Source organism: Lactuca sativa, chromosome 4 (genome assembly GCF_002870075.4).
Source record: "Lactuca sativa cultivar Salinas chromosome 4, Lsat_Salinas_v11, whole genome shotgun sequence".
Classification (NCBI taxonomy): Eukaryota; Viridiplantae; Streptophyta; class Magnoliopsida; order Asterales; family Asteraceae; genus Lactuca; species Lactuca sativa.
The window spans coordinates 51590924-51663012 of NC_056626.2; the positions used below are offsets into that span (position 1 = coordinate 51590924).

General features: G+C 37.1%; 2 protein-coding genes and 2 long non-coding RNA genes across 4 annotated transcripts; 2 read left to right on the forward strand and 2 right to left on the reverse strand.

The window, feature by feature from the left end:
* The first annotated feature begins 26159 nt into the window (after positions 1-26159).
* LOC128133424 (uncharacterized) lies at positions 26160-31325 on the forward strand. Its single transcript, XM_052770858.1, has 3 exons — positions 26160-26607; positions 26905-27178; positions 31277-31325. Exons 1-3 carry the CDS (start codon positions 26205-26207, stop codon positions 31323-31325), a joined length of 726 nt encoding a protein of 241 aa, XP_052626818.1. The 5' UTR covers positions 26160-26204.
* Positions 31326-39128: 7803 nt separating this feature from the next.
* LOC128133820 (uncharacterized) lies at positions 39129-39602 on the reverse strand. Its single transcript, XR_008232119.1, has 2 exons — positions 39437-39602; positions 39129-39345 (listed from the first exon to the last, which is right to left on the reverse strand). It is a non-coding gene; the product is annotated as an uncharacterized LOC128133820 (long non-coding RNA).
* A 9877-nt stretch (positions 39603-49479) lies between these two features.
* On the forward strand, positions 49480-50897 carry LOC111905018 (uncharacterized). The gene is made up of 3 exons (XR_002854717.3): positions 49480-49827; positions 50008-50358; positions 50731-50897. It is a non-coding gene; the product is annotated as an uncharacterized LOC111905018 (long non-coding RNA).
* Positions 50898-51966: 1069 nt separating this feature from the next.
* On the reverse strand, positions 51967-52299 carry LOC111903913 (auxin-responsive protein SAUR32). The gene has a single exon (XM_023899710.1). It carries the CDS (start codon positions 52297-52299, stop codon positions 51967-51969), a length of 333 nt encoding a protein of 110 aa, XP_023755478.1.
* Positions 52300-72089: the final 19790 nt, after the last annotated feature.

The following is a 72089-nucleotide window of genomic DNA, read 5'->3' on the forward strand; positions in this document are numbered from 1 at the left end:
AGCGGTGGGTCTACGGCCACAATGGCGGCCCACCAATAGGAGTTGTATGTTACATGATTGTCTCTGTGATATTCATCTAGGGTTGCTACTACCTGTGATATGTTTATGTGCTAGTATGATATGATGTTATGTGCTAGTGACAGTAGGGGAGATAGTCCCCAGATTACCGGTCGATAGGGCCGAAGGGGCAGTCATGCCTAGCCATGCTAGACAGATTATGTGATATGTGTTATGTGGTAGTGGTAGGGGTGAAATAGTCCCCAGTATCCGGTCGAGATGACCGAAGGGGGAGACCAACACCCAGATATGCTAGTCAGTATCCAGTCGAGAGGACCGAAGGGGAGGCCAGCACCCAGATATGCTAGTCAGTATCCCGTCGAGAGGACCGAAGGGGTAGGTCGGGCACCCAGATATGCCTGACAATATATGTATGTTATGTGGTTATATGGTATGTGGTACAGTGGGGGAACTCACTAAGCTTCGTGCTTACGGTTTTCAGTTGTTGTTTCAGGTACCTCTTCAGTCAAGGGGAAGGAGTTGGCGCGGTAGCGGCTCATCACACAAACACGCTCTTTGTTTTCCGCACTATGAGTCTTTCTGGGATTTGCACTCTGATATTATTATGTTTTACGTTTTGGGTTACGGCCACGAGACATGTTTTATTAAATGTTATGATCGTATGATATTCTGTTACAAACGTTTTGCAAATCACTTAATTAAAATGAAATTTTTGGTCCGTATTTTTGGGGTGTTACAAGTTGGTATCAGAGTCCTGGTTTGAGGGATTCGGACACACCTTCGGGGGTGTCTGGACTCAAATTGAGTGAATAAAAGAATTTTCTAAGAAAATGATTTCCAAAAAGGTATATTAAAGAGTTTTGGAAAAAGTATGAAGTGTGTGATGTGCACGACCGGCCAAGCTCAAGTAAGTATTCCCCAAAGTACCCATACAAGTTTATGTTATGTTAAACAGTCTCAGTAGAACAGCATGCTAGAATAGGACTAAGGATCTAGGAGTGATGCCTTATGTGCCTACTTTATGTGCTTCAGCTTATGAGAATTGCATCCTAGTATTGAGTAGACAGTAGTAGGATAGCCTAATTAGGTTATGCCTGGTAGTATGAGTGTAGCATTTTATGCTAGTTCAGCTTCTCGCTGTGTAACAACCCGTTATCCCGGGCATTATAAACCGAGTCTTGTAACCCCTTTTGAATGTAATGGGAATATCATCGATAAATGTATTGTTCAAAAGCTCTGATTTGGAGTACGCTATGTAGTAGATATCGTCTTAAAGGTTCCAAATAAATAAAGAACACTAAAATCTGAGTTATGGCGAAGAAGCTATGACCATTCTAAAATTTCTGTCAAAACCGACAACACCGATCAAACGAAAAACGCAAAGTTTCAATACGATAACATTTAGCCTTAGGTATCTAAATGAAAGTCATAGATAACATTAAACCGTGAGCGTACACAAAAAGAACGTCCAAATCTGACTTCGCATGAGGAAGTTATGATTTTTCAAAGAAATTCCTTAAAAACGATTAGTTATAAAATAAATAATAAAAATAATTTTTGGAATTTGCCAACGGAGTCTAAACGAAAGTTGTAGATCGTAGTCTCACCTACGCGTGGATATAAAGACCATCAAAAACGGAGTTCGTATGAAGAAGATATGGATTTTTGAAGTTTATTAAATAAATTAATTATTTATTTAATTCAAAATTCGGATATTATCCGAAGAGGAGTCAGCGTCCTTCTCCGAAGTACGCGCTGCGTACTCCTGTACGCCCCGCGTAACCGAGAGGATTGGCCTCGGATCGTCCACGTCGCCATATCCGAGGAAGCCGACCCGTCCGACCCGACGTCCCATCCGACCCGGCGTCCCATCCGACCCACCTCCCCAGCAACCCGTCCCATCCGACCCGAGAACCCAAGAACCCGTCCCATCCGAACCGAGGCAGTCGAGGCTTCGGTCATGCATGACGTACGCGTACGCAGCGCGTACGAGCGTACGCCCCGCGTACCGAGGCAGACCTGCCTTTCTATAAATATAATGCGAGGGTTTCCAAAGAAAGGGTTCATTTCTCTTCTCTCTCTCTCAGCATTTCCTCGTTTTCCGTGTCCGTTCAAACCCGAAGCTCTGGTCTTTTTGGCTCAAGTCCCGAAGGCCGATTCTACTCCCGAGATTCCCGAGAATCCCGAGAAAAATCAGTTTCCCGAGACGAAACCCTGCTCGGTTTTCCACCTCACAATCTTCAAACTATCAAGTGAGTTCATATCCCCTTTGAACACTCTTTAAATACATTTTAAATGTTTTATACTCTTTTTGGGGAGGAATACAAGTTAACACATGACTAAATTCGTGTGAAACATTAACCTTTTGATATACTTTTCATACTGTTGTTTTAACTATCTTGTGAAGTTATTATGATACAAAACCCCTCACAACACAGCTTTACCCTCTTTGGGATATAATATGTTTATAAATAGAAATATGTTTTATTTATACGTTTACATACAAACACATCATATCAAGGGTAACATTTCTTTACTAAGTCATTTCATGCATTCAAAGAACTTATGATTATGCTTTGTCAAACATTGTGAAAGAGGTTAAACTTTGCATACAAACTACTACCTTATTACGGACTTAGTTGAGAATCCATGAGTCGTGTATATCTTCAAACGTTACTTTCTTTATTAGAAAATAATGCTACAAGTCCTGTCTATAACCAGAGTCTCCCGTTCGGAGAACGTGTCAAATGTGTATAGATCTATACGGGAAGTCATGATCCCGCGCCCTGACTGTTAGCTACAGTCCGTCTTTTGGGGTGACAGTTGTCATAACGCTACGACGCCTGAAGAACGTCGCTACAGGCATATTATGTTTAGTATGGTTATAAAACTCATCGGATATACAATTATTATGGTATTATGCTTTTATGAACAAGTAGTCATTAAAACTACTCTTCATTTAATAAGGGTGATTTTCGTATAGCTTTACTATGTAAAACTATGACACGACTTACAAGCACGTCGCTTGCTTGAAATTTTCGGTCTTCAAGACTGCCAGTTATGTCAGGAAAATAAGGGTTTTTCCTGTATACAAAACAAACAACTAATAGGAAAATAAGGGATTTTCTCGGTACAAATAGTTGCAATTTACATCATGAATATCCATATGCATCTCATACTTTTATAGGGAAAATAAGGGTTTTTCTGGAAAACATACAAACACTTTCGAATGGCATACATCTTCTCAAAACACTACTTATGAACTCACCAACTTAAATGTTGACACTTTTTCTTTGAAATAACTTGTATTCACAGGAAACCGCTAGCCAGGTAGCAACTACTTCGGAAGACTAACGCACTGGCGTTAGTAACATATTTTGGATCGCCATTTTATATTTGATTTCTTTTGCAAACATGTAACACCTGCAATCATGTAAACTTTTCAAACATATTTATATTATGGTGGTGTGTACTTTCCTTTCTATGAACTGTTATGATACTGAATATGACGTCCTCCGCCCCCGAACGATTCCGCCGTTCTGGTTTGGGGGTGTGACAGATTGGTATCAGAGCTTCGTTTATAGTGAATTAAGTATATCAAAACCATTTTTTTTATACAACTATAAACTCAACTGGGCAAAAACACTCTGAGAAGAGTCATGCTTTTGAAATTAAATCTATTTAGTTTGTATAAGTAAGCATGCATTCATCTAGTAATAAATAACAGTTCCACATCGTACCATATTAGAAGTATTATTAATGAGTTGTACAGTACAGGAACGCCTTGGGACACGTAATCGGAACTGGGAAGGATATAGCCTGATCAACTATATTTGTCCGAGAGCCGACTAACGTGTGCCGAGGGGTGTCTGCAGTGGACAACAAATTTTAAAAACTTACCAAACCGTTATAAGAATCAAACACAATAATTTAAATGCTATAGGAGTAATTGCTATTTAAACTAACTTACATGTTTTGCATGTTCCGACTTTATTCAATTCTTATGACCCTATTTCTCGTACAGTCAAATGGCTGGATTTCACCACCCCAATGACCCCTACTTTCCCAACCAAGGCAACGGAGGATGGATCGAAGATGATCCAGAAGAGGATGAGGAACCCATAGAATTGGGTGATGACTCCGGTACTGACTCAGAACCTGAAGTGATCGATCCACCACCTGTCCACGTGAGAAATTTCCAAGGACCCACTCCAGTGTGGGGAAGTCACCTCCATCATTGGAGCCAACAACAAAGCGTACGCCCTCCTTATGGCATGTGCCGAGACTTCTATGACGTGAGAGGCGGGGGATCAGCCGATCGCGCACTTCCGGTCATGGTTGGCAAACTCGCCAACCAGTGCTATCAATCTGGAGTGCAAGCCAACCGAATCCGAGAGATCAATGTGGATGTGCAAATTCACACGGCCGATATCAACCGCCTAGAGTTGATGCAGAACGACATCCACATTCGCGCCGAAGCGTTTCAAGCACAAGCAAACGCGGCCTTCGCAGAATTAAGAGAACAACAGGCTGCGTTTGACAGACGCCTCATGGAGTCGAAGCAGTCCGACACAGAGTCGAGCTCTAAACGCAAGGCGCACCGCAAGTAGTACTTGCCCAACTCTCAAATTTTGTTATAAACTAGGACTTCGGATAAAAGTATTACTTTCTTTAAAATTTTCCGTAACCGGAGGCCTTTAGAGAGGCCAAGGAATTTTGTCTAGACCCCGCTGTAACACAACTATATGTTTAATATATATAAGGGTATACCGCTTTTCTTACCGTTGTTAATCTTGCGCAAATAGTTCGATTCATTGGTGCATCTATTCAAACTTTACCTTCAAGCTTAAAATATTGGGTCAATTAAACTCAACTTCCTAGAACTGTTAGAAGTTCATTCAATATCATTCAACTTTGAACTGCCAAAACTTATAATTTCCTTCCATATTTTTCTTTTGGCAGCAAGATGCCTCCTCGTCCAAACTTAAGGCCCAGGCCGGGCACGGCACCACCACCACCTCCACCACCAGCTTATGATCCGGCCATGGTTCAGGCTGCTATCACAGCAGCGGTAACCGCAGCCCTCTCGCAAATAAACTCCCAAGGGAATGGAGGGGCGGGAAGCAGCACGAATCATCCAAATCATGGCACTGGTCATGGCCAAGGAAGAGAATGTACCTACAAGGAGTTCTCTAACGCTAAACCAAAAACTTTTAATGGAACAGGAGGAGTCATTGCACTAATGCAATGGTTCGAAAAGACCGAAACTGTCTTCGAGATCTGCTCGTGCCAAGAAACAAGCAAGGTTAAGTTCGCTGCTTGCACCTTCATAGATCGAGCCCTCACTTGGTGGAAAAGCCATGTGAACTCAGTGACGCTCACTGTCGCTAACGCCATGAGTTGGGAAGAACTGAAGGTACTACTACTGGAAGAATACTGCCCAAGGGGTGAAGTGCAAAAGCTTGAGCAGGAACTCTGGAATTTGAAAATGGTCGGGTCTGACCTAGTCACTTACACAGCTAGGTTCAACGATCTCGCTGCTTTGTGCCCTACCACGGTCAACCCAGAATCAAAGAAGGTCGAAAGGTACATTTGGGGGTTGTCACCCCAGATTCAAGGGCATGTCCTAGCCTCCAACCCTATCACCTACAACAGCGCTAAACGCCTGGCGCAACGACTCATCGATCACGGAGCGAAACAGAGTACCATCACAACAGCCGCAAATCCACCTAGGGAGGCTCAGGGACAGAGTAGGCCTTGGAACAAGAGGAGGGGACAAATCCTCCAGGAGAACCCCAAGAAACAACAAGTGATAGCGACTCACGCTATTACTGTACCTACCAACTCTGCCCCCACAAGTTCATACAATGGAAAGCTACCGAAATGTAACAAGTGCAACTTCCACCATCACGGTCTCTGTCATGGCCTTCAATGCACCAGGTGCAATAAGAAGGGTCATACAGCCCGCTATTGCAAGGAGCCAACCCAACAATCCGCCCCCACTGCTAATACCGGAGTAAGCCGCGCTTGCTTTGAGTGCGGGAGCACAGGGCACTACCGCAAGGACTGCCCGAAGGCAAACAACAGGAATACCGGCGGAAGAGGCCGAGTTTTCGCAATGGGACAAGATGAAGCCATTGCGGACCCTACTGTTGTTACGGGTACGTTTCTTCTCGATAACTCGTATGCATGCATTTTGTTTGATAGTGGAGCAGAAAGGAGCTTTGTGAGTCACGACTTTAAAAGCATGCTAAAACCAATACCACAATCATTAAGCGAACCGTTCATAGTAGAAATGGCCAACGGGAAAACTGAAGGCACTAAAGAGATATACTTAAACTGCACCCTAACTCTAAACGATAATCCCTTTCAAATCAACCTCATGCCAGTCTCGATTAAGAGTTTCGATGTCATCATTGGCATGGATTGGCTAAGTTCACATCGTGCGGACATTCTATGTTACGATAAGGCCGTTCGCCTTAATCTGCCAACCGGCGAAACCTTCCTTGTCTTGGGCGACAAACCTAGTACCACTCTTAGAATCATCTCAAGTATCCAAGCTCAGAAGCACTTACGAAAGGAGTGTCACGCATTTCTTGCACATGTTGTAGACGTGAAACGCGAAGTCCGGGACATCAAGGATGTGCCCGACGTATGCGATTTTCCCGATGTATTTCCCGAGGACCTTCCAGGGATACCACCCGTAAGACAAGTCGAATTCAGAATCGATCTGATTCCCGGAGCTACCCCAGTAGCCAAAGCACCTTATCGATTAGCCCCGGCAGAGATGCAGGAGCTATCCAGTCAACTGAATGAACTACTGGGAAAAGGATTCATCAGACCGAGCTTCTCACCATGGGGAGCACCCGTATTGTTTGTGAAAAAGAAAGATGGATCGTTCAGAATGTGCATCGACTACAGAGAACTCAACAAACTGACGGTCAAGAATCGTTATCCTCTACCGCGCATAGATGATCTATTCGACCAACTGCAAGGGGCGAACTATTTTTCTAAGATTGATCTGAGGTCCGGGTATCACCAGTTACGAGTGCTAGAGGAGGATGTGCCGAAGACCGCCTTCCGAACTCGTTATGGACATTACGAGTTCGTGGTAATGCCATTCGGATTGACCAATGCGCCCGCAGTCTTCATGGATCTGATGAATAGAGTATGCCGACCTTACTTGGATCAGTTCGTCATCGTTTTCATTGACGACATCCTGATCTACTCCCGAAGTAAGAAAGAGCATGGCGATCATCTGCGACAAGTTCTAGGGATATTACGAAAAGAGAAACTTTATGCGAAGTTCTCGAAATGTGAATTTTGGATCCGAAGAGTCGAATTCTTAGGACACGTGGTAAGCGAAGAGGGAATCCACGTGGACCCATCCAAAATTAAGGCCATTGAGAACTGGTCAGCACCGAAGACTCCTACAGAAATTCGCCAATTTCTAGGTCTCGCTGGCTACTACCGCAGGTTCATTCAGAACTTCTCACGAATAGCGAAGCCTCTTACAACCCTAACCCAGAAAGGTGTGGCCTTTGACTGGGAAGAGAAACAAGAAAGAGCGTTCCAAACGCTCAAACGAGCCTTGTGCACCGCACCAATACTATCCCTTCCCGAAGGAATAGAAGACTTCGTAGTTTATTGCGATGCATCAAACCAAGGACTCGGATGTGTTCTGATGCAACGAGGTAAGGTCATCGCCTACGCCTCGAGACAGTTGAAAACACATGAGGTTAACTACACGACCCACGATCTTGAGCTAGGAGCAGTAGTGTTTGCCCTGAAGATCTGGAGACATTACTTGTATGGAACGAAGAGCACTATCTTTACCGACCACAAGAGTTTACAACACATTTTCGATCAGAAGGAGCTCAACATGAGACAACGGCGATGGGTCGAGCTACTCAGTGATTACGAATGCGATATTCGCTATCATCCGGGAAAAGCAAACGTCGTAGCCGATGCCCTTAGTCAAAAGGAGTACTCAGGCCGGAGAGTGAAGTCATTAGCTATGTCGATCCATTCGCACCTATCAACGCAAGTCAAGGAAGCTCAATTAGAGGCCTTGAAACCCGAAAACGTGGCAGGTGAGGCCCTTAGGGGAATGGACAAGAACTTAGAAATCAAGAGTGACGGAGCACGCTACTTCATGAACCGGATCTGGACACCAAAGTTTGGGGGATTCAGAGAGGTAGTTATGAGCGAGGCACACAGGACCCCATACTCCGTACACCCAGGGTCAGACAAGATGTATCTAGATCTCAAGCAACTCTACTGGTGGCCAAACATGAAAGCGGAGATCGCTACGTACGTGGGCAAGTGTTTAACTTGCGCCAAAATAAAAATAGAACACCAAAAACCCTCAGGCCTACTCCAACAACCTGAAATACCTGAGTGGAAATGGGAGCAGATTTCCATGGACTTCATAACCAAACTGCCCAAAACTCAGAGTGGCCAAGATACTATTTGGGTAATCGTCGACAGATTAACCAAGTCAGCCCATTTCTTACCTATCAAGGAAACCGATAGGATGGAAAAACTATCAAGAACCTACATCCGGGAGATCGTACGACTTCATGGAGTACCAATGTCCATCATCTCAGATAGAGACAGCAGGTTCACTTCCAGATTTTGGCAATCACTGCAAAAATCCATGGGAACAAGGTTGGACATGAGTACAGCATACCACCCTCAAACTGACGGACAGAGTGAGAGGACGATCCAAACCTTGGAAGACATGTTGCGAGCATGTGTAATCGACTTTGGCAAGGCATGGGATATTCACTTGCCTTTGGTCGAGTTCTCTTATAACAATAGTTATCATACTAGCATCAAGACCGCTCCGTTCGAAGCCCTTTACGGCCGTAAGTGCAGATCACCCCTGTGCTGGACAGAAGTGGGCGACACCCAATTGGCAAAAGGTCTAGTCACTAAAAGCACCCTTACTGGTCCAGAGATCATCAGAGAAACTACCGAAAAGATCGTGCAAATACGAGAACGACTGAAGTCCTCAAGGGATAGACAAAAGAGCTATGCCGACAGGAGACGTAAACCCTTGGAATTCCAGATTGGCGACCGTGTGTTACTGAAGGTCTCACCCTGGAAGGGCGTGATACGCTTTGGGAAGCGTGGAAAGCTAAATCCCAGGTACATTGGACCCTACGAAATCATTTCGAGAGTTGGTCCAGTGGCCTACAAACTCCAACTTCCAATCGAGCTTAACAAAGTACATCCAGTATTCCACGTGTCGAACCTGAAAAAGTGTTTGTCCGACGAAACACTTGTAATTCCACTCGATGAAATCGAGTTAAACAAAAATCTCAACTTTGTGGAAGAACCCGTCGAGATCATGGATAGGGAAGTTAAAAGGACCAAGCAGAGTCGCATTCCAATAGTAAAAGTTCGATGGAATGCTAAGAGAGGACCCGAATTCACATGGGAACGGGAAGACCAAATGCTACAGAAGTATCCGCATCTCTTCCTCAGCCCCTAAAACTCTTACCTTGTATTAAATTTCGGGACGAAATTCCGTTTAACGGGGGGATGATGTAACAACCCGTTATCCCGGGCATTATAAACCGAGTCTTGTAACCCCTTTTGAATGTAATGGGAATATCATCGATAAATGTATTGTTCAAAAGCTCTGATTTGGAGTACGCTATGTAGTAGATATCGTCTTAAAGGTTCCAAATAAATAAAGAACACTAAAATCTGAGTTATGGCGAAGAAGCTATGACCATTCTAAAATTTCTGTCAAAACCGACAACACCGATCAAACGAAAAACGCAAAGTTTCAATACGATAACATTTAGCCTTAGGTATCTAAATGAAAGTCATAGATAACATTAAACCGTGAGCGTACACAAAAAGAACGTCCAAATCTGACTTCGCATGAGGAAGTTATGATTTTTCAAAGAAATTCCTTAAAAACGATTAGTTATAAAATAAATAATAAAAATAATTTTTGGAATTTGCCAACGGAGTCTAAACGAAAGTTGTAGATCGTAGTCTCACCTACGCGTGGATATAAAGACCATCAAAAACGGAGTTCGTATGAAGAAGATATGGATTTTTGAAGTTTATTAAATAAATTAATTATTTATTTAATTCAAAATTCGGATATTATCCGAAGAGGAGTCAGCGTCCTTCTCCGAAGTACGCGCTGCGTACTCCTGTACGCCCCGCGTAACCGAGAGGATTGGCCTCGGATCGTCCACGTCGCCATATCCGAGGAAGCCGACCCGTCCGACCCGACGTCCCATCCGACCCGGCGTCCCATCCGACCCACCTCCCCAGCAACCCGTCCCATCCGACCCGAGAACCCAAGAACCCGTCCCATCCGAACCGAGGCAGTCGAGGCTTCGGTCATGCATGACGTACGCGTACGCAGCGCGTACGAGCGTACGCCCCGCGTACCGAGGCAGACCTGCCTTTCTATAAATAGAATGCGAGGGTTTCCAAAGAAAGGGTTCATTTCTCTTCTCTCTCTCTCAGCATTTCCTCGTTTTCCGTGTCCGTTCAAACCCGAAGCTCTGGTCTTTTTGGCTCAAGTCCCGAAGGCCGATTCTACTCCCGAGATTCCCGAGAATCCCGAGAAAAATCAGTTTCCCGAGACGAAACCCTGCTCGGTTTTCCACCTCACAATCTTCAAACTATCAAGTGAGTTCATATCCCCTTTGAACACTCTTTAAATACATTTTAAATGTTTTATACTCTTTTTGGGGAGGAATACAAGTTAACACATGACTAAATTCGTGTGAAACATTAACCTTTTGATATACTTTTCATACTGTTGTTTTAACTATCTTGTGAAGTTATTATGATACAAAACCCCTCACAACACAGCTTTACCCTCTTTGGGATATAATATGTTTATAAATAGAAATATGTTTTATTTATACGTTTACATACAAACACATCATATCAAGGGTAACATTTCTTTACTAAGTCATTTCATGCATTCAAAGAACTTATGATTATGCTTTGTCAAACATTGTGAAAGAGGTTAAACTTTGCATACAAACTACTACCTTATTACGGACTTAGTTGAGAATCCATGAGTCGTGTATATCTTCAAACGTTACTTTCTTTATTAGAAAATAATGCTACAAGTCCTGTCTATAACCAGAGTCTCCCGTTCGGAGAACGTGTCAAATGTGTATAGATCTATACGGGAAGTCATGATCCCGCGCCCTGACTGTTAGCTACAGTCCGTCTTTTGGGGTGACAGTTGTCATAACGCTACGACGCCTGAAGAACGTCGCTACAGGCATATTATGTTTAGTATGGTTATAAAACTCATCGGATATACAATTATTATGGTATTATGCTTTTATGAACAAGTAGTCATTAAAACTACTCTTCATTTAATAAGGGTGATTTTCGTATAGCTTTACTATGTAAAACTATGACACGACTTACAAGCACGTCGCTTGCTTGAAATTTTCGGTCTTCAAGACTGCCAGTTATGTCAGGAAAATAAGGGTTTTTCCTGTATACAAAACAAACAACTAATAGGAAAATAAGGGATTTTCTCGGTACAAATAGTTGCAATTTACATCATGAATATCCATATGCATCTCATACTTTTATAGGGAAAATAAGGGTTTTTCTGGAAAACATACAAACACTTTCGAATGGCATACATCTTCTCAAAACACTACTTATGAACTCACCAACTTAAATGTTGACACTTTTTCTTTGAAATAACTTGTATTCACAGGAAACCGCTAGCCAGGTAGCAACTACTTCGGAAGACTAACGCACTGGCGTTAGTAACATATTTTGGATCGCCATTTTATATTTGATTTCTTTTGCAAACATGTAACACCTGCAATCATGTAAACTTTTCAAACATATTTATATTATGGTGGTGTGTACTTTCCTTTCTATGAACTGTTATGATACTGAATATGACGTCCTACGCCCCCGAACGATTCCGCCGTTCTGGTTTGGGGGTGTGACACGCTGTGAGGACAGATTTGCTTGAGTAGTTTTCCTGCGTCCGAATGCTGCTTGCTTTGTGCTTTATGGGACTCTGAGTGATAGGAGTTAGTCATTAGGTGAATACGTCACGTTACATGTGATCAGGGTTGAATAATCTCAGAGTGCTGGATTTGGCCCTATTGCGCAGCTCTTGTTTGAGTCTAACCATTTTAGGGATGAGTATGTTACTCGAAGGATTATCTGAGCCTCATCACATCTGATGGTGTTCAAGTAATGGCTAATTGGCACTACGAGGAAGCCTTCAGCAGCTGAGGGCCGGTTTGGGTGGAGTCAGAGATTTTCACTAGGGCAAGCCTAGAATGGGAATAGCAGTGATTAGCAGTAGTGAAAGGGATCTGGTGGAGTCAAGGCAGTCCTTAAAGAATGTGCGGATAGATGTGGAAGTAGTATGGGCCCATACTACTGAAAGCAGAGGATTCGTACCCGAACAAAGGAAGGCCGAGACAAGACTGGAGAACTTGAAATAAATGTGATCCCTTTTGAGGTATCAGTATCACTAATGGTTGCTTGTGTGTATTGCAGAATGGCGGTACTATGTCAGAGGCCAGCGGGTGGCAGTTCTGGGGAGGGATCGGGTTCGAGATCAGGTTCCGAGCCAGCAAATGAGAGGCTACGCGAGTTCATCGCGTCAAAGATCACCAAATGCATCCTTAAGTCGACCCCCATCATTTTCGGGTCGATCAAGGAAGGGATAGTTGAGCTGATGGAGGACCGTCTCAGGGCGTTCAGGAGTGACATGGCATCTGGCCATTCAGGATCTCGCACACTGTCCTTTAAGGACTTCAGGGGCAATGGTGCGCCGGATTTTCACGGGGCGAAGGACCCCATAGCTGCCAGGCGATGCGTTGCAGACATTGAGTCTGCACAGTTGACTAGCTTCTGCCCCGAGGGGTCGAAGGTGAGATTTTCAGCAGGGTGTTTACGAGATTGAGCTAGGGATTGGTGGGAGTTCGTTGGTGACTTGTTGGGAGCCTCGGCTGTCGAGGCTATGACCTGGTCGGACTTTGTGACCAGGTTTAGGGCAGAGTTTGCGCCGGCTGTCGAGCTTCAGCAGCTGGCCAGGGAGTTTGTAGATATGAGGCAGACAACAGAGACTGTGGCGGAGATCACCGCCAAGTTCCGGGAGAGGGCGTTGTTGGTGCCCTAGAATGCGGGTGATGAGGATATGAGGAGGACCCGCTATCATGACATGCTACGAGCTGATATTCGGGAGCATGTCAGTTTTTCAGCTTGCCCTACCCTGGACTCGATGATTGCCAGGGCAAGGGAGAGGGAGATAGATTTGGAGCACATTCGGAAGAGGAAGGTGGAAGAGGGGCATGTTATGGGGGCTTCGGGGAAGAAGCCCAAGGGACCAGATGCGGGGCCGAAAGGCCAACAGGGGCGAGGCTGCTGCAGGAAATGCGGCAAGACGTACGAGGGAGCGTGCAAGTTGGGATCGTCAGGCTGTTACAAGTGCGGAAAGGCAGGGCACTTCAGCCGGGATTGTACCGCCCCTACACCTGTGATACAGACGTCTGAGTTGCTATGTTTCCATTGCAACCAGAGGGGTCACAAGAAGGCCAATTGCCCCCAGTTGACAGCAGCAGCGCCAGTGAAGGCGCCAGCTCCAGCGACCTTGCGGATCACTGATGGCCGGCGGGGCAAGGCAGAGGCTCCAGTGGTGAGGATCCGGGCATTTCAGCTGACTACCGAGGAGGCACGCGCCACGCCCGATGTGGTGACGGGTATGATTCTTTCCCTCTATTTTATTTATATGGTGTTATGTTATTGATATGTGCTATGTGTATATGCATTAGGATCGTTCCATGTGAACGGTATCCCTGTTCAGGTGTTGTTTGACTCGGGTGCCACCCGATCGTTTGTCTCTCTTGCACTTAGCAAGAAGTTTACTGAGTCCGCAGGCATGTTGGATTGCCCTTTAGAAGTAGAGATTGCCGATGATCGATCGGTGCGGGCATCAACGGTGTTCAGAGATTGTGTTCTGATGTTATTTGAGGAGCGCTACTTGGTGGATTTGGTTCCCATTCCGTTGCATGGGAACAAAGTGATTATAGGCATGGATTGGTTGAGCCCTAATAGGGCGGTGATAGATTGCACACAGCAGCTAGTGCGGATCAGGACCCCAAGTGGGGGAGAGTTGGTGATGCACGGAGAGGGGCCACTGCGTGGACCCATAGTATGTTCAGCAGCGAGGGCCAGACGCTACCTATAGCAGGGTTGTGCAGGATATGTCGCGTATGTTATGGATACCCAGGAGGCGGGTAAAGCGACGGTGAGCGAGGTCCCGGTGGTGCGAGACTACGCAGATGTGTTCCCGGAGGAGCTTCCTGGGATATCTCTGGAGCGACAGGTAGAGTTCAGGATAGACCTAGTTCCTGGTGCGGCTCCGATAGCCAAGGCACCCTATCGGTTGGCTCCTCCCGAGATGCAGGAGTTTTCTACGCAGCTGCAGGAGCTGCTAGACAAGGGATTTATTCGACCAAGCAGTTCACCCTGGGGATCCCCAATCCTGTTTGTGAAGAACAAGGACGGGTCACATCGAATGTGTATAGATTATCGGGAGCTGAATAAGGTAACAGTGAAGAACCGTTACCCACTCCTGAGGATTGATGACCTCTTTGATCAGTTACAGGGAGCATCTTGGTTCTCTAAGATCGATTTGCGATCAGGCTATCATCAGATGAGGGTCAGAGAGGAGGATGTGCAGAAGACCGCGTTTTGGACGCGTTATGGCCATTATGAGTTCGTGGTGATGTCGTTTGGGCTCACCAATGCTCCTGCCGCGTTCATGGACCTCATGAACCACGTGTGTAGACCGATGCTGGATCGGTCTGTGATAGTTTTCATTGACGACATCTTGGTTTATTCCAAGACACAGGAGGAGCATGAGGAGCACCTGCGGGAGGTGATGGAGACCTTGAGGAGGGAGAGCTTGTACGCCAAGTTCTCCAAATGTGAGTTTTGGTTGTGCGAGGTGCAGTTTCTTAGGCACCTTGTCAACCAGAACGGGATTTCAGTAGACCCAGCCAAGGTGGAGGCCATGATGAGATGGGAGATTCCGAAGTCTCCATCCGAGATTCGAAGTTTCCTAGGATTAGCGGGCTACTATCGGAGATTCATTCAGGACTTCTCTAAGATAGCCGTCCTCCTGACACGGTTGACCAAGAAAGCCGTGGTCTTTCGATGGGGGCCTGAGCAGCAGGCAGCGTTTGAGTTTCTGAGGCAGAGATTGTGCGAGGTGCCAATCTTAGCCATGCCAGAGGGCATAGAGGATTTTGTGGTATACTGTGACACGTCTATTTCAGGTTTGGGCGCGGTATTGATGCATAGAGGGCATGTCATTGCTTATGCCTCGAGGCAGCTGAAGCTTCACGAGGCGAATTATCCGACGCACGATTTAGAGTTGGGGGCGGTGGTCTTCGCCCTCAAGATTTGGCGACATTACCTCTACAGGGTTCGATGTACCATTTACACAGACCACAAGAGTTTGAGGTACCTCACGGATCAGCCGAATCTGAACATGAGACAGCGTCGGTGGTTGGACATGGTGAAGGATTATGATTGCGAGATCCTTTATCACCCAAGGAAGGCCAATGTGGTGGCCGATGCGCTTAGCCGTAAGGCAGCGCCGACCAGGGATGTGTGTATGAGGATGACGGTGGTGACTCCACTGATAGAGCAGATTCGGGCAACTCAACAGGAGGCTATGAAGGAGGAGCATCGGAAGGGCAAGCGGATAGTGGGTCAAGTCACCTCCTTCGATTATGATAGTCGAGGATTATTGAGACTACACCGTAGGGTGTGGGTGCCGTATCTCGGAGGCGTGCGCCAGATCTTGATGGAGGAGGCACACAAATCCCGGTTCTTCATTCATCCAGGGGCGACGAAGATGTATAGGGATCTTCGTCTGGACTATTGGTGGCCCCGCATGAAACGGGATGTGGCTTGGTACGTCAAGCGGTGCTTGACCTACAGGAAGGTCAAGGCCGAGCATCAGAGACTGCACGACAAGATGCAGCCGTTGGATATCCCGTTGTGGAAATGGGAAGATATTACGATGGATTTTATCACAAAGCTTCCCAGGACTGCGCGAGGAGTAGATTCGATTTGGGTCATCGTGGATCGATTGACCAAGAGCACCCATTTTATTCCGATCCAGGAGAGTATCTTAGCCGAAAAGTTGGCCGACATCTATATCAGGGAGATAGTGGCGCGGCACGGGGTGCTGGTATCAGTGATTTTAGATAGGGATGTGCGTTTCACTTCCAGGTTTTGGAAGAAGTTTCATGACGAGTTGGGCACTCGTCTGCATTTTATCACCGCCTTTCACCCGCAGACAGATGGTCAGAGCGAGCGGACCATCCAAACTCCATAGGATATGTTGCGGGCATGCGTGCTAGACTTCGGTGGTAGCTGGGATACCTATCTTCCCTTGGCAGAGTTCTTGTACAACAACAGCTACCACGTGAGTATTGACCGTCCTCCATTCGAGATGTTGTACGGACGGAGGTGCAGGACCCCGATATGTTGGGGTGAAGTTGGCCAGAGGGTCATGGGGAGCACAGAAATAGTGCTCAAGACGACCGAGAGGATTCAGCAGGTTCGGAGCAGGCTTCAGACTGCTCAGAGTCGGCAGAAAAGTTACGCCGACAAATGCCGATCAGACCTGGAGTTCCAGGTCGGGGATATGGTTCTCCTGAAGGTGTCGCCTTGGAAGGACATCATTCGATTCATGAAGCGGGGCAAGTTGGGCCCGAGATACATTGGACCGTTCAGGATTGTAGCCCGGGTGGGCAGGGTGGCATATAGGTTGGATCTATCAGCCGAACTCAGTCAGATCCACAGCACCTTCCATGTCTCCCAGTTGCGGAAGTGCCTAGTGGATGACTCAGCGGTAGTGCCGTTAGAAGATATCCAGGTTGATGGCAGCCTGAATTACATTGAGCACCCAGTCGCAATCCTCAACCGGAAGTCGAAGGATCTGAGGAATAAGAGGATGGAATTAGTGAAGGTGCAATGGCAGCACCGAAAGGGTTCGGAGTGGACTTGGGAGCCGGTGGAAGAAATGATCGAGCATTACCCCGAGCTGTTTCAGGATTGAGCAGCAGACTTCGAGGATGAAGTCTAAAATAAGTGGGGGAGATTTGTAGCACCTGGTTCCTAGTATGTAAAATTTATCTAAGTATTCTGTATTTTAGCCTTGGACTCGGAGAGTTGTAGGCCCGACTCGCCGAGTAGAGCCGGGATATTGAGCATGTTTAAGTTGGCGACTCGACGAGTCCCCGCTGTCTGATGAAACCCTAATTTCAAGGGTTTGCACCCTATTTAAACCACCATATGCGCCCCCAAGCTCTCCCCCTTCACTCTCAGAGCAACCTTAGCCAAATCCTAACCTTCCCCTTTGTGATTTGAGTGTTTGTATGTGTTTCTTTGAAGTTTTGAAGAAGAGAAGGAGGAAAGATCAAGGAGGAGGAGGAGAACAGAAGTTGTGAGCCCATTTCAGAGATTTATAAGGTAAAACTCGACCCCTTCTTCTGTTTCTATGGTTGAACCTCCATTAGAGCATCTTTAAGACTTTTTGGAACCATTTATTTGGCTTGGTTGTGGTTTAGAGGACTCCTTGGTTCGTTTAGCCTTCAGATCTGACCACATCTGAGCTCTAGAAGCTCAGATCTACAACCTTTATGGGCCATTTTCATGAGCAAGCCAAGATCTACACTTCTAACCCCATTAAAGTCCTTAAATCACTTGTATGAGTATGCATGCACGTAAAGTTGGAGACTTTACGCGTCAAAATCAACCCTAGGAACCCAGATCTATGAATCGTATGCACTAGATCAAAGCAGAATCGAGTGTACAGTTTTTGTATGCATGCGAATCGGCGAGTCATTCTTCTAACTCGGCGAGTCGAGTCGTGAGTCCCTGATTTTCCCCCTTTTTCGTGTATGTTGAGTAGCAGTGAGTCATGGGTGGACTCAGTGAGTCGGAATCCGGATTCATCCATGGAAGGACTTGGCGAGTCAATGCCCTGACTCGGCGAGTCCAAGGCAATCTTCTTACCTCAAGAACAGACTCGACGATTTGTTCATACAACTCGGCGAGTCTCAGCATAGAGCGTTCTTCGGATGAAGACGAACTCGACGAGTTGTTCATACAACTCGGCGGGTAGGATGAAGGACTTTTGGACATCAGTTTGGAAGGAGAACTCGTCGAGTCAATGCCTAACTCGACGAGTAGAGTCGGGATTAAGGACGATCGGATGGGACGGGACTCGACGAGTTGGCAAGCCAACTCGGTGAGTCGGGTCAACAGGAAGTTGACTTTGACTTGGACGTTGACCTAGTCAAGGGTAAAAGAGTCATTCTACCCTAAGTACATCTAGCAGTGTTTGAATGAACGTTTTGTGGGAATTATAGCCGGAGGATTTCTGGGATAGCAACAGCAGTAGACAGTCAGTTCCCGCTCTAATCAGCAACTACTTCGAGGTGAGTTACCTTCCAGTAGCGGTGGGTCTACGGCCACAATGCCGGCCCACCAGTAGGAGTTGTATGTTAGATGATTGTCTATGTGATATTCATCTAGGGTTTCTACTACCTGTGATATGTTTATGTGCTAGTATGATATGATGTTATGTGCTAGTGACAGTAGGGGAGATAGTCCCCAGATTACCGGTCAATAGGGCCGAAGGGGCGGTCATGCCTAGCCATGCTAGACAGATTATGTGATATGTGTTATGTGGTAGTGGTAGGGGTGAAATAGTCCCTAGTATCCGGTCGAGATGACCAAAGGGGGATACCAACACCCAGATATGCTAGTCAGTATCCAGTCGAGAGGACCGAAGGGGAGGCCAGCACCCAGATATGCTAGTCAGTATCCCGTCGAGAGGACCGAAGGGGTAGGTCGGGCACCCAGATATGCCTGACAATATATGTATGTTATGTGGTTATATGGTATGTGGTACAGTGGGGGAACTCACTAAGCTTCGTGCTTATGGTTTCCAGTTGTTGTTTCAGGTACCTCTTTAGTCAAGGGGAAGGAGTTGGCGCGGTAGTGGCTCATCACACACACACGCTCTTTGTTTTCCTCACTATGAGTCTTTCTGGGATTTGCACTATGATATTATTATGTTTTACGTTTTGGGTTACGGCCACGAGATATGTTTTATTAAATGTTATGATCGTATGATATTCTGTTACAAACGTTTTGCAAATCACTTAATTAAAATGAAATTTTTGGTCCGTATTTTTTGGGTGTTACATTGTGTATCAAAAAATGAAAAACGAAACTGATCTATCGACAAAACTCACTTTTGTTTTTGAAAAATTCGTTCCAACCACCCATTCAGCAGAGACATTACTCTCTCTACGGAGCTCCTCGTCAACATCTCCGTGGAGGAATTTATGACATCGAAACAACTCACTCCTCGGAGGTTTTATTGAATCCGCAGAGGGCCTACGCGGAACAACCTTGTAACCTTTAAAAAAATGTGAGTTTTGAGTGGTCTACGGAGATGACGTAATTCCACGGAGGTCCGCGGAGGTCCTCTGCGGAATGTATGTCTATAGCTGGAAAATTCTTGTTTTATGCCTAAATTTAGAAATTCACCCCAATTTTTTTTTGTCTATTTCGGGTATTTTCCTTTGATTATATTATATAAAAGTTTCTATTGACCCTATAGAAATAGAAGACTATTAGTATTCTAAACTTGAGTCGAAGAAATTCAAGGATTTTTGAAATTCTATATTATTACTAGGTGTAAGACCCGTGTATTACACGAGTTTTGGTAAGTTTTGGTAACCATAAAGAACATGTTCATAAAAAAAATAAGTAACAACTGAGTTTGTGACATTTGTTACACCGCATGGACTATTTATATAACTTGCTCTTAATTAATCTATACTAATAAAATTAATTAATATGAACTCACAATTAGAATGTATTGTATACATTAATATACATATACATTAATTAATATATTAATAGAAGGAAGAATTTATATATAGAAAGTTATTATGTATATTAATTAATATATTTATAAAATTAATTAATATGTGGTGACATTTAATAGGTAGAATTTGAATAAAAAAACACTATAAAATGACAAATCCTCTTCTACTATAATAAATAAATGAGTAAATTACACGAATGGTCCCTATGGTTTGGGGTAATTTGCGCGTTTGGTCCTTAACTTAATATTTTGACTCGGAAGGTCCCTACTGTTTGTTTCTGTTACGCACTTAGTCCCTGTCTTAACTAAAAAGACTATTTTGCCCTTATTTTTTAATTTATTTGAATAAACACACCCCAACCCTACCTCCCTCATCTTACCTTACCTACTCCACCATTTTCCATATTTAAATAATAGTCTTTTTAGGTACGACGGGGACCAAACGCGTAACAAAAGCAAACAGTAGGGACCGAACGCGTAACAAAAAAAAATAGTGGGGACCTTCCGAGTTAAAAAAATAAGTTAGGGACCAAGCATGCAAATTACCCCAAAGGACCATTCGTGTAATTCACTCTAAATAAATATTTTGACACTTGTCATTTTGTGATATTATTTAAATAAATAATATTCACATGTCAATTTATTTTTCAAGTTTTAAAATTAAAAAGCCACATAATCTTATACTTATATATGTAAAGTATCAAATGTAATAAATATTATAATAAATTGCAATTAATATGTTTTTTACATTCTTTATTTCAAAATTTTATTTTAAAATTTTTAATATTTTATTTTTTTTAATCGACCCGTATAATACATGAGTTTTATACCTAGTGGATATTAAATAATTCAAAAAAATCTAGAAAATGACAAGTATTAAAATAAAAGAGAATATGACATGTGACAAAATTATTCTTATTTATTAGTATAGATTCGGAGTAGGTTGAGGGTTTAAGTACTTTTATATACCTGTAAAATTAAAAATAATTTAGAAGTAGGTTAAATTTTTTGTTTAAAAAAAATAATAGAATATCATTAAATTTCAATAAAGTTACATATATGTTTGGTAAAAGGGCTTATAACCCAGCGGTATCAGGTGGTGCCCTCCTTCTTTGAGGTCGAGCGTTCTAGTCTCGCCGTTAACATAGGTGGAATTAGGTGTTAGTTTAGGTATAAATTATATATTTAATTTTTTCGGTTCAAAAAATAAATTAAGAAACTTTTAGAGATTCTCTAAAACATATTTGAAATGTAATTCAAGAACGTCTAATTAATTTTCCTATAAATAGTTCAATACAAGACAGTTTTAAAGAATAATGAATAATAGTCTAGAAGGTTGGACTTTCTTATAAACTAGATGCGTTCTCCCGCGTTGCGGGGGTTGGAAGGTGTTGTTTTTGTATTCAAGTATAGAACATTGTCTTAGTTGGTAGTACAGTTAAGTATATTGCTATTCTCTAAAATTCGCCCTTTTACAATTTTGATGCTTAAAATAATAAAAATAAAGGATATTAAGCTAAACATTAAAATGAAAATACATTGCCCTATTTTAGTGTTTTATTCTAAGATATGCACAAAAAAAAAAAAAAAAAAAAAAAAAAAAAAAAAAAAAAAACCCACTTAGCATCAGTCCAATGAAGCACATTTGGATGAACCCGGTTCAACTCTTCATGTTTCGGTTCCACACGCATAAACGGGTCCGGAGGGAAAAGAGGTAATATGGTTTAGAAAAAAAGTATTTATACAAATAGCAACATAGCACACATAGGGGTTGTTTGTAGAGGCTTAACTGAGCTGCAACTGTGCCATTAGCTTCGTCACATGACTGAAAGATATCATCCACAAAATATGAATGTTTCGTTATGTAATATAAATCTTGATATTATTTCTTACCGATAACCCATTTCGTACGTGAATGTGAAGATAACATAAATCAAGATCTATTTCAGCCAACAAAGCATGTCAGATATGAAAATACTCTTCAGTGTTAACCATCATTAGGAGCCAGATCGTCCAAACTTATAACATGCGTGCCCTAAAATAACTACCTGCAAAATTTAGTGAGGAAATCAAAATATGTTAAATGTTAGAAAATAGATTCGTGAGACTTGAGTGGATTTCTTCAAAAAATCAGGGACCTAAAAAATCATTATTAAACAAATACTTACATTCATCTAAAACTAAAGTGTAGGAATCCAATACAAAAATGGACATTTCCAGCAGCAAATTCAATTGACCTTGTTCTTGTGACCGGTTAATTCTAATTAACACCTTCATCTCCCCAACCATCCATGATCCCTACACCAGAAACGGGAGAATTGTTCGAACATCAATATTAAAACTTAAAGTAATGAAGATTAAGAGTAGAACCGAGAAACGAGAACTGGCCCGGGGTCCAAAAAACGTGACCACGTTCGATCCGGTCCGGTTCATCAGTCTTATCCGGTCCAAAAACTAATAGAAAGAAAACCCATCAGTTTTCGTCCTTCAAGTGAGAACATAAATGTGTCACTGATTTATGAAGCCAACTCATAGGCCATCTAAGTTAACCAACATTCTTTTGTACAGAAGCAACTGTAGTTCCATTTTGTTTTCGTAGACATGAGGAGGTATTGCAGTTTTAATTAAATCTTCAATGGTCAGTGCTCCTTCTATCAGGTTCAATGTTCTTAATATGTTTTCTATGCTAATTGTGGTGATAAATCCTATAAAATCAGCATCATTGTAACATTTCCTATAACTTTATCATGGAGTAAAATCAAAATCAAATTGTGTTTATAGACAGAATACTTATAACTAAGCATTATCCAGAAATCAGACATAACTGAAAATCATAATGAAACTTATTAACCCCTTTCCAAGTAGAAGAATTATGTGAACCAATACAATGTGAGACAGATCATCATCAGAGGTTAGAGACCCAATAAGCATGACATAGTTTCACAGTAGATAATCTTCTAATCTAGGTGCCTTCTTCAATTTGATAAATTGATGATTAGGAAGGCATGTGAGAACCTGCACATAAAGAGATCGACTCATACTAATCTTATTATTAACAAAATATAACTCTTTAACCAACATGAATCCCTAAGAAGATCAAGAAAAGATTAATCAATTCAAACATTTGTTTATGTAGAATTATAAGGAATGATAGGTAAATGTTTTTCAATATTATCATACTTACCAAACAGTCCATCACCAATCACTTCCAATTCCATAACTAATAATACCCTCTCTATTCACAACTTCCCTTCACTAAACTTTTTTAAAAAAAATAGGAATCATAAATAAAATCAAAAGTCAATCAAAAACTAAAATTAAAATGAATCACCAACCTCTACACTATCAAAAACAAATTGCCAACATCTAAAAAGATCGGGAAGGTTTATCGAGAAGGATTAGGAAGGTTTATCGGTGAGGGAAACGACCAAGTTGTCGATCGGGACGCCATGTAAAATCATGGAGTTCTCGATGACTTAGCCACCGTCGATCAATAAAGGCAAGCAAAGGTTGAATATCGGAGAGGGAGTGTGACAGAGGAGGGGGTGCGGTGGAGATCGACCTGATAAGGAAGAAACTGAACATCAATTAGGAGTTTTCGTGGGTGGAACATGGAAGAAGATAGATAGAGAGCATAGGAAGGAAGTCATGAGAGGGTAGTTTGGAAAAGCAGACTGCGACATGAATGGATTTTTGGGGCGGTGGGTGCTCACATGTACAGAACACGTATCACTTCGGAAGGAAGCGGTGGATCACACCTGGTAACCCTGCTGGTAACCGTGGTAGATAACCAACCCACATGTCCACCAACAATCTATATAATGACACAAAAACGCAAATCAAAAAAGAGATGCAATTGAACATATATCATTAAATGGATGACCATTTTTGCCAAATCCTTAGCAAATTTTCTGTAACTAAGGAACGATAACTTTAATATATATATATATATATATATATATATATATATATATATATATATATATATATATATATTAGCCGTTTACCCGCGTCAAGCGACGGGTGTCAATAGTTTTTTCAGAAATTAGTTTATAAAGGAAGATTAGTTCTTTTGCACAAATAGTTTGGCGTTTACATCATTGTCCATAGTATTCAATATGGTAGACCTTGAACTTTTTTCAATCAATGCATCAATAAATATTATATATATATATATATATATATATATATATATATATATATATATATATATATATATATATATATATATATATATATATATGATTGTTGTTCTTTTTTTTAATTGAAAAATAGCCCTAATTAGCCATTTGTGGTTTTTTATTTGAAAATAACAAATATCAAAATATCTCAATTGCTTTTAAATTTTTGTGTATCCGTTAGAATATCAATTTATCTATCATTTTCACAACATCTTAGATTGTCCATTATCGTCGGCTCAACAACCAAACCTTAAAGAAACTATGTTACAATGGTAACTGAATTAAAGTTTTTTTTTTAACCTTTTCGGTTTAGTTGATCAACTCGGTGAAAATATTTACTTTTTCGCTTAATTCATGTTTTTTCCACAAACGGTAATAATTAATTTTTTTTATTTTATACAGTATGCTTATGTTTAGATTTTACACTTTTAAGGTTTAATGTTGTTAGAAAAAACTTGATAGTTGCCATAAAATAGGTGAATTTGGTTATTATTAATTAGTATTTGTAAATATGAAATGTTATTAATTATTAATTAGTATTTGAAATATTGATTGTTATTATTAATTACTATTTGTCGTTGAGTTAAAATAAAATATCAATTAAGGTACACTTACTTGGACATTAATGCATATCGGATTATCGGTAATTTTAGTTTTATTGGGCACTTTTTGTTGAATAACATTTGGAAATTGTATCAATAGAACTTTTCTTCCATGATAGATATAACATTAAACACAAAACTATTTTGAATCTTTTAATAGATTTATTTAATGCCTCATGATGTTGAGAATTGGATTAAATTAGCCTAAATGACTCTCTAAAGATGCAAGTTCATCATCCTATCAATGCTTGAAAGGTTCAAAGTATACATATAAACTTTGAAACAAACTCTTGCAAGAACGAAAAATATTCATTAATAGAAAATAATGAACTCATTTCGGTAAGCTTTTTTTAATGCTTCAATCATTTATCTATATATTTTTATTTTCATTACGGATACACATTATCTTATAAGTAAAGTTCAATCCTGCAACTTATCACTATTACATCAATGATTTTCATCTTGTAAAAGCATAACAAAGCCTAGAAAGAGCGGAGTCATCTATAATAATTGGGTTTAAAATTACGAAGTACTCAATCATCTTGTCTTCGGTACGGCTGAAAAGGATAATGATTTGCAACGGCCCTTGTTGGTTTTTTTGGAAAAAGGAGATTACCCTTGGCAAAATGCCTTGTTGGTTTTTAACCCTAACCAACAGGTCCATATTTGTTTGAATGAATCATAGAACTACGGATTGTAACAATGGACTTATCCAAATATTCTAAGCAACATAGCATCCGGAATAAATTCATATTATTTATTTAACTTTGTATTTAATTTTACACTATTATAGAGGATGATTTTGAGCGTTTTGTTTTCTCATCTATTTAATGATTTTATACTATAGCTCATTATATACAAGAGGATGGTTTAGATCCATGTATTAGAAGTACACCCCCTAAAATGTTGGTGTCGTCATCCTGTGTAACACCTTTTCTTATATAGTAACATTTATAGTTACCTTTTCTAATGCATCTTGTTATGTTTTTAGGTGGTCCTGATTTGTTTAAGATTGTTTTAGAGCCCGAGTTACCTGCCATCCTTTGCAAGTTTCAATTAAATAAAGAGAAAATGACAAAATTAGTCCACAATTTCGCAGATGGAGATGCCCCATCTGCGAAATCAGCATCTCATCTGCGAATGTACAAGCACCTAAAGCACAACTGTGCTTTAGGTGCTTGTACATTCGCAGGTGCTTTTAATTTTTTTTTTTAATTTTTTTCTGTATATATAGGGGTAAAATCGCAGATGGAATAGGTCCATCTGCAATTTACTCTCATTCTATCTGCGAAATTGTGGTTTTTTTTGTATTTTTTTTAGTTTGACTATGAAATGAATTGGTTTGACTACGAAAGCATGTTGCTATATAAAAAGTTTTGTAGAAAAATATCATTTTGGTTGTTATTTGTTTAGGAACTTTCTCTACAATTTGCTCAAAAAATGATTGAATATTTGGTTTGTCTTGTAACCAGTGGAAGATGGCAAGTTAATGGAACTAATCTGGAATACATATGTCCACAGGGAGGTATTTCTGAACTTGCTTTGATATTTTCTGAGTATATTAGTTATAGTGATTTTGTATCTTTGGTAAGAAGCAAAATTGGTTTGTTAGACAAATATAGAATTAGTCTTCGTTTCCACCATCCTAAATTAAATTATTATATAGCTATAGTTGAAGACATGGATGTTAGAATGTTGATAAACGTAATCAAATGTAGTGGAGGAAGGGCTGTGAAAGTGTTTGTGGTGGTTGATGAAGTTGAGGAGGTTAATGGGGGTGGTGAAATTGGAAACCAGCTTGTTGGTAATTTATGCAGTTATAAAGGGAGCAACGATCCGATAGGTACTTTCAATACTCCTAGTGTACCTCAGTTTCACAGTGTTGCTGAAAATGTTAATGTTAGTTATTCACCTATTCACTATGTGGATCCTGAGAATTACAAGCATGTTGGTGATGATGATGTTGGTACTTATCTTGATGATGTGGGTGGTCGTTGTGATGATGTTGCCGAACAAGAAGTTAAAGTTATAAGTAGGCGTGTGGTAGATAAAACTAAAAAGAAAAAAAAAATTCAAGTCAAAAAAATGAAAAAAAATCATGTTTACGGGCATTATGTTGATGTTGGTGATGTATGTTTAGATATAACCGAGCTACAAAGCAATTCCGATAGAGATGAGTTGGGTGATGAAGTTAAAGCTAAGTTTCCCGATAACCTTTTTCACGGTATGCCCCCTGTACCAGCATGGCCAGTTGATATTAATGAAGATATCCCAACACAGATGGTAGACATGAATCTTCAAAAGATTCAATGTGAGAGTATATTTAAGAACAAAGAACTTTTAAAGCGGTGTATTGGTAAAAAATGTCTTCGAGAAGGTTTCCAGACGAGGACAAGTAGATCCACCAAATCAAGGTATGAAGCTGTGTGTGTTTCGAAAAATTATTCTTGGTTACTAAGAGCAAAAGCAATTAAAAATTCTGATGGACTTTTCCAAGTGAATAAATTTGTTGATGTACACACATGTTCTTCAACATTGTTGCAACCTAATCATCGAGAAGCAAACAAATATGTTTTGGGTGAATATGTTGTTGATGTTTTGGCTGAAGACTATAGTCGAATTTATCGGGGAAAAGAAATTGTTAATGATATGAATGCTCAATTGAATATCAATATCTCATACCATCAGGCATGGCGTGTGAAGCAATATGCATTGTTGTCGTTAAGGGGTACGAAAGAGGATTCTTTTACCAAACTTCCGGCATATTGTCACAACTTGGCCAAACATAATCCGGGTACTGTCACACATATTAAAACAGATGCTGATGATCGCTTTGAGTTTTTGTACGTCGCACTCGGTTGCTCAGTTAGTATTATCATATTATATTAATTTTTTAATATTTATTTTGGTGTATTTGAATAGATATACAATGTATTGTAGGTACGCGCTTTTGTCAATTTTTGTAAGTCGACCCTAGTAGTAGATGGAGCTCACCTAAAGGGCGAGTTCAAAGGTACCATGTTACTTGCAGTTACTAAGGACGGAAAAAACCATATATTACCGGTTGCATATGGTATATGCAAAATTGAGTGTACCGATTCTTGGACATGGTTTTTTCAAAAACTACATGATTGCATAGGAAATATGCAGGAGCTTACAATTATATCTAATAGGTCTCCATCTATAGCAACATTCGTTGCCAACATTTTTCCTCACGCTCATCATGGAATATGTGGTGTCCATTTGTATTTCAACATAGTATCTAGATTCGGCAAGAGTAAGACGGTTAAAGGAATTTTTTGGGAGGCGTGTAGGGCGTACACAGTTGATTCTTTTGATGCTGCCATGGATGTTATGAAAAAGACAAAAGAACCAGTATGGGAGTACTTAAAAAGTATAAATACAGAAACCTGGTCAAGGGCACATTTTATAGGGAATCGATACAATCTTATGTCGTCCAACAGTGCGGAGTCTATAAATGCATTATCTAGACACGCACGTAAGGTGCCAATACTTATGTTGATCGATTTTTTTCGTGCTATAATGCAACAATGGTGGTTTCAAAGACGTAACTTTGCAGGTATTAAGTAAATTTGTAATATTAATGTTTTATTAGTTTTGATGTTATTGATCTTAACTTCTTCATTTTGGTTGTTTTTTTAGCGGAAGCAACAAAATACTTACCCCTTGGGCGGATGAAGTTGTAAAAAAAACAAGAAAACTTTTACCAAATGGGATGTTCGCATGATCTCAAATACGAAATGCGAGGTCAAAAAGGGGGCACAAAATGTGATTGTTGATTTTCAACATATGACATGTACATGTAGGCATTGGCAACTTGATGGGATACCTTGTGGTCATGTCATAAGATGTTTAACAGTGAACAATTACCAAGACTGCTCGAGGTTTGCATTAAATGCTTACCTTACCGAAACACTGAGGAAAACATATGAGGAATCAATAAACCCTCTGCCAAAGCCATCCGAATGGGAGATCCTGTGACATCCCCAATTTCATGGCCAGAAAAGACCGATTTGTTTATGCTTTGTTTTTAAAATCAGAGTAATCGTTTAAAGAAAATTGTTGCGGAATTTGTCCCCAAAATAAAAAAAATATGATAAGAATTTATCAAAGCGTTTCTTAAAGAAAAGTATTTTCATTATATAACAAAATCTCGGGATGTCATGTTCCGATACAGACACATAAGCATAAACAGAACTTACAATTATTTACACTAATGATTTACATCTCCTTTATTCTCTCAGTGAATTATGTCTTCATATTGATACCTGTGATACAAAGAAAACTGAGTGGGTCAGGCTTGGGAGCGTGGTGAGCATATTGGGTTTTCAACCCACAATAATACATTTATTAAATACAATTATCAACAATCAACCCAAATACCCATCCCTATTATCTTCTTTATTTATTAAGGTTTTACCCTAAGAATCGATTATACTTTCTTCATTCATTCCTAAGGGTTTACCTAAGGAACTGGCACACAGTCCATTTGCTACCACGGTTTATACAACAGGCACTACGTCGCATAGTCACCAGGGTTCATACAATTGGCACTACGTCTCATAGTCACCAGGTTTTACACAATAGGCACTACGTCTCATAGTCACCTGGGTTTACACAAAAGGCACGAAGTCACATTATCACCAAGGTTTATCAAATAGGCACGAAGTCGCATCGTCACCAAGGCTTACTCAATAGGTACGAAGTCGCATCATCACCAACTATTCCATCTACCCATGTTCTACCCAACATTTTTGTAGATATAAATACAAACACAATTTAAATCATTTAACACCCATATAAAAACATCAATTCCAAATCCATCTCAAATAGATAATTAATATATAACACATAGCACGTATTTTATAAAATACTTCATATTTATGTGTAAGATGAAAGTGACTATACACTCACTTGATCAAAAGATGATCGGGCAGCACTACGGCTTGCAGAAGTAGTGTTTCTCCGTAGATCTGGAAGATCTTCACAAAAAACCGGCTCCTCGCGGGCAGCGCTTCGGCTCGGGAATAACGCTCTTCGGGATCCCCAGGGCTTTGGATCTTGCTTCGGGGCTCGGGAATAATACCGGGGCTTCGGGATATGATTGGCACGCAAATCGAGGCAAAAACTTAGAGAGAAAGTAAGAAAAATCGCAAGGAAATGGCTGATCTCGAGTTCTATTTATAGGCTGCTGGGTCTGGGATTACGCGGGGCGTAATCTCAAATTACGCGGGGCGTACTCGAGTTACACAGGGCGTACTTTGACGTCATTGCGTGCATCGAATGGTGGCACTCGAGTATTGGTCAGACAAGTTGCACCCCTTTGAGTACGTTGGGCGTACTCAAATTACGTTGGGCGTAATTTGACTCGTCGAACTTCTAAATTGCGTAACTTTCGCATACGAGCTCCGTTTTCGACGTTCTTTATATCCACGCGTAGGTGAGACTACGCTCTACAACTTTCGTTTAGACTCCGTTGGCTAATTTTGACTTTATTTTTATTATATTATTTTTAGTAGGCCGGGACTGGAAAACTCCGTTATAAATTCATAGCTTCTTCATCCGATGTTCGTTTTCGCCTATCTTTTTATCGTTTCACTACAATTGACGAGATCTTCGATTCTCGTTTAGATTGTTTTGGCTAAAAACCACTCAATCTCAAATCGAGTATTTGGGCTGCATACTGCTAAGCTGAAACTTAGAAAAATCATAACTTCCTCATACGAAGTCAGATTTGGACGTTCTTTTTATGCATGCTCACGGTTTAACGAACTATACAACTTTTGTTTAGATCACTAATGCTAAATATCGCTCTAACATAAATTCACTTTTTACATCATTCAGCATCGTGTCGGTTCTGTCGCGAAACTTCGACATGTCATAACTTCTTCGTTATAATTAGGATTTCGACGTTCTTTATATGTACGGAATCCTTGTAACATATACTATAACCTAGTTAAGATTATTCATTCTAAATAATCTTCTATCAGAAACTCATTTTTGATGCTTATCGTCCTTAAATTGACTAGCCCTGATCTACGGGCGTTACAGATCCCCGATGATTTGATGATTGTTAAGCCACCTATAATGGATAAACGTCAGCCAGGCAGGCCAAGAAACACAGACCGCATTCCATCCCAAGGCGAGGGTCCAATTATAAAAGAGTGTTCTACATGTGGTAGGACACACAAGAAATAATTGTACTGGAAGGGCGTCCGGTAGCAGAGCAGGTCACATAATTTCTACTGCAGAAATGGCATATAATATTGCTGGTTCAGCGGGTTGCTCACAAACCTATAACGCTGATTTTGATATAAAACAACCTTGAAATTAAGAGTAATGATGAGTTGTTTACTTATTATGTATTGTAATATTTTTATTAACTCTTACAAGACATTGCTATGCTTTCATATTTTAGTTAAGTTTGTTGATTATAACAATGAATGAAGCCTTTATATTATAAAATATATTTTGCAGATTTTTTTTAACAGTTACAACATGTTATTTAAAAAAACAACAAACGATCCTTTTGCAACCTAATTTGTTTCATGATAATATTACAACAACTTTGTAACTAATTTTTAAACTCAGGGAACTGCAATGGGTACTTCTCTTTCTCCATTGTTATATAGCCATCCCTAATTCTCATTTTGTCTTCGAAACGATCCTTTTTTACCATAATGTGTATCAACTGCTCATCCTTCTCAGCAAGCCGTTTTTCAGTCGTTTTGATTGCCTTCTTACTCTTTTTTATCTAATCTTTATGCTCTTTGATTTTGTTTTGATTGAGGTCAATCCATTCTTGAGCTTGTTTGCATTCCGATTCAATATCATTAGCAAGTTGAGTGAGAAGTCGGGATGACTCTTTGTCCTCTTCTTGTTGTGCTTCAGCCTTCTTTAATTCTTCAAAATTTTCATGTGACATATATGGCCCGACTGAAGAGGGTGTAAAAAAAGGGTCTACCGAATCACAGTAGTAACAATCTACTTTGTTGCATGAGAAAATTTCGAATTTGTGTGAGGAACTCATAATAAAGTTGATATTGTATTAAACTGGAGCTATAAGTGGTATTTATACATACTAGACAGTAATGAGAAGTCCAACTTTGAAATGACGAGACAGTAATGACAAGTCACTGTAGTAACCTGCACATCATAGTGGGACCCTTAAGTGACAAGAGATAAATGATAGTTTGACATGATAAAACACTGCATAAAGCTGAAAATCGTAGTCCAAAGATAACCATTTCGTAGTCAAAGGATTAATTCATAGTCTATTTATTTATATAAATAGATGTTTAAGATCTAAAAACCAAACACCCAAATCACCTAAACGAAACGAACTCCCATTATTAGAAATGTCGTCGAATGCAGCAAGTTCTTCGAATGAAGTACCTGGTTCCAATTCTGAAAGGCCATGGACGACAAACGAGGTGTTAGTTCTAACACGATGTTGGCTAAGTGTTAAGGATGGTGTATCGTTACTTGCTCCCCCGCATTGCCTAATTGGTGATGAATGGACTCGAATAACATCTTTGTTTAACCATGAGATGGGAGAAGGAAAAAAAAAGAGAAAAATCAGATGTTGTTACTAAGTGGATGGATGTAAAGGAAGAAGTGACATGGTTCAATCGAGCATGTAATTATGCGAAAAGTAACAATGTTCGTTATCGTGACGAAGAAGAGTTCTTGGAAGTTGTTACAGATTTTTACATCTGTGAGCATGACGGCAGAGACTTCGAATATGAGGAAGGTTGGAAGGCTGTTAAAGATAAACAATATTTCATGTAGACCGCTCTAATTTCTGTTAAGAATAACCCATCGACTTGTGTTTTACGTTAATGCTTTGTTCGTATTATGTCGTTGTTTTTCATGTAATTGTTGTAATGTTTTTAATGGTTCATGGAATCCTTGTTACTAATGTATTCTAATGTATCGTGAAAACTAATGCAATGGGCATTTATTTATTCAAATTAATCATACGAGTTGCTCACATAATAAACTAAAATAGATTTTAAACAAACGAAATACATACAAAATACATGAAAATAACCTAGTACTCACATAATAAACTAAAATAGATTTTAAACAAACGAAATACATACGAAATACATGAAAATAACCTAGTACTCACATAATAAACTAAAATAGATTTTAAAAAAACGGGATATATTTCAAAATATTCCAAGGGGCTTCAAACTGGAATTCCAACCCGTTACTTAATGACTTGTATTCCTCCTTAGCAGCTTCCAAGATGACCTCCTCAGTAGCATTTAAACGGGTGTCGTCAATTTTGGTATAAAGATCATTGAATAATAGAACTTCGGTTTTCATTTCATACCATCTTGCTAAGATGTCTAGTTCGTCACGATCGTTTCTTGTAGCCATTCGGTTTTCAGCATTGAAAATATTGGTTAAACGGCTCCAAAACATTGGATCGTTCAACTTGCTTGTCTCGTACACATGAATACAAGCATGTGTAAGAACCAAGAACTCTTCATTGCTCCATGATATAGAACTCATTTTGATTGAAACAAAGAGAGTAGAATCTAAAAAAACAATATTTGAACAGCTGTATTGGTTTATTTAATAAAGTATTTATGTAACTTAAGGTCAATTTATAGTAGTTTCTACACAAAATCGCAGTCCAATCTTCTAATATGTCTGCAATTCATAGTCAAAATTAACTGACGAATGCAGTGTACTATACTTATAACACAACAGATCACTGTTCGAGTTGACAAGTCATTCCCGGTCGAATGACAACACAATACATTGTTGCTTGAATTGACAAGCCATTGCACCAGGAAAGTAAGGAATCGTTATAAATAGATTTTAATATCCGTTGTAATTGTATCGTATTACTTCCCTCCTTGCAATTATGGACTCACCACATATATGGAGGAACGCAGAGGAGGTCGCTTTGGTTCAAGCTTGGATTATAACTATAGAGGAGGATTTTCCACCGGGTCCCCCACAAGTTCGTGCTGGATCATTTTGGTCTCGTGTCTGTCATTTGTTTCACCATTTAATGAACCGTACTCAATATCGAATAAGAAGAGATGTCAAAGCGAAGTTTCTGGATATGAAAATAAAGGTGAAACAATTTCAACGTATTTATAACGAGTTGGATAACGAACATGCAAATACGGATGAAGACATTCTACGGCAGGTGGCTTTGGAACTATACCGTTTTGAATATGATGGTAGCGAGTTTACCCACTTAGATGCATGAAATCTTTTAAAGAATGTCCCTTATTTTTAAATGCGTGTTGATTAAGTTAATTGTTTTTCGTTATTTAAGTTGCTTGTTGTTGTATGTGTGTAGTCGTTACTATTTAATAAACGTCCATTTCTTTTAATATATGTTGTTTCCTCAATAACCAATACATAGAACGCCATAAAATATAAATGGGGTACATAAATAACTAATACATAATACGACATAAAATATAAGTTGGGTACATGGATAACTAATACGTAACACGACACTAAAATAAAAACGGGGGACATAAAAAACTAATACATAATACTACATAAAACATAAAGGTGCTACATGAATAACTACTGCATTGAGGGAGGTAACAGACCACCGTTTCATTTGGTATTTCCCAATGCACATGTGATGGTATAGTATTCACCAACTCAGATTCATATGCAAGTCGATACACATAATTAGTGAACTTGTGTAATCAACCATTCCGTGAATGGATTCAGATGTACGGGTTCTTAGACATGCTATAGCGTGGCCACATGGTATACCGCTTTTTTGCCATTTACCACAACTACATACCCTTCGTTCAAGTTGTACATTGCTGGTGGCAAAATTGTCATCGACTTCAAATGTATCCCTATACAAACGTCTTGCATTACAATTATAAGACTTGTTGAGACATTTTTGAACCTTACTCTCAACGTAAGGGGTCAACCCACCAGGCAACCTCCCTGTAAAATTTGATATTTTAATAAAAATAGTAGCACAATAAAAAAAACTAAATATAACAATCTCCCTTACCCGCCACTTCGGCCCGTTCAGCATAATTAACTCAATTATCGTTGTTATAGGAAACTCATGTGTGGATATAATTTGCAAAATTTCAGGGACGTCAATCGATTTAACATTGTAACGTATTTTTGGGAAAAATGCTCGTGTCCATTTTGAAATCGGTATATCGTCAAGCCAGTAAATTGGACTCATAAGCAAGGTGCAGAAAGGTGGTTTCCTACATGTACTTTGCAACCTTTCCAAACACAAGTAAAAATCATCAACTCTATATGCATTGCATGACTTCCAAAACAACGATTCGACTTCCGTATTGTTATGTCCGACAGACTCACGTATCTTTCGAGCTATATCTTTAGGACAATATCCATGATAGGAATCCGAGTAGGCACTCTGAACACCAAAGTCTATTTTATCACACAGGTTGCTTATGAAACCAACCTCTATGTCCTCACCTAAACAATCTTTTAACCTCATCATGAACCATCTCCATGATTCTTCACACTCTAAGGTTGCCAAACCAATTGCTAAGAGTAGTGGTTCATGATTTCCATCTAAAGCCACTGCGAAGTACATTGTTGTCAGATAGCTCCCAAGAAGGGGTAAATAACCCACATATATCAGCGGTATCATGCACCTAAGGAAGGTACGAATCTACATAAAAACGAACACATATTAGTGATAAGTAAAAACTAATCGAGATACATTACCATGAAATATTATATAACTCAATAAAAGAAGTATGTTATACCACGCAACCTAAAGCCACAAAACAGAATTGAAAGCGGTTGGTATCGGTTTTCTTAATGGCTGTCAAGGTATTAGGATTTGTTCTTTGAAGGTTATGCAAGAGAATTGGTAGTTGAGAAAAGCTTCTTTCGCTGTAAGTACTCATTTTCAATACCGATGATAGTGCTCTACAATCATCACACAAATGCAATATGAAACAAATGCAATTATAAATAGAAAATATTGTATCTCTACTGTTCAAAATTCATAGTTTAACCTTTTAAAATCATAGTCAAACCAGTTCATTTCACAGTCAAATTTCACTGTCCGGCATGACAATACTACATAATGTACTTGTCTGGATTTCGTAGTTCAACTTTTTGAATTCATAGTCAAACCAGTTTATTTCATAGTCAAATTTCACCGACCGACATAACAATACTACAGAATGTACTTGTCTGCATTTCATAGTTCAACTTTTTGAATTCATAGTCAAACCAGTTCATTTCATAGTCAAATTTCACTGACCGACATGACAATACTACAGAATGTACTTGTCTGCATTTCGTAGTTCAACTTTTTGAATTCATAGTCAAACTAGTTCATTTCATAGTCAAATTTCACTGACCGACATGACAATACTACAGAATGTACTTGTCTGCATTTCGTAGTTCAACCTTTTGAATTCATAGTCAAACCAGTTCATTTCATAGTCAAAAAGAATTGTCTGTAATATGATTTCTTCTATAAATGGGTGTCACTCAGTATGAAAATTTTAACTTAGAAAGTAACTCCGATTTAAAAGAAAAAGAAGGCTAATGGCATACTGCAATTGCGGAGGAGAACGTATCGTTAGGATTTCAGGTACAGCTAAAAACCCAGGAAGATTGTTTTACGCTTGCCCATATTTGGTATCATGTTGTTAACATCATTCAAATTTAAACCCTCGTGTTTACATGACAAAAATTTATTTTCTTACTGTCAATGTTAAATTTAACAGGGACCAAAATGCGGGTTTATTAGTTGGGTTGATGAAGAGAATGACCAATCATCTATGGTAATAGCTAAAGTAGCTAACTCTAATAAGCTCTTTCAATCAGAAAATAAGAAGTTAAAGATAGCGTTGGTTTGTAGTTGGGTGTTGTTCTTGGCAGTTCTTGTTTACAAGTTGTAAGCTTTTCAATATTGTTTTTATGGTTTTGAAGTTGTTAGGTCAATAAATTGTTGTATTTGTAACGTTAAAACAAATGTTGTAGTCGTTCTTATGTTGTATGTATTGATAAGTAATTAGTAGGTCATTAATTTGTTGTAATTGTCGTAACGTTAATTTTTTTGCCATCCGTTGAGTAAACTGTAAAAATAAACTAATAATAATTGTCGTAACGTTAATTTTTTTGCCATCCGTTGAGTAAACTGTAAAAATAAACTAATAATCAAATCCAACATTAATTTAGATATACAATTATATAATCCAACTACATAGGACCAAGACTAGACCCCCAAAAAAAATTTGCCATCCGTTGACGGAACTCTAAAGCTGCATTTTTTTGGTCAATAAGAACACGTATTGGTTGACCTGAAACGAATTGCTCCATAAACATACAAACAAAAACACCGCAATCTCCCAAATGACTACTTTGTTGGGGAACATTTTCTTCATAAATGAATTGCATATTCAATGGAATCCTTGGGATGTTCCTCCGGGTCCAATACTTAATCTTGTCCAAATAATTTGCCACCCGACGTTCAAATTTGGAAAAGATTCCTTCATATTTGAATTTTTCATAAGCCCCTCTACCAAGACTGTCATAAATATGCACTTCCATTGACGCTAATCGTAGTTTTCCAAATAGCTAATGATTAGGGGATGAATGAATTGGCAATAAGACCTGTATAAGGATCAGAAAATAAAATTATGTTTTTTTACATCACAATACAAAAACATAACAAAAATAAAGATATTATTTTCAATATAAACAATTAAGTTTACCGTATCAACATCCCACCAAGCAACCATGAAGTTGGGGTACGTAGCAATACCAGCCATAAACGCCCTCCAGTCCTGTCCTTCTTCCAAAGCATGAGAAACAAAAAAAATTTGGAGGCATTATTGTATGTCGGTCGCTCTCAAACCGTCTCTCCATCAATAGTCGGTACCAAATGGTTATATGCTGCACACATGATAGTTTTGTTATTGACTAAAAAACAATTAACTTTTAAAATAATAAATTAACAAATAATTTACCGCTGACTCCAACCATCCGTCGTGTGTATGCCCAAACAATGAGCTCCAAAAATCTCTATCTAACACGAAATTAAACAAACGATGTTGGACATCATATGAATGAAATATATAATTTTGGATGACAATCTCACCGCCTGCTACGTAAGGTTGCAGGTGCAACATGGAGAAGTCATGAGCAACACCAAAAACTGGAGGAGGAACGGGACTTGTTGATTTGATATCAACCTTCTTTTTTGTTCTTCTTTTTTGCTTCGGTGTCGTGTGCAACTAAAAACAATATTCAAATGTTTAAATCTATATCTTTCAGATAATTCACATAAACATAAAATCATGAGTTTATAAATAAAACGAATACCTCAGTGTAAGGAGAGCACAAATATTGTGATGGTTTTCGAGTCCTCGATTTATCGGGTGTAACTTCTTTGCCATCATACTCATCAAAATAATCTACAATTCTCGTTATTATTATTTCGTCTTCATCCGACACATCATCATCAAATTTGTTCCCCGCATTGTCATTCCTCTCTTCCGACTCCTACATTAAAAATAAAACTTTATACTTAATAACGAAATACACATAATTTAATAAGCAATAATATCTAATTAAATAAATGATTTAATCTACTAAAAACAAAATATAAATTAATGTAACTATAACAACCTCTTTAACTTCACTATAATCATTTACATCAAATACATCATCATCAAATTTGTTCCCCGCATAGTCATTCCTCTCCTCCAACACCTACATTAAAAATATAACTTTTTACTTAATAACGAAAGACACATTATTAAAAAGTAATTATTAAAATCGTAAAGGTAATATCTATAACAACCTTGTCGTCTTGAATATCACCAAAAACATTTTCAGTTGTATTGTTTTTATTCATCACTTCATCTTGCACAACCTATATTTTCAAATATAAAATATGAACACAGGTATTCATATATGTTAATAAAACTTAAAAAATAATGTAGCGTGTAACTAACATGTTCATCATATTTTCTTTGTGACATTATCGGATCATCAAAAGTAATGTCGTTCCAAAATTGTTCAGTATTCACTTCTTCAACAAAAACCTCTGTAGGTTGTCGGTTCATAAACACATGTTGCTCCAGTGCATGTAGCCGTTTCAACACCTCGGCTAGGTTGTGTTTCCCACTGCCCCGACCTCTACCATGAGAGCGACCACTGGACGACATACTAGACGAAGATTCGTCTTGTCTCCTAATATGGTCCCGTACTGGGGATGGAACTGCTTTCCCTTCACCATATACATACTCTTGAAATGACATATAATAACAAGATGTCATCTCATCATCACCCGGTAACATGTTTTGTCTTGGTGGTTGCCCCTTCTACAAAATTAAACATATTAAAAATGCATATAAAAGTATAATAATCAAGTTTATTAATAATAAACGAAAAATTTATAAACCTGTATCTTTGACCAAATCTTGTTCACGTCAACCCATTTCAATTTTTTTGTTCCACTCCATCGTTTCATCCGAGGCAAGTCTTTATTTTTTCTCAATACAAATCCACATGCACGAACAGTCGGAATCATCTCATATATCCATATCTACAATTTTTTACAATTACAGTAATAAAAGTTAAAGTTAAAATAAAAAACATAACAATAAAACAATTTAAATATAAGAAAATTTTTATACCCTTATTGGAGCCGTAAATCCTGAGACGGAGTACTTTAAAGTTTGACGACGCTCAGAAAGTGATAAATAATTATGTATTTTGTTCCATGTATCCTCAAAGTCAACATAAGTAAAATCCCAGAGATAGCTACCCCAAGCGAAGCTAACAAAACAAAAAAACAAAATTGGTTATTATATAAATTATAACTTTAATAAAATAAAACTTTTAACGTAAACAAAATATACATGTTCTAGAGATCCAAATTCTCAGCAAAAAAAAACCAATCTTGTGGCACCCGATCATTAACTTCTTTACCCAAAAAACCTTCACACAAAATATATATCAAACATACTCTAACTGCATCAACGTCGTCAAGTGCTAGGAATGTTCGATTTAAAATTAAACATTTCAGGTCGCCGATTTTCACCGAACTATTAGTATGGTCCGAAAATAGCCGTTCACGCAATAAACATCTTTTTTTACTGCTTAATAATTTTTCCGACCCTTTTCTCCCAATGTTTTTTGGATACTCCCCAAAATTGAAGCCGGTAATCAAACAAAACTCTTCCGGCCCATAAACCATTTTCGTATTGCCTACTCGAAAATATAATCGTTTTATTCCATCTGGAGATAAAATAGGGTCCGGCCGGATCTGATGAACGAACATTTTATGAAACAATAATGCGTCCCATTGTAAACGAGGGACATCAATAAAATAACCAAATACGGTATCTCTGAAAATGGCACGTCTGGCATCATCTAAAACTTCAAATACTTCACATATGTTACTGCCCGAGCCTTTTAAGTTCGCAAAGGCTTTCATATTGATAAAACTAAAATCATGCTGCAAAAAAAACACAAAAACAAATTAGAGAACTAAAAAATATTTTGTTTTTAAAATATATGATTACGAACTGCAATAAGTACATAAACAATTAGTAATGCAAATATAATTTCTTAATTAATAATTTATATATTTCCGATAAAAAACAATAACATACACATATATAAACAATTTTCCAAGTTATACAACAAATATATTTACGATAAAAAAACAATATCATACATAATTATATAAACATTTTATTAAACAAATTTTCAACTTAAACGACAAATATATCAACGACAAATTTTCAACTTAAACAAATTTTCAACTTAAACGACAAATATATAAACAATTTTTATCTTTCTAATTAAAACTAACATTTTATAACCATATAAACAAACAATTTTTCAAATAAAACGACAACCAAATTAACAATTTTGCAAGTTATACGACAACTTTATACAAATTTTCAACTTATACGACAAACACAAACAATTTCTAACAATATATATACGACAAATTTTCAACTTATACAAATGTTATACTTATACGACAAATATATATACAAACGAGTATTTTGCACATACTATAATTTAACTATTTTTCACTTTATATAAACAATTATACGATAAGAATATACAAGTTTTCAGGTTATACAACAACTAAACAAACAACAAAAATAACAAATTGTAAACATTATCTACGCAGTCTCTACTTGTACATTCAAACAAACACTAACAAAATAACATTTAAACTTCAAGTATACTAAAGAAATATTAAAACTATCAAACACAACAAAATTACCCTTTTTAACACTAAATAATACAATAAATGATCAAATAAAATAGAAAAGTTTAAACATTAAAAGAGTTAAAATCTAACCATATTTGCGGGATTGTTGACATAATCCTCCATTTTCTTCAAAAACTAGCCAAAATTCCGAGATAAGCCCAAAGATAGAGAGAGTTTTTGTGTAGAGAAGGGTGAAAAATGGAGAAAAAAAAAACGTTTATATAGTGAAAGAGAAGGGGATTTCGCAGATAGACATCAATTTCGCAGATGGGACATCTCATCTGCGAATGTACAAGCACCTAAAGCACAGCTGTGCTTTAGGTGCTTGTACATTCACAGATGAGATGCTGATTTCGCAGATGGGGCATCTCCATCTGCGAAATGGCTGGCTAATTTTGTAATTTCGATTTTTTTTGGCTATTTTTGTAATGCAATTAGTGTAAATGGCTATTTTTGTCATTTTCTCTTAAATAAAAGTTAAATAAATGATATTGAATGCACATCATACATACTTATAAAGCTAGCATTTTTTCTTGAATCTCATGCATTTGAAACCCCCATTTTTTTTTTCCTTTCACCACATTCATTTGAAACTTTCATGACTTTTCAATTTCTTTATAATAATAATTATAATTTGGTAAATAGGTTAAATAAATATCAAATCTAAAGTGTAATCATATATAAACTAAATTTCAATATTAAAATAATATCTTTACTCCTACTTATAAAATTATGTTTTTTAACATTTAACATATTATACTTAATTTATTAGTTTTAATATATTGTTGGATGTAACCATTATCATTTTAAAGGTATAATTTTTGAACAATTTTTATAAAATACTTAAATTATTAATTAAAATATAACATTATAAGCTCAACTTAAATATAAATTTTATTTAACTTAAACAACCCAAAGATTATTTTATAAATAGTTAAAAGTGATAAATGGTAGTGTCTTTCTAATAATGATTGTAAGTTGGTTAATAAGGTTAAATAAATATCAAACCTAAAGTGTAATCATAAATAGACTGAATTTCAATTTTAAAATAATATATTTACTTCTATTTATAAAGTTATGCTTTTAAATTTTAACGTATTATACTTAATTTATTAGATTTAAAATGTTGTTGCATGTAAACTATTATCAGTTTAAAACTATAACTTTTGAACAATTTGGACAAAATAATTAAATTGTTAATTTAAATATAACATTACAGTGTCAACTTAAATATAAATTTCAGTTCCACTAAAAAAACCAAATAATATTTTATAAATAGTTAAAAGTGATAAATTATAGTGATAAATGCAAAAACTAAATTTTAATATCAGTTTAACTAAAATATTTCCTAAATATATTTTTATAATCGTTAAAATTTTTCTAATAAGTAGCTTAAAATAACTTATAATAACAATAGTTAAAAATAACTCTATATAAATGATTATATTGTTATCTTTAAAATCAAAAAATAATGTTTCATGTTTTAAATAATTATAATGATAGAAATTAAAACATTAAACAAATAAATTTTAAAAAATTAGTTAACAATAACAACAACTATAAATAATTTTAAACCATATATAATATTTAATTTTATTGATGTGTAACTCGCGAGTAGAAGTTCATTCAAACGATTGAGGTTATGACGTTATAATGGATGTATATATATTATCATATAATTCAAAATAATCAATATATTATATCAAATTAATATACGAATTATTATATCAAATTTAACAACGTTAGTGTTATATTTAAATAAATATAAATTTATAAAGACTTCAACTATATAGATTTTTCTGCGCATTACAATGTCAACTCAAATATAAATTTCAGTTCCATTTAAAAAAGTAAAGAATATTTTGTAAATAGTTAAAAGTGTTAAATTATAGTGATAAAAGCAAAAACTAAATTGTAATCTCAATTTAACTAAAATATTTCTTAAATATATTTTTATAATCGTTAAAAGTTTCCAAATAAGTAGCTTAGAATAACTTATAATAAAATAGTTAAAAACAACTTTATATAAATGCTTATATTGTTAGCTTTAAAATAAAAAAAAAATAATGTTTGATGTTTTAAATAATTATAATGATAGAACTTAAAACATTAAGCAAATAAATTTTAAAAAATTAATTAACAATAAAAACAACTATAAATAACATCAAATCATATATTATATTTAATTTTATTCATGTGTAACTCGCGAGTAGAAGTCATTCAAACGATTGAGATTTTGAAGTTATAATAAATGTATATATTATCATATAATTCAAAATAATCAATATATTATATCAATTTAGTATATACAAATTATTATATCAAATTTAACAATGTTATTGTTATATTAATATATATATATATATATATATATATATATATATATATATATATATATATATATATGTAAAGACATCAACTATATAGGTGTTTCTGCGCAACGCACGGGCATTCGCCTAGTATATTTATACGTAAGATGATCATGGGAGACATCATCCACTTTTATTGCAGGTAAACCACAGGAGGAGATGTGAGCCGCTTCAATATAATGGACATGTATCATAACCTTTGATAGGGATGGCAAAAAACCTCATACCCAATGGGGAATCCGAAACCCGCACCCGTTTTGACCGGGGAATCCCCAAGTTGATCGGGGATGGGGAATCCCCGAATAAAAAAGTGGGGATGGGGATGGGGATACCCCTAATCCCCGACCCTAGACCCGCCCCCGATATATATTACCATATAAAAAGTAATATAAAACATATATTTATACTATAATTTAGAATACGTAAAATTTGATCCAAGTAACCTAACTCATTAGTAATAACTTGGCTGAAATTATATACCTTTTCTTTCTTTTATCTAATTTAAACTAATGTATTTTTTTTTGTATTTTGTTTATCAATTTTACCTTAAATATCACTCTAATAATTTTTTTCTACTTGCTTTTTCATGTATGTATTTAAATTTTGTATAAATTTTGTTTATATTTTTATGCAATCTATGGATATTTTTATATTTTCTAAAATCTCTAAACTTATGCTGGTAATGTTGAATTTAAATTTTTTTACGTAAACGTTTCCATATTAAAAGAGAAAAAAATCTCCGATTCCCCGTTGGGGGTGGGGATGGGGGTTTATTTATATTCTCCGATGGGGATGGGGATGGGGATGGAGATTTGATTGAGGATTTGGAGATAAGGATGGGGATTGGGTCCCCTGTAATACCCGCCCCCTTGCCATCTCTAACCTTTGAGTCTTGAATCTTGATAATACTTATTTTAAACCTATTAAAATAGTATTAAAGTTGTATAAAATTTGAAAGCCTTGGAAAACATGTATTTGTTAGAAAATCTTTATTTATTTATTTTTTTTATAATATTGATAATTTCCCATTTTTTTGTATGACTTTATCATTTTAAAACTTCAGAGTCATGGAGATTTGCCTACCATTTACATGGTTTGGCCACACAACTTATTTTTGTATACCCATATTATATTGGGGGAACAACATACATGCAATTTTTTGATGGTTCACGAACAAGATGTTATAAGCCATGAGTGTCTTACCTCTTTGGGCAATGTCTTTACTCTTAGAAATGGCAGAGAACCTTGGGTGTCTCTACCTATTTGCTCCGAGTTTCACACTGTACATGACATGGGGTCGCATCGCTTAATAAAAAAATTAGGATTGGGTTTTGTTATCGGAAGGATATTCTTGACTACAAGGATGAATATTATAAACGTTATTTTGATTTTGATTTGTATTTAGTTAAAATTTGATATGGCTTCGTATTTGTTAAAATTTGTTTAGTGAATTGGTTTATTTTTGAGAAACATCATGATGATAATATATTATTTAGTTAATTTGTTGCTAATAGTCTCCGAATTCTATGAGTGCGGAACATCTTGAAACTATTAACACTGTATAAAAAGTCTTTTGACTAAGAATCAAACATAAATACATTTTCAATGAGATTGAGATATCACATATTTTGCTATATAAATATATGTTGAAGTTGTAAACGATATTGTTTTATGTTATTGCGATCAAAATTTTTTTTTTCTTTAAATATCATCATAAATGACAAAAAATTAATTTTCATACCCAAATAACAAAGGGTGTGGTCATTTATTAACAAGGATATGATATTTTGCGATTGCTTCATACGGTGTTGTGGCTAATAGCATGTCTGATGGATAAAAACTCACTCTTGCTTTACATAGGCCGTATTTATTTTCGTGTTTTCAATTTAATAATTAGAATCGTGTATTAAATCAATCACATATGATTTACATGAACAATATTTGTTTTCACATGTCGATTTAATAGTTGTTCGTTTGTATTTAATCGCATGTGATTATATTTATTTAATCACATATGATTCGTATGGAAAATATTTATTCTTGCGTCGATTCAATAATTGTTCTAATATATTTAATCAATGTGATTATATGTATTTAATCACATATGATTTATGTGGACTAGATTCATTGTTTCTTTTTCAATTCAATAGTTGTACTCTTGTACTTAATCACATTTGATTATATGTATCAAATCGCATATGATTTATATTGATGATATTCATGATTCAATATGTTTTCTTATATATATATAATCATATGTGATTGTATGTATTAATCACATATGATTAACGTGGAAAAATAAAAACTATTTAATCAAAAACACAAAAATGAATCTTGTGTACAGAAATCATATGTGACTAAATGTACAAGAACAACTATTGAACAAGAAAATGAATATTGTCCATATAAATCATATATAATTAGATACATATAATCTCATGTAATTAAGCACACAAGAACAACAACTGAATCGAGGACGTGAAAATAAATATTTTCCACATTAATTCTATGTGATTAAATATATATAATCACATGTGATTATATGCATTTAATCACATATAATATATGTGTACAATATTTATCTTTGGGTGGTGATGGTGGTGGTGGTGGTGGCGGGTGGTGGTTGGTGGTGGTGGGTAGTGATGGGTGGTGTTGGCGGGTGGTGGTTGGAGGTGGTGGTTGTGGTGGGTGGGTGGTGGTGGTTGGTGGTGGTGGCGGGTAGTGATGAGTGGTGGGTAGTGGTTGGTGGTGGTGGGTGGTAGTGGCGGGTGGTGATGATGGGTGGTAGGTAATGGTTGTTGGTGGTGGTTGCGGGCGGTGGTGATGGGTGATGGAGGTAGGTGGTGGTGACGGGTGGTGGTGGTTGGGTGGTGATGGTTGTGGGGGGTGGTGGTGGTGGCGGGTGGTGGTGATGGGTGGTAGGTAGTGATTGTGGGTGGTGGTGACAGGCGGTGGTGATGTGTAGTGGGTGGTAGTTGGTGGTGGTGGTGGTTAGTGATGGGTGGTGGTGGCGGGTGTGGTTAGTGGTGGTATGTAGTGATGGGTGGTGGCGACGGGTGGTGGTGATGTGTGGTAGGTAGTGGTTGTGGGTGGTGGTGGCTAGCGGTGGTGATGGGTGGTAGTTAGTAGGTTTTTTAATTGTTTGTAACTATTTTTTGATTTATATATATATATATATATATATATATATATATATATATATATATATATATATATATATATATATATATATATATATTCATCATAGTAAAAAAAGTATGTTTCCTTCTAGGCTGGGGGGATAAAGATAAAAAGAACCGACCGTTCAAGTATTCGAAATTTCATGGGTAAATGAGTGGAAGAGAGGCAGATGTATAGGGTATGTATCCACCTATATTGAATCGCCGATACAGAAATGATAAAATCGTTTTTGATTGGACCGAATATAAGCCTCCTATAGATATAGAAGATGAAAGAAGATAGACAATAAATCAAAGACAAAGAGGAGAAAACACTTTATATATATATATATATATATATATATATATATATATATATATATATATACAGAGAGAGAGAGAGAGAGAGAAAGAAAGAGATAGGTTCAAATATTATAACTAAGTATTGTGTGGATGTAGGAATGATGTAGGTCAACCATTTCAAAAACATAAATAAGGATAAAATTGTAATCTTACCAATTAATTAACTTTGGTAATTAAGTAAATATGTAATTAATCCCTTTAATTTATGCAATATGGTTTAAGGATTTAAAACCCTAAGTGACCACAAAAGCACGTATTCTTTCTGTGCCTCACCTTCTTCGTTTATCCGCATCGCCAGCCATCTCACAATGGATTTATCGAAGCTAATAATTGGTATTTTTCTAGACGATTGCATTTGAAATTAACAAGTTCTTTGTCGGCGGGTTTTTAGTATATATTTTGATATGCATTTGAAACCATCTCTAAACATCCTTATGTAAAGGGTATCAATTTTTATTTTCCCCATGTCATCGAAGATGCCACCGCTTATCCTGGTAAGAAGTTTCATATATATATATACATACATATATATATATATATATATATATATATATATATATATATATATATATATATATATATATATATATAATTAAACAAAATATGTGCAATTCATCGATTCATTTTCATGAATATCGACTTCCCCGTTTTTTCCCTTCAGCTAATTCAAAAGTGTATGGAATACAAATTTATTTGGCAATCAAATTCTTATTCTGGTCACAACGTGAGGATCAATGATTGATATTGTTGGTTGTTGATTTTGACTTTGACCGTTGACTTGTTGACATGGTTTGACTTTTGGTGAAGATTGTTGGATTCAGTGTGTAGACTAAGGTTAGACCTTGTATGTTTTGATAGGAGTGTTGTAGCATCTGTTGCGGAGCACTAAGCTGTGGTTAGCTGATTTCGTGAGTCCGGTGAGTCTTCCCATTGTATTGTGTAGGATGCTAGTTGTCTTTGTAACTCTTGCATGTATGTTAGGCGAGACCCTTTATGTATGTTAGGTGAGGCCCGTTGGGTGGGACCCGTTTTTATGTTGTGCAAGGCCCGTTGGGTGGGATCCGTTTGTATGTTGTGTGAGGCCCGTTGGGTGAGACCCGTTTTCATGTTGGACGAGGCCCGTTATGTATGTGGGTGATGCTCGTTATGTATGTAGGCAAGACCCATATGTTTATGTGGTATTTTAGGGAACTCGTTAAGTTTTTTGCTTATGGTTTGTGGTTTAAAATTTTTCAGGTACTTCTAGTTTCAAAGGGAAGGGCCCGACTTGATTGCACTACATCCCCTGATGTCTTTTTCCACACTTTTACTTTTGATATACTATGATGTTTGAAAATAAATTTTACTTTGTTTGGTTTTGGATCAATTGGTTGTATGACTCGATGCTTTAAAATGAAAATTTTTATTGATATTTTTTGGACGTTACACAAAAGAACACTGTTATTTATAGTAATATTATCGGGCTTGATATGGTTATGAGCACTAATATCCATCAGATAGATGAGAAAAGAGAAGAATAGATAGATAGGAAAAAAAGAACAACAATGTATGTTATGTATCATAACCATTCATTCTAGTTAAACAAGTTACCCAAGTATTATATGTTGAGGACCCAAAGGACTCCGGAAAGCACATCGTCATGCATAGCAAACGATATATACTTGGTGTTAACGATATCGTGGACGAGGAAGAGTACGATCAGTTTGACGAGCTACCACCATTTTCTATTGGCATGCGATCTTCAAATGATGGTGTTGATGACACCACTTACTTACGGTTAAATCAAGACGAAGAATTATGGATATCATAACCCACTGATAAGGCTGGATAGTTTGGCCAGACCTATCAAAGGCGAAAGTAGGGTTGCTTAAAGGCTAAGCAATAAAATATGAAAGTTATTTTGAATGTTTTATTTGAATAAATATTATTATCTAGTTGTTTAGTTATCTGTGCATAATAGGATACTTATTCCTAATTTATAGGATATTGTTTAAAGTTGTTTAGCATGTCATTATAAACATGGTGCGCCATTGATTCTTATTTTTATGCAATTAATAAAGCTAGTCAAAAACAATTTTGTTGATTACATGTTCTCGAATTAAGGACTATCAATTTTAATCATAGAGACCGAATTTCGTATCTATCACCCACGTAATAAAGTTAGTCAAAGACTATTTTGGAGACTTCTTATTCTCAAATTAAGACCTATCGATTCTAATCCTAGGGACCAAATCTCGTACCTCTCATCCACATTCTTTGGAAAGTAAAACAAGTTAATTCAATATGAAACATGAAAGTGACTGTAAATTTGCTCATCATTTTTATTTTAGCCTTCTTTCATATTTAAAAATATAGATACATAAAAAAAATAACAAAAGTATTGAATGAAATGTGGATCAAATAAACAATACAAATTAGAAAAAAAAAAATCCTCCATAGTATTTGGTTGGACGAAAAAGTAAATAAATATACGGCTTTACATTTGTATCGGTGCATATTTATGCCAAAATTATTTAAAAGATAAATTGGTTTGGCTAACTTATTTTGAGGTAAAATTTTGGAAATCCCGCCATGAAAATTCAATATCCCGCCACCGATTTTGGGTCCAAATCGATCACCAGTACGTACTCCTTACGACCTTCTTCTTCTCCACTACAATAATCGACGAATTTGACCACTCCTTCCTCGCCTCAAACCCTTCTCTCGTGCGTCAACCGGCGACTCCACTTCATCGTGTCGACCATCACATCGGTGTGTCAAACCCTTCTCCTCTCCTATATTAACCCTATCTCATTCCTCGTCTCACTAGCTAGGTCGCCAAATCATTGTCCATGTAGCAGTATTCGATCTTCTAGACGACTCAACATCTCTATTGGTGTTGTACTTTGTATGTTTATTAATTGGTATATGTTTTTCTTATTTCCTTTGATTATTATAGCTTTGACTGTGTTGATTATCGATGACAACAATCCACGCTTCGTTGAGCAACAACTATGGATTTGGGTATCGATATATCCCTCTTTACATCAATCTGTATAACTTTTTAAGAAAAAAATATGTTTTTGTGTGTGTTTGTGTTGCAGGTCAAAGATCTGGTCTTCAAATTAAATTTGTTGATACCTGCTCTTAAAGGGACTTTTTAGCTCTCCGTGTAAAGATAAGTGATCTTTCGTGATGGTTTTGTGACATTTTAAAGTTATATAACCAGGTTCCTGTTATATTTAATGCAGATGGTATTAAGAACTTTGTTATCATTAGTAGACAAAAATGCCCCTCCACATTTCAATCCTTTTTTCACCCATAATAAAGATTAATTAGCATGTATAATCAATATAAATGGCATATCCAGGATAAAAGATGGAAATCAATGATTGTTAGATCTGAAATTGCTGGAACTGGTTCACCTGGAGCTTCATATTCATATCAATTATCAGGTTATAGTCATCCTAAATTCTTAATTTCTATGAGGAGTTTTATTTCTTTATAATTTTAATATTTTATATCTACCCAATTGTTTTATGTTTTAAGTGCAAAATTGAATTTGGGCTAAAAAATCGATCAGAGGAATATGCTTTTACAGTATTACTGAAATTTTGGACATATATACCCTTTGGACTCTAGGGAGAAACTTCAAATTCTTTAGCAAGATGTATTCTGTATGTAATATTTATATGAATGATGTCTAAAGGTGCATATAAGGTTAGCTGTTAATCATTAAAGCATCTTACTTTTAGTTTAATGATTGTTTGTTAAATATCATATGTTTTGACAAAAAATTGATTCTTTGTTGTGTTTTTTTTTTCCAGTAAGAATGGAGGATGGCTGCTACACTTGATTATGTTATGTGACAGTTCTACTTGGATGCAATAACAATTTATTTTTTGAAAAAGTTTATGTAGTAAGATATGATCAAATCAAGTTGTTTTTTGTGACACACAAACACGTTTATATTAATGATTATAATGGTTGGTTATTTAGCATGTATGCATTAACATAATTTGCTAATCAAAATATACCTTTTTGTATTGAATATGTGTTCTGGATGTGTAAGTCTCACCTTTGTTGGTGGTTAATTGTAACATAATGTAATTTTGGATGTAAATCCTATTAGTTATTTAATGAATATAACCGGGTTCTATAAGCGATTTTGTACAAATGGAAAAATAAGAAAAGAACACTACATTATCAAAAAGTAAATCTCCTATACTTATTCGCTCCAAAAATAAACCAAATAACCACGGAAGTATCTCTCCTATTAACAGTTGGCAAGTATCTCCTGTTAACAGATGGCATTCTCTTTTCTAAAAAAAACAGATGGCATTCTAGAAGAATTCACAATATAAAATTAAAAACCGTAAAAGACACACTAAACAAGAATCTGATGCCATAGAAGAGGAAGGATCCTTAAGTGAAACCTAATTGCTATGCTCATAGAGTCTAGAGAAAACAAACGTTTCAAAAAAAAAGTTAAATTAAACTTTCATTAATTATGTATATACTATTGCCAAACAAAAAAAAATATTACTTGTAATTAGTATTCGCAAATTAGCTCTTGAACTTCCAAAATATCTAACAAGCTAACCGTACGTGCAAAACCCATTACCAATTTCAACCCCATCCATCAATTTATTTTGAACAAAAGCTATCACCAAATAAGTTATTTGAAATAAATAATAATAATAATAATAATAATAATAATAATAATAATTGGATTCGGCAGAAGTTATTACTATACTCTTTATCCGTTTTGGATATAGCAAGATTAGAAATGTATATAACTTATATACTGATAGTGATAGCATTAATTAATTGAGTATTAATAGAAATTCTATTATAATATTTAATCATTTATTTAATGAGACACCATTTAGTTGTGATGATTAGTTGTCTGGAAAAAGAAAACAGACAACACAATTCTAGATAATAATCTGCACAAACTAACAACCCATTTGTTTGGAGAATAACTAAACCTGCTTGGAAAGATGTATTGTACATGTTAATACAACCACAAGATCAGTAATAACACAGATACTCAGCTCAAATTAAACCCTAAAACACCAATATTGTTGGTGGTGGTGGTGGTGGTGGATGATGCGACTGATGACATTAAGAAAGTGGTGGACGTTACAAGGTATGGTGATGGTGCCTTTCTGTTCGAATCCATACTCTTCTTCGGCCTCCTTCAACAGCTGCATGAAGAGCGGGTGGTTAAAACAGATAATTGGAACGACAAATCTTTGTTGCTCGCCGCTTGCTTCACCGACTTTCACAGCTAAGCACCCTTTCGGCACCGGTACCTGATGATGCTGCTGCACCCTCCCACCACGATGTTGAGGAAGACGAACGAGATGCTTGCGGATTGCAGTGCTACCCATTAGAATTTCTGATTAGCAGTGGCCTAATGGGAGAGTTGAAGTTGTAGGGGGTACGTAGGAGAGGGTTCGATATGATCGAGGTTAATGGCAAGAGGAAATTGGTAACACGTGGGTCATGGGTTCAAGATACGTGTAAGATGCATGGTCGGGATTTAACCGTATTCAACTCCAACAACATATATACACACTTTCCAAGTTGGCAATTATATATTACATTTTCATATGCATGTGATTATGTGTTTGATTTCTTTTATGCCAAGCGGTTCCTAGTATTTAAAGTATCTTTTGCTTTACTTGTTGTATGATTATAAAGAAAGAGGTTTTATATTAGTATTTATTTATTTATTTTTTAATTTCATCTTTCGATTTTTTATCTTTTTTGTTCATTTCTTCTATTTTGTTTTTTTTTTTAATTTATTATTATTATTATATTTTAATATTAATATTAATATTATTATTATTATTATAAATTTCGAACAAAATTTTATAATTCGGACGACGTTATAAAATTCGAATGGCTATATAAAATCAGTTTTTAATTATTTTTTATTATATATTTTAATCCTATTATTATTATTATTATTATTATTATATATTTCGAACAACATTTTATAAATCGGACGACATTATAAATTCGAACTATATAAAACCGGTTTTTAATTCTTTTTTATTTTATATTTTATAAATCGGTTTTTAAAATCGGATGATATTATAAATTCGGATGAAATTTTAAAATTCGTACGACATTATAAATCTGGACGACATAATAAAATTCGAACGACTATATAAAACGGAACAAACACAAAGTTTGTATTTATTTATCACGGATATATTAATTGGTTTGTTATTACATTTGCGTGGTGCGTTATGCGGATTGAAAACAAACTTTTCTTTTGTTCCATTTTATATAGTTGTTCAAATTTTATAATGTCGTCTGAATTTATAATGTTGTCCGAATTTTAAAATGTTCGAATTTTATATGGTTATCGAAATTTATAATAATAATAATAATAAAAGAAAAAACAACAAAAAAACAAAAAGAAAACAAAAGAAAAAAATGATGTCAAATTAAATGTAAAAGGTTGATTAGATTGATGGTAGGAAGGATAAAACTAGTTAAGAAAGTATTTATAGCACAACCCGTTAATTTTATTGTTTACGAATATGTATTGTTAGGGTGGAGGGTAAATCATTCTTATCGTAATTCCATTACGAATAGGTATTGTTAGGGTGGAGGGTAAATCATTCTTATCGTAATTCCATAGTAGCTATACAAACACTACCTACCCTTTGATGTCATTTTTACCATAAAAATCATGGCTTCTTTGCCGATATCAAGACAAACATTATTAAAATTTTATAAAACAATTCAATTTTAATAAAAACATAAATTTCATTACTTAAAAAAACATAACATCACATTAAAAAAACTCATGAACACTTAGAAAATAAAAATAAATAAAACACACAACAAGCGATTAAAATAACTAATCAACATAATATTTTTTAACGTCAGCTTTCACTGCTAAAGCAATTTCAAGCACATCCATGGGCATATGACTTGTATCTAGCGTTAGTATTTTTATGTCACTATCTCTTTGTTTCCTATGCTCTCTTTCGGAAGCAACTTGTAAAAATTTGTTCATTCTTTCATTTAGACCATTCACCTCGCCCCCATTACTTTTAACTCATCTGAATCTACCATTTTGTCTTTTTCTTTGGGTTTTGCTTTCTCCATTTCAATTGGTCGGGAATGTGGTGTAACTTTGTAACGACCCAAAATATTCCATGTAAAATTTTTTGTTTTAAGTCTAACAACGTCATCATTCATTCATTGCAAAACCCATCAAAGTGTGAAAATGTATAAAATAGTTATCAGAGTACAAATCATATCATATGATATAGAACACTGGTGGATGCAATTCAATTACGTCGAGCTCTTCCCTTTTGGAACCAGAAGTACCTAAAACATAAACATAAAGTTGTAAGCACAAAGTTTAGTGAGTTCGACAAAGTACCAAATATCATACATATAATATCCATGGGCTACCCACAGGGTCTTACAACCCAAGTGTCATGCACTACCCTCATGGTTTTTCATGCAATTACCATGGGTTGTACCTCATGGTCTTTCATATAAATGTCATAGGCTACCTTCATGGTCTTTCATGTAATTTCCATGGGTTGCCCCTATACCTTCCATACACATGTCACGGGCTAATCCCAAGGTCTTCAATGCATGTATCACAAAGACAACTAGCATACTACACAATTCAGTGGGCCGGCATTGAAGCCTTCGACCCATAAGTACAATGAGAAAGCTCACCTCAATCAGAAGATAAACAAATCTCACACTTGATATGATGTTATAAAAGCTCCTTACACACTGAACATATCCAAAACAACCCTAATTAACAATTTGGGTAATAATCCATAATCAAGGGTCCATTACATACTTTCTCTCTCTATGGTAAAAACCATTTTACCCTTACAAGGCCAGTCCCTTCAATACATGGCCTAAAGCCCTAAAAATGACCAATTCCTCTTTTGGGGCTACGTCATGTGTACTCCTACTCTACGCCTTGCATAAAGTGTTTCCACAGAAAATGGGGCCAAAACTAGGCCACGCGTTGCATAGCTAGGTTTATGCCCTACCTAACTTCGCAGTTTGCTAACCCCCATATTAAGCCCTCAATGTCATAAGACTAAATGCTCAACACTCATATTTGAACCTAATGGACATCTAAAAGGATAACGTTTCCGAATTGATGCCTTTGCATGGCTTAATATAGCCCAAAACAAACCCCTTAGGTCCATACCACCCTTTATTGACCTCAAACACTTGCATGGCTTAATGATAGCAACACATCTTTCATTTTTATGACACATGATCCTTAGAAACAACATAAAATGAAAACCTTAAGCTTTGGAGTAGCTTTTACTCATAATAACAAAAACTATGGGATCAAAATCTTGCAAACCAATAATCTAACCTAGATCTAAGCCATAGAACCATAAAGGTGAGAGCTTTATACCTCCAAAAGTTTGTAAAAGAGATGAAAGCTATGGATCTTCAAGCTTGAACCACACCAATCCACAATGATAGAAATATCCTTCTTCAATATACACTAAGAACACACAAGAGTGCTCAAACAAGCTCACAGGCGATTAGGGTTTCAAAATGACAGCTTGAGGGAGTAGACGCTTATGATAAGAGAAGCCTCAAGGGAATTAAGGTCTTTAAATAGGGTCTCAAGCCTAAAAATATTAGGGTTTGGGTTTTAAGTAATTACGCCCTGTGTAGGGATTATACGTCGTACGTAGAGCACAAAGTCCCCACGTCCATTAAATGACTTACACCCTGCATAATATATTACTTATGCCCTACGTAAGGACCTTTTTTGCAAGAAAATTTATATTTAACCTATGAATGAAAAGTACCTGATAAACAGGTGTTACAACTATCCCCCACTTGAATCAGACTTCATCCTCGAAGTCCGCCTTTGTAAATAACTCTGTGTAATGCTCCCCTATCTCCTCCTCAGACTCCCACGTCCACACTGAGCCTTTCCGATGTTGCCATTGCACCTTCACCAAACCTACCACCTTGTTTTTCAGAGTCTTCGTCTTCCTATCAAGGATCGTAACCGGTCTCTCTACATAGTTCAGGCGCTCGTCCACCTGAATATCCTCCACAGGTACCACTGTGGAGTCATCAACTAAAAACTTTCGCAGCTAAGAGACGTGAAAAGTGATGCGAATCTGGCTGGGCTCCTCGGGTAGATCTAAACGATATGCAACCCTGCCCACCTAAGCAATAACCCCGAAATGAACAATATATTTGGGGCTCAACTTTCCATGCGTCCTGAACTGGATGACACATTTCCAAGGTGACACCTTCAAGAGTACCATATCCCCGACCTGAAATTCCAAATCTGATCAGAATCAATCAGCATAACTTTTATGTCGGCTATGTGTGGTCTAAAGTTTGCCACATACCATTTGTATCAACTCTGTAGTCTTGAATACCACCTCCATACTCCCCATGACTCACTGACCGACCTCACCCTAACAAATTGGGGTTCGACACTTCTTCCCGTAGGTCATCTCAAAGGGAGGTCAATCAATACTGGCGTGGTAGTTGTTGTTATATGAGAACAAAACTAATGGGAGATAAGTATCCTAGCTCCAACCAAAATCCAGCACGCATTCCCAAAGCATATCCTTTAGAGTCTGGATAGTCAACTCGCTCTCTCCATCAGTCTACAGATGAAAAGTCGTGATGAAGTGCAGTCGAGTACCCAATTCCTCGTGGAATATCTTCCAGAATCTGGAGGTAAATCATACATCCCGATCCGAGACCACTGATACTGGAATCCCATGTTGTGCCACAACCTTACGGATATGAACATCTATCAATTTCTCCATAGAAATGCTCTCCTGAATGGTGATAAAATGTGCACTCTTAGTCAATCGATCAACGATGACCCAAATCAAATCCACCCCACCTGTTGTCGTGGTAACTTCAAGATGAAATCCATCGTCATCTATTCCCATTTCAAAACGGGAACACCCAACGGCTCTAACGTTTCGTGCGGTCATTGATGCCTGACCATCACTTTTCTGCAATTTAAGCACCTCTCCACATACCAATCCATATCATGCTTCATGTAGGGCCACCAATAATCGAGTCGGAGGTCTTTGTACATTTTTGTCGCACCTAGATGAATAGAGAACTTCGACTTGTGCGCCCGTCCATCATAATCTGACAAGTACCTCCCAAATACGAAACCTAAAGTCTCCTATGTTGGGTCAACAATCCCTGTATATCATAATCAAAAGAGGACACCTGACCCACTATGTGCTCACTCTTTCAGTGCTCCTCTTTCATAGCCTCAATCTGAGCCCCATAAATCTGCTCCAAGATCAGAGTAATCATTGTCATCCTCAAACACAAATCTTTTATAGGAGTACTAGCCATCTTGCGGCTAAGAGCATCGGTCATCATGTTGGCCTTTCCAGTTTGATAAAGGATCTCTGTCACACCCCCCGACAGAGGCAGTGAAACACATCGGTCTGCGCGACTTAGTTCATGGATACCGAGGGCGTCTTTAGAGTATATTGAATCAATATAGCTATCCTTCTTTTGACACAGCAACGCACTTTCAATGAGTATTGGAAGGAGGTGCTAAATAATTTCTTTCTTCCATTACTTGTTGTTTATCGATGTAAAATAATGTCCCATTCAATAGAAAATTATTGAATTGAAAATAATCTATTTCTCACCATTATGAGTTTAGGGCAAGCAAATTGAATATACATCACGAGTTACAACAGTAACAACATAGTAATTATATTTCACTTTAAGATTTGAATACATGGTTGATACAAATAATAATAACAAGTTCATAAATTTACCTTAAAAGATAAGTTGATATAACAAAAGCTAGAAAAAAACTAGGTTGCTCGAAATCCATGAACATTTCTTCTGCTAAAGGCTAACTCAATGATCTCCTAAGAATACATGTAATTTGAGAGTCAAAACAAAGGATGGTGAGAGTTACAAGTTTTCTGCTAACCGCAGTAATGATACTCCTTTTTTTAAGTCTGAAAAGTATCACTTTTGTAGTTAAAACCATGTTTGAAAAATGCTTGATAAAAAAATAAAATATAAGTAAATCTATACTTAGTGTGTTCGATAAAGACATAAATCATAATTAAATCCATACTTCAAATGTTTCATAAACAAAGAATCATAAGTAAATTCATACTTAAAATGTTTGATAAACAAAGAAATTGAATCCGTAGTTTCTAGGTAAAGAGATCCAGTTAATGCTTATAGTGAGTCTTATAACCGAACTATGTGACTAAAGTATCCTCTACAATGCTTCATTGGACATAGTAGAAATGAATAAGACATTTATCACCCGCTTCGATAGATCGGTCGAAGTTGTAGCTATGAACCACATGTGGGGGTGTCAACCTATATAAATCTATATATACATATCTTAGCTCCGAATATTAACGGTTATAGTGGTGTAGGTATCCTAAGTATTTTTGCACTTATGTAATGAATAATGTCTCATTCATAAGGCTGTTAAATAAGGTTTATCATAAAAACCCGAGTATGATTGATAAATAAATTCATAAAAGTGTATAATACTCACTCAAAAAAGTTGAAAATCTCATGGTAGTACACACAAGTACATAAATAATTTCAATATATGAGTTTGATAACTCGTATGTGTGTGTGTAAGTATATATATATATATATATATATATATATATATATATATATATATATATATATATATATATATATATATATATATATATATATATAAGTTTTATAACATACATTTTCATAAAATCATGACATTTTTGTAGTAGGATAATATGTTATCTTGAATAGTTGTAGTATTTAAAAAACAACTATAACATATATACATAAAACATATTTATTACTAGTTTGTCTGTAAATAAAGTATTATTTAACAAAATAACATTTATAAACTAGTTTTTAAATTGGTAAATGTTTGTCATGAACAATTAATATATAGCACATGTATTCTACCCAAAGCGTAAAAGTATTAAAAAGGGGTTGTAAACATTCACCTTAAATGCGTAAACTTGAGAACTAAGTGTGACATTAGAGACTGCAATGTGATGCTCTTTGCGTTCAAAATAAACTATCGGGACTTTTTTGTTACCTAATTAACCAAAAGGGTTGTTTTGGTATTATTTAACAAGTATGGGGTGGTTTTGTAAATTAATTAACTATAGTTCTTGATTTTGCCAAAATTATTCAACAAGGGACTGATTGCATAACTTATTTTCAAAGCAGGGGGCTGAAGTGTATATTTTAAATCCAAGTTGGAGGCTTAGGACCAAATTTGTTAATATTTATCCATGGAGGAGCTGAACAACTTAACTTACATCTAAGTTTTGGGGAGGACTGACTTGTAAAAACATCATAACTTCAATGTTATATTAAAATATTATAATAAGAAGTCTGAGCAGGGGCTGTTTAGTAACTTCAAACTTTCACCTGGTTCTCGTTTTCGTAGGTAAGGAAGAACACAAACACATAAAAAAACCTTTTGTTTTCTTTGGATGGGTTACGAACGAAAATGAGAAATGATCAAATAAAATGGTGATGGTGGTCGGACTTACAATGGTAGTAGTTCGGTGGTAATGGTGTCGCAAGCTTGGTGGTGGCCGAAGGGGTGGTCTCTGATGGGTTAGGTGCAAAAGGATATGTTGGATTAGGTGTCTAAGCTCACACATTACAAAAAATCATGACAATTTTGTAAAAGGATATGTTGGATTAGGTGTCTAAGCTCATAACTATAATTGGTATATACGTGAATTGATAGTAGCACAATCCTTTTGGGTTACCCTCAAACTTAATAATTAAATATGATAACTTTTAGAGAGAGAGGGACTGATTTATTAGTTTATTATATGGTTGATAAATTAATTAGAATTCAAAATAAATAATCTGTTAATATATTATGAAAATAAAATATTAATCTAAAATAGTATTATTTAACTAATAATTAATCAAAAATTAATTAAATTTAACTTTAAGATTAATTTGATTAATTAAAAGTACATGGTCTGTTTGGTTATTTATTGAAAGTTTAGGAAATGAGCCTATGGACCTCATTAGATGAGGTGGACAAAAATCACTTGGGCAAGCCCAAGGAGTTTTCATCCAAGCCCTTGAATGAGGAGGGAATGGGTTGCTTAGTTCCCAAGCAAAGGGATTAGGGTTTCATCCTTAAACCCTTGATTTGACACTAAGCTAACTCAGCAATATAAAGGACCATACCCTTCATATTTTCGGCACTCCTTTCCCTAAGAAGATTTGAGCGAAAATCCTACTATTCTCCTCTCTCTCTCTCTCTCTCTCTCTCTCCCTCCCTCCCTCTCTCTCTCTCTCTCTCTCTCTCTCTCTCTCTTCAAAGTCCTTAGTTGCTAAGGTTCGGGTGTGAACCATCAGAGGCACGACACTTGTGGTGCTTACTGTCAAACGTTTTAAAGAAGGAATTCAAGATTGTTTGATATAACAATCTTCAAGGTAAGTCTTCATTCTTATAAATTAGTTTTTCATAGGAAAATTATTGTAGATAGATAGTTCATAGTATGTTGCATATATGTGAAAGACATAGATCCTTATTAAGTTGCATGTGTCCTAATCATTTAATTGTTTAAATGTTATTCCGTTTAGTGCATGGTTTTGTAACCTCCATAACCCATCAAATATGTGGTCTTGACTAGTTGTATTATTTAAAAAAACTATATATATATATATATATATATATATATATATATATATATATATATATATATATATTACTAGTTTATTTGTAAATGAAGTATTATTAACAAAATAACATTTATAAATTAGTTTTGAAATCGTTAAATGTTTGTCATGAACAATAAATATATAATACATGTATTCTCCCCCAGAGTGTAAACGTATTAAAAAGAGGTCGTAAACACTCACCTTAAACGCATAAAATTGAGAACTAAATGTGACGTGAGAGACCACAACGTGATGTTCTTTGCGTTCAAAATAAAGCACCGACACTATTTTTGTTACCTAATTAACCAAAAGGGTAGTTTTCGTATTATTTAACAAGTATGGGGTTGTTGTGTAAATTAATTAACTATAGGGACTGATTTTGCCAAAATCATTCAACAAGGGATTATTTTGTTCCTTATTTCCAAAGCAGGGGGATGAAGTGTATAGTTTAAATCCAAGTTGGAGGTTTAGGACCAGATTTTTTAACATTTATCCATGGAGAGGCTAAACAGTTTAATTTACATCAAAGTTATCTAAGTTTTGGGGAGGGGCTGACTTGTAAAAACATCACAACCTAGAGGTTATATTTAAAAATAATAATAAGAAGTTTTAGCTGGGGCTGTCTTACGAAAACCTCACAACTATAAGGTTTCTTTTAATTAATTTATAATGAACTTTAAATAGTAACTTCGAACTTTCACATCGGGTGTTTGAGTTTGCTTTTAAAACAACTTTTGTCTTTTAACTTTTCCAAAAAGTTAAAAAATGGCTAAAAGATGTTTGGGTAGTGCAAAAGATCTTTTAAAACAACTTTTTGTATAGGAGGAAAAGTTGATGTTTCAAAAGTCAAAAAATCCTATCTTTTTGTGACTTTCGGGACTTTTTAACATGAAAAGATTACTTTTACCCTAAAAGCTAATATAAACACATTTTAAAGACTATATTTTAGAAAAAGTCACTAGCCAAAAATTCCTTTTACAAAAAGGACTTTTAAGATCAAAAAGTAATCCCAAACACCCCCTGTTTCTTGTTTTCGCAGGTAAGGAAGAACACAAACACACAAAAAAACATTTGTTTTCCTTGGTTGGGCTACGAGTGAAAACTACAAATGGTTAAATAAAGTGGTGATGGGGGTCGAACTTACAATGGATGCAGTTCGGTGGTGGTGGTGGCCAAAGGGTGGTCTCGTGGTGGCAGTGGGGTGGCGACCTTGCTACCCCATTTTCTTTCTTGTTCTGCCAGTAGCAACTCGTCGAGAGAGGGGGGGGGGGGGAAGGGAAGAGCTAGAGTAACAGTTCGGAGGAGGTATCTGGGTTTACTCCGATTCAAGGTGTCTCTCGACGGTTACCACAAAAACACCACCCTCGGTGGTGTTTGTTTTCTTGGTAGTGAAAGAAGAGAGGAGGCAGCAGGTAGTGGTTTTATGGTGGAGCAAGGTGGATTAAAGCTGAGAGAAATAAGAGGAAGAGATATAGAAGTTAGAGAGAGGGATGTTGGGATCGAGATGGAAAGAGATTGTTAGAGAGATGGTGAGAGAGTGAGAGAGGCACATATGTTGCCTGGACATAGGTCAAACGTCAAAGAAAAATAAGTTGAATCTTCCTTATTTGCATCATAACATGCATGCAAGCATGTCTTTTATGTGACCCATTGATTTATCTCATACAAAAGTTGTCTCGATTTACATGACGTTAAATCCGGAGCTCATAAAAATATTTTGCAAGTGCTTGGAAAATCTCACGGTCGCGGTGATTTCAAATATTCAAACGGAATCCGGATCCGATTTACAGATCTCCGTGAAACGACGTTCGAAGTTTCGCGTCAATTGGGTTCCCATTCGTCAGTTTTCGCGAATCTGATTTCGGTCCGGACTAAAAATATTGGAATAGTAAAATCAAATACTAGACTGAAGTTTGAGTTCAGTAACGTGTTCAAAATTAGTTTAAGAGATGTGTAGCTTCCTTAAACTGAGTTGTGTAGTGTCTGGTACAAGGTAAAATCATGTATATACCTACTTAAAACCTTAAAAAACATGCATAACTTTCTCATACGATCTCCATTTTAGATGATATTTATATACATGGAATCCTGAAAACGTGTTCTATCCAATTTTATTATGCACTTCCCCGATGTAGGTCAAATGAAAATTTTGATTTTTAGGGCATAAGATCTCATTGATTTTTGAACGGATTTCTGTTTGATAACGATGACTAACTTTTTGGGCGTTTTGAGGTATGCCGAAGGCAGTTATGAGTAACATCATCTCATTTGTACTTAAAATCATCGAGGTACTATGTCGTAGGTGTTGGAATAGTGTCTAAGGCAGTAACTATATTAGGCAAGTATTTGATCCGGTTGTGCATGGTCCTTTTGGGTTGCCTTCACCATAGCAACTTGATAGGATGATTTATTAAGAGAGAGTAAATATTATTAATATATTATGTGAATAATATAATGAATAATATATTTGTTATTTGATTAATATAAGTCATAGAATTAATTAGAATTAATTTGGTGACTTAAAGAGATTAATTAAATAAAGGGGTATAAACTGTCAATTGTTTGATAGTTAAGCTTTAGACTGTAAATCCATTTGGATAAGCTATGGACGGATTCTAGAGGCTTTAGGATAGCTAAAATCGTCCATTAGGGTTATCTATGGAATGGATTTGGATAGCCTTAAGAGAAGATTATCCAATTAGGGTTTAGGTTGTAACCCTTAAGGAGTCTACAAGTATAAATAGACCCCATGACATAGGGAATTGGATACCTCTGAAAAAGCAAGAGAACTCTGGTCGAATTCCTCCCCTCTCTTCTCTCCTAAATCATTCTTATTGCTATTGGTGTTTGTAAGCCATTAGAGGAGTGACACTTGTGACTCTAGAAGCTTCAAGACCTCAAGATCAACAAGGAAATCAAAGGTATGATTCTAGATCTGCTTCAATGTTGTTATTTAACCTAATTAGTCATTAGAAGTCTTGGATTCAAAAGCATGTTTAGTAGAAAGCCTAGATCCAAGCATTAGGGTTTTGCATGCGCACATAGGAAAGTTCTTATGGCTAAAACCCATCAGTGGTATCAGAGCCTAGCTTGGTTTTCTTTAAATTGTTGCTTGATTAACTGAAACAAACCTGCAAAATTCGATTTTTTTTTGGTTTCTGAGTCACTGACTCGGCGAGTCCCAAGGTGGACTCGGCGAGTAGGCCTGACTCGGTGAGTCCTCTTGTGTACTCGGCGAGTCCAGGCGTCAGGAATGACCAGATTCGGGATTTCTTTGTGTTTATCTTATGGAAACTTACCTTAATGCTAATAGATCAACCTAAATCCGATTTTATGATATATATGACTATTATCTTGATCTAGAAAAGGATATTTATCAACTAATTAAATATTTAATTTCCTTATATGATAATTAATTAATTATTTAACTATTTTGGTAATTATCTTTCAAAGAAATCTTGAATAAATCAAATATAGATAATTAGGATATTAATTGTTAATTGGAATTATTTGTTATTTGATCCTCCATGTTTTAAATGTTTAAAACCTACCCTCATGTTTTGAAATTTACTTTTGTGATTAAAATCTTTAATTTAGACAACTTAAATTTCAAACCCTAGATTTTAAAAGTTTTAAAATACAATCCTATACTAATATGATATTACTAGAATAATATATATATGTATAACTAAAATGCTAGTCTTACCGTTAGTAGGCCTCATTCACGAAGCCGATCTATAAGGTGGGTATAAGGTTGCGGCCTATAAAATGGCGCTTAATGGGTGTACACTCACACCCACCGCTTGCTTGATTGGTGGAGGGTCGTTAGCCGAACGGGTAGGATAGGGCAACCTTATTCTCTCATTAAAAGTATAATAAGAAATACAAAGTAACTACACATATTTTTCCAAAATTTCCCAATCCTAGTTACTTTAGGAAAAGTGAATTGATGCAATCCCATGAAATTACACTTTGCACCTTGCTAAGATGTTAGTGGAGCGTGTGTGGTTTACCGGCACACTAATTGGTTCTAAGCGAAGGTGGCAAAGGGTGATTCATTGTTTATCATAGTTCGATGGAGCGTGTGTGGTTTACCGGCACACCGAATAGGTGATTGTTACAATGAAGGCACCATGTGAATTTGCATGGTAATTCACACCCGCTTTGTGATCCTCGGCATCCCAGTCACAAACGAGAGGGGCATATCGAGATTTAAACATGCCATTGAATAGTTTCAATGAATCTCATCCGAACCTAGGAATTCTCAAAAACACTTAGGACTAATAGTTTAAGTTTTGTGATGGAGAATTAGTGAATCGTCATTCACTTACCTTCAATTTATTTGCATGTTAAATTACGGCATCCCTTTTCTAATATGTAAATGTTATTGTTGGATCCTAGCCCTAATTTTTCTTATTGGGTGATAATTAGGGATTCTTATTCTAATCTATCTTTGTCCTTTTCTAATTGTAGATGTCGAACGCAAACAACGCTGCTGCTAGTTCTTTCACGTTGATGAGCCTTTGCCAAAAGGTCACCTTCGATGGAACGAACTTTAGCGAATGGATAAGATACATTCGCACCATTGCTCGCTATGAGGATAAGGAGTATGTCCTCGATGAGAAGCTCGAGAAAATCAACCCCGAAATTGCTACTCCCGCTGAAATCACCGCCTTTGAAACTCATGAGCGAGATGCAACGAAGGTACATTGCATCATGATCGCCACCATGAACTCCGAATTCCAAAAGTCCTACGAGGACATGTACCCGTACGAGATGCATCAAGACTTAGTGGAGAGGTACCACCAAAACGCGAGACAAGAGAGGTACGAGATTTTCACTAACATGATTTCCGCGAAGATGGGTCATGGAGAATCTCTTACCGTGCACTTGCAAAAGATGCAAAGGTATGTCGACCGCCTTCGCAAGTTAAATGTTGACTTCGGTGAGGATTTGGCGATCGACATGGTGCTTCACTCTTTGCCTCCGATGTACAACCAATTTAGGATGACCTACCACATGAACAAAGAAGAGGTCACCCTGAGCAAGCTCCAAGGTCTCTTGAGGGTTGCTGAGAGCAACTTCAAGGACAAGTCTGTTGCACCCACTCCCAATCCGCCCGCTGCTCCTGTCTTGGCTATTGGACAAGGGAAGGGAAAGAAGAGGAAAGCTTCATCGAAGAACTATCGCAAGGTGAAAGCCCGAGATGGTGCCTCTTCTAGTGGGACCAAAGTTGATCCCGCTAAGCCCTGCCCTAACCCGAAGGAGGCAGAGTGCCACCACTGCCACAAGATAGGACATTGGAAGAGAAGCTGCCCAGATTACCTGCAAGCAATCAAAGAAGGAAATATCAAGCCATCTTTCGCAGGTATATATACAATCAAATCTAACGATTCTAATCATGCTATTTCTTGGGTTCTTGATACCGGTTGTGGTTATCACATTTGTTCTAATGTGTAGGGACTAAGAAGAAGTAAGGATGTGGAGCAAGGAAGGATCAATCTAATCATGGGGAACAGAAGATCGTCGCCTGTGACCAAGATTGGAGTGTATTCCTTAGTGCTTAGGAATAGTTTAGTTTTAGATTTGAACAATTGTTGCTATTCGCCAGAAATGGCAAGAAACATCATTTCATTTCATGGTTTATATAGACAAGGATTTAGATTTTCTTTTAATAATGAGAATGGTTCTATTTTGGCTTATCTAAATGGTGTCTTTTACTTTGAAGCTATACCATGTAATGGAATATATGAAACCGTTATGATTGTTGATAACTTAGGAAATGATGTTTTGAATATTGATTCTTCCACTAGTATGGATAAAGCATCCTTGTGGCATTGTCGTCTTGGACATGTCAACAAGAAATGCATAGCCCAACTCCAAAAGGATGGAGTGTTGGAGTCATTCTACCTTAGGGAAGATGACACATGCGAGTCTTGTTTGCTTGGAAAGATGACTAAGTCGCCCTTCACGAGTACATGTGAAAGGGGCGAGGGTCTATTGGACCTAATACATACCGATGTGTGTGGACCGTTTAGATCAACCACGAAGGATGGGAACCGCTTCTATGTGACTTTTACCGATGACTATAGTAGATATGGGTATATCTACTTAATCAAGCAAAAGTCAGACACCTTTGAAAAGTTCAAAGAGTTCAAGAATGAAGTGGAGAATCAATTGGGCAGGAAAATCAAGATGCTTCGATCCGATCGAGGAGGAGAGTACCTAAGTCTTGAATTCCACGATTATCTCAAGGAGTGTGGAATAGTTTCACAATTGACGCCTCCTAGGACACTGCAGTTGAATGGTGTGGCAGAAAGGCGTAATCGAACCTTATTGGATATGGTTCGCTCTATGATGAGTCGTGCTTCGCTACCAATCTCTTTTTGGGGGTATGCCTTAGAGACTGCCGCCCATATCCTTAACCGAGTCCCTACTAAGAAGGTTGCCAAAACACCTCACGAGATGTGGACAGGGAAAGCTCCCTCGTTGGCACATATCAAGGTTTGGGGTTGCGAGGCTTTCGTAAGACGAGATACTCACGACAAGCTTGAACCTCGAAGTGAGCGATGTATTTTCATCGGCTACCCGCAGACATCCTTTGGATATCTCTTCTATAGACCGAAGGACAATGTTGTTTTCGTTGCGAGGAGAGGAGTTTTCCGAGAGCGAGAACTCATAAGCCAAGGAGACAGTGGGAGGCAAATCGAACTTGAAGAGATTCAAGAATCAATAGATGAAGGAACCTCTACCGCTGGTGTTCAACCCGAGGAGGAAACTCCGGTTGAACCGATTGACGGATCCTTACCTCTTAGACGTTCCGATAGAGTTAGAGTTCATCCCCAGTTTTATGGGTTTCATATTACTACCGAAGGGGACACGTATATTAGTGATGGTACACTAGTAAACCTTGATGAACCTAATAGCTATAAGGAAGCCATGGCAGGACCGGAGTCTGTAAAGTGGAAAGAGGCAATGGATAGCGAGATCCAATCCATGTATGATAACCAAGTTTGGAATTTGGTTGATCACGTGACCGGACGCAAGACCGTTGGGTGCAAATGGATCTTCAAGAAGAAGACCGACGTGGATGGGAACGTACACACATATAAAGCGCGATTGGTCGCGAAGGGCTTTACTCAAACTCCAGGAGTTGACTATGATGAGACCTTCTCACCAGTTGCGAAGATTAAATCTATAAGAGTGATGCTAGCAATTGCCGCGTTTCATGATTATGAGATTTGGCAACTGGATGACAAGACCGCTTTCCTTAATGGAAAGTTGGCTGAGGATGTTTACATGGCTCAGCCAGAGGGGTTTGTGGATCCGAAGCATCCGGATAGAGTGTGTAAGCTTGAGATGTCCATTTATGGACTTAAGCAAGCGTCTCGCAGATGGAATCTTTGCTTCGATGAGAAAGTCAAAGAGTTTGGATTTGTACGAAGCGAAGACGAATCTTGTGTATATGTCAAAGTCAGTGGGAGTATAATAAGCTTCCTCGTTCTATATGTCGATGACATTTTACTCATAGGAAACGACATCCCGACTCTGCAGGAAGTTAAGTCCTGGCTCGGGAAGTGCTTCGCTATGAAGGACCTCGGAGAGGCTTCTTACATTTTGGGAATAAGGATAGTAAGAGAAAGAAGTAAGAGACTAATTGGACTTAGTCAGAATACTTACTTAGAGAAAGTACTAAAATGCTTTAGTATGGAAAACTCAAAGAAGGGAGAACTACCAATACAAAGTAATGCCAAATTGAGTAAGACTCAAAGTCCGAGTACCGAAGCTGAAATAGCAGAAATGAGCCGAGTACCATACGCTTCCGCAGTTGGCTCAATCATGTACGCTATGACTTGTTCTCGCCCTGATGTAGCCTTCGCTTTGAGCATGGTTAGCAGATATCAAGGGAATCCTGGAAAAGCACATTGGATTGCGGTGAAAAACATCCTTAAGTACCTTCGGAGGACGAAAGAATGGTTCTTAGTCCTCGGAGGGAGTGATGACTTGAAGGTTCGAGGGTATAGTGACGCCAGCTTTCAGACCGACAGGGACAACTACCGTTCACAGTCGGGCTGGGTCTTTACCCTAAATGGAGGAGCAGTAACGTGGAAGAGTTCCAAGCAGGAGACAGTAGCTGATTCAACGTGCGAATCAGAGTACATTGCAGCGAGCGAAGCGTCGAAGGAGGCTATATGGCTAAAGAACTTCATCGGTGATCTTGGAGTTGTACCCGCCATAAAGGAGCCAATGGAGATTTTCTGTGATAACGAAGGCGCGGTTGCCTTAAGCAAGGAACCGAGGGATCATGGTAGATCAAGACATATCGACAGAAAATATCACTTCATTAGACATCGTATAGAAGAAGGACAACTCGTAGTGAAGAGGGTATCATCAGAAGATAACCCAGCAGATCCGCTTACGAAGGGACTGAGTAGGGTTAAGCACTTGCAGCATGCTAGGAGTATTGGGCTGAAGGATGATATTAGCGTAGATTAGATAGTATTAGAAACGTGTAATAGATAAATGTAATTGACATTTGATGATTAAATAAAGGAGTGTTATTTATGAGTAATGATACTATCTTATGTTAATTGTTTAGCTATTGTTTCACTTTGCATGTTTTGACTTCCAGAATAATTGAGTTTATTAGGAATAATCGAATTATTCAAATGGTCCACAATCGTTCATATGTTGGGAGTAGATATGAAAGAAGATTGTCATGAATTGGTGTGTAGAATGTCTAAATGGTGTTAGACATAGCAAAGGATTGCTGCAACGTTCATGAGTGCTTATGAACTAGTTTTGAGCATTGGAATAAACCCGCGGTTGCTGGAATCACCTTATGGAATACGATATAAAAGGTGATCGCAAGACGATAATATCATATAGTCTTAAAACCTAGATATATGGTTTATTATTTGTTAATTGATTGTACATTGATAATACGAAAACGCATCAGTAACTTGGTGTTATAAAACGTATTGTTGTGTATAGTTGGTAAATGAATAAGTAAATGCATATAAGTCGAAGTTTATCTGTAACTTTTATCTAAGAAGGTAAAAGCGATATCTCGGCCACTCGATGATTTGATTTGACTTATGTGTCGGGCCCGGTCAGAACTGAATTGATGTGTTCGATTAAGTTCTATGTCAAATGAATCAGAGATCGAGAAACCTAAATGCGTGACTAACCATTCCATAGGATTGTCAGCATGATATCTAACAGAGGACTGTACGTTCCCTTATCTAAAGGACAAGATTGATTAGATCAGAGTTGACAGCGTCTTGAGAGCGATGATTGCAAACCGAATTGTACTTGTATAGTTACTAGACTTATCCAAGTGGGAGACTGTTGGAATAGTGTCTAAGGCAGTAACTATATTAGGCAAGTATTTGATCCGGTTGTGCATGGTCCTTTTGGGTTGCCTTCACCATAGCAACTTGATAGGATGATTTATTAAGAGAGAGTAAATATTATTAATATATTATGTGAATAATATAATGAATAATATATTTGTTATTTGATTAATATAAGTCATAGAATTAATTAGAATTAATTTGGTGACTTAAAGAGATTAATTAAATAAAGGGGTATAAACTGTCAATTGTTTGATAGTTAAGCTTTAGACTGTAAATCCATTTGGATAAGCTATGGACGGATTCTAGAGGCTTTAGGATAGCTAAAATCGTCCATTAGGGTTATCTATGGAATGGATTTGGATAGCCTTAAGAGAAGATTATCCAATTAGGGTTTAGGTTGTAACCCTTAAGGAGTCTACAAGTATAAATAGACCCCATGACATAGGGAATTGGATACCTCTGAAAAAGCAAGAGAACTCTGGTCGAATTCCTCCCCTCTCTTCTCTCCTAAATCATTCTTATTGCTATTGGTGTTTGTAAGCCATTAGAGGAGTGACACTTGTGACTCTAGAAGCTTCAAGACCTCAAGATCAACAAGGAAATCAAAGGTATGATTCTAGATCTGCTTCAATGTTGTTATTTAACCTAATTAGTCATTAGAAGTCTTGGATTCAAAAGCATGTTTAGTAGAAAGCCTAGATCCAAGCATTAGGGTTTTGCATGCGCACATAGGAAAGTTCTTATGGCTAAAACCCATCAGTGGTATCAGAGCCTAGCTTGGTTTTCTTTAAATTGTTGCTTGATTAACTGAAACAAACCTGCAAAATTCGATTTTTTTTTGGTTTCTGAGTCACTGACTCGGCGAGTCCCAAGGTGGACTCGGCGAGTAGGCCTGACTCGGTGAGTCCTCTTGTGTACTCGGCGAGTCCAGGCGTCAGGAATGACCAGATTCGGGATTTCTTTGTGTTTATCTTATGGAAACTTACCTTAATGCTAATAGATCAACCTAAATCCGATTTTATGATATATATGACTATTATCTTGATCTAGAAAAGGATATTTATCAACTAATTAAATATTTAATTTCCTTATATGATAATTAATTAATTATTTAACTATTTTGGTAATTATCTTTCAAAGAAATCTTGAATAAATCAAATATAGATAATTAGGATATTAATTGTTAATTGGAATTATTTGTTATTTGATCCTCCATGTTTTAAATGTTTAAAACCTACCCTCATGTTTTGAAATTTACTTTTGTGATTAAAAGCTTTAATTTAGACAACTTAAATTTCAAACCCTAGATTTTAAAAGTTTTAAAATACAATCCTATACTAATATGATATTACTAGAATAATATATATATGTATAACTAAAATGCTAGTCTTACCGTTAGTAGGCCTCATTCACGAAGCCGATCTATAAGGTGGGTATAAGGTTGCGGCCTATAAAATGGCGCTTAATGGGTGTACACTCACACCCACCGCTTGCTTGATTGGTGGAGGGTCGTTAGCCGAACGGGTAGGATAGGGCAACCTTATTCTCTCATTAAAAGTATAATAAGAAATACAAAGTAACTACACATATTTTTCCAAAATTTCCCAATCCTAGTTACTTTAGGAAAAGTGAATTGATGCAATCCCATGAAATTACACTTTGCACCTTGCTAAGATGTTAGTGGAGCGTGTGTGGTTTACCGGCACACTAATTGGTTCTAAGCGAAGGTGGCAAAGGGTGATTCATTGTTTATCATAGTTCGATGGAGCGTGTGTGGTTTACCGGCACACCGAATAGGTGATTGTTACAATGAAGGCACCATGTGAATTTGCATGGTAATTCACACCCGCTTTGTGATCCTCGGCATCCCAGTCACAAACGAGAGGGGCATATCGAGATTTAAACATGCCATTGAATAGTTTCAATGAATCTCATCCGAACCTAGGAATTCTCAAAAACACTTAGGACTAATAGTTTAAGTTTTGTGATGGAGAATTAGTGAATCGTCATTCACTTACCTTCAATTTATTTGCATGTTAAATTACGGCATCCCTTTTCTAATATGTAAATGTTATTGTTGGATCCTAGCCCTAATTTTTCTTATTGGGTGATAATTAGGG

Coding starts and splice junctions, on each gene's coding strand:
- LOC111903913 (XM_023899710.1), bottom strand. CDS start 52,299: ATGGGTAGCACTGCAATCCGCAAGCATCTCGTTCGTCTTCCTCAACAT.
- LOC128133424 (XM_052770858.1), top strand. CDS start 26,205: ATGATTGAATATTTGGTTTGTCTTGTAACCAGTGGAAGATGGCAAGTT. Junction 26,608..26,904: donor AGGGAGCAACGATCCGATAG/GTACTTTCAATA, acceptor ATGTATGTTTAG/ATATAACCGAGCTACAAAGC. Junction 27,179..31,276: donor AGTAGATCCACCAAATCAAG/GTATGAAGCTGT, acceptor TTTTTTTAACAG/TTACAACATGTTATTTAAAA.